Source organism: Symphalangus syndactylus, chromosome 3 (genome assembly GCF_028878055.3).
Source record: "Symphalangus syndactylus isolate Jambi chromosome 3, NHGRI_mSymSyn1-v2.1_pri, whole genome shotgun sequence".
Lineage (NCBI taxonomy): Eukaryota > Metazoa > Chordata > Mammalia > Primates > Hylobatidae > Symphalangus > Symphalangus syndactylus.
The window spans coordinates 39936287-40007500 of record NC_072425.2 but is presented as its reverse complement, the minus strand read 5'-3'; the positions used below and the strand labels follow the sequence as shown (position 1 = coordinate 40007500).

Below are 71214 nucleotides of genomic sequence, written 5' to 3'. Positions count from 1 at the left end.
TCTTGAGAGGCTGAGGCAGGAGAATCATCTGAACATGGGAGGCAGAGGTTGCCATGAGCCAAGATCAAGCCACTGCATTCCAGCCTAGCTCACAGAGTGAGACTCCATCTCAAAAAAATATATATATGGCCGGGTGGGGTGGCTCACACCTGTAATCCCAGCACTTTGAGAGGCCAAGGCAGGTGGATCACCTGAGGTCAGGAGTTTGAGACCAGCCTGACCAACATGGTGAAACCCCATCTCTACTTTAAATATACAAAATTAGCCAGGTGTGGTGGCACATGCCTGTAATCCCAGCTACTTGGGAGGCTGAGGCAGGACAATTGCTTGAACCTGGGAGGCAGAGGTTGCAGTGAGCCAAGATCGTGCCATTGTACTCCAGCCTCGACAACAAGAGTGAAACTCCATCTCAAAAAATATATACATATTTTATATATATATATTTTATATACATATCTTGATATTCATTGTATTTGTTGTCTCTCAAAATGTTGTGTAAGGGCATGTATACATTTCATTTGAGTTATTGATAAAACTGCAAAATTTTAGAGCCCTGTGGCATGCCATTATAGACCTCCTTTGAAGTTGCCTTTGGCCCATTAATTATGTTTAATTAGCAATGGATCTGTCATCTTTTTTTTTGAGACTGAGTTTCACTCTTGTTGCCCAGGCTGGAGTGCAGTGGCACGATCTCGGCTCACGGCAACCTCCGCCTCCTGGGTTCAAGCAATTCTCCTGCCTCAGCCTCCCGAGTAGCTGAGATTACAGGCATGTGCCACCACACCCAGCTACTTTGGTATTTTTTGTAGAGATGGGGTTTCTCCATGTTGGTCAGGCTGGTCTCAAACACCTGACCTCAGGTGAGCAGCCCGCCTTGGCCTCCTAAAGTGCTGGGATTACAGGCGTGAACCACCATGCCTGGCCTGGATCTGTCATCTTACTATTCAGTTTGAGTTCACTCCATCTTGTCTCAAGGAAACATTTTATCCTAGACTGAAATCAAGATACACTATTTTAAAAAATTTCTCTTCTCTCAGTGTCAACTGTATCATAAATGGAAAGAAGGTTAGTTTGGCATGGCTTGCTCTTAGTAAACCCATGCTGTTTCCTGTGCTATGTGTTTACAAACCATCTGTTCACCATCTGATGCCAGCAATTGAACATCAAATTCACCAATTTTATGTTTTTTTTCCTATCTTAAAAGATTTATTTCATGCAGAACTAAATTTAGTTTTATTTTTATTAATGAAACATAACAGATTTGGTCAAGACTTTGAATATAATGCATTTGCAGATAAAAATCTATGTTTATAGCTTGAGAGGGCCCTGATTCTATCAAAACTTGAAAGCTGAGAAAACATGAGGCTCTAACCCATATGTTGCACCCCCTGGGTTGCTATGCCACTATATCCATCACTGTGTTTATGTGGTGTTTCCCTTGGTGCCCTTCGCTGCTCCTGTGTTTAATACTGGTGATAAGCACAAAGGCAGAGCCCAAACCTCAGACATACACAAGGGGTTGATGCAAATGATTTAGTAATTGGTAGGAAAAGCAAGGCGACATACTAGGAAGAAATTGCACCAAGATAGCAGCAGCCAAACAGCAGCTGTCCTATTCCAGTGTGGATGCACAATAAATACGACCTAGTAAGATGAGAAAGGCCAGCAGCAGCCTATATTATATTATTATATTATACCCCACCCTGACCCCCAATATGTAATGTCAGTTCCATAGTTTATGGAATGAAACCAAATAAGCCCACATTCCCAACCACCACCACCCCCTTTTTTTTTTTAATTAAAAGTAATAATTGTGAAGGGAAAGTGAAGGTAAAATTTTGCTCTTGTAACACTCATTTTCTTTCTTTTTTGAGATGAAGTTTTGCTCTTGTTGCGCAGGCTGGAGCATAGTAGCGCAATCTCGGCTCACTGTAACCTCTGCCTCCTGGGTTCAAGCGATTCTCCTGCCTCAGCTTCCCGAGTAGCTGGGACTACAGGCATGTATCACCATGCCTGGCTAATTTTTGTATTTTTAGTAGAGACAAGGTTTCACCATGTTGACCAGGCTGGTCTCAAATTCCTAACTTCAGGTGATCTGCCCGCCTTGGCCTCCCAAAGTGCTAGGATTACAGGCATGAGCCATCACACCTGACCTTCATTTTTATATTTAATGTGCTCTGGATCATGAAGATAAGAGCAGAAAGAGTGATGGAAAGTAAAACAACTAACTCCTGCTGCACCTTGAGCTGGTCTGCCTGCCTCAACGAAGCAGGCAGTTGAATTTGTGTGTGCATTCAGACAAACCCACACGCATTGGTTTTCCCTTGCATGTCTTGCAATTTCATGTTTCAAGAATTTTATATTCCTTTATGTAGGAAGCTGACAATCACGAATGAGGGTCCTTAGAGTTTTTTCTAATTTTTATGTGCCTAACTATGCTTCATCCCACACGCTTTTTATCTTCTCTCTTTCAGAAAAATTCTAACTGGACACCATGGAGTGAGTTTTCCTCTCTAGTTCAGATTATATTTACAAAATTGCTAGAAAAACACCAACATTGTCTCACTCCCAGACAAAATATTACAAAGCAATCTCCTCTGTACAGCCAAATTACTGTCATGATCACACAGGAAACAAATGCAAAGTTACCCTCTCTTCTTCTCAAATTCTTAAGCAATCGAGGGCAAGGACTAAGAGAAAGAAAAACAAAAGTTTCTTTGATTGGGAAAAATATTTTGAGAAGTATTACGAAGATGTGAGGTGTCTAACATAGTAAATTTTACTTAACCAGAATATTCAGGGAATGGGGCTCTAGTTTTTGTTTTTGCTTGTTTACTTGCTTTTGTTTTAAATTCCCTAATTTAAAAGATGCTGTGTTACTACATGATTCCATTTTCATGTTATTCTGGAAAAGGCAAAGCTAAAGAGTCAGAGGATAGATCAGTGGTTTCCAGGGTTTAAAGGTGAGAGGAAGCGTTGACTACAAAGAGACAGCACAAGGGTGCTTTTTTGGGTGGGGAGCAATTCTGCATTTTAATTTTGGTGGTGATGCCATGACTGTATGTATGTTTCCAAGCACGTGGAAATGCACACTAAAAAGAGTGAATTTTTCTGTAATAAAATTAAAAATAAACAAATGAAGTAAAATATTAAGTTGTGTGATGAAGAAGGAAGACTACTGAATTGCGATTCAAGTGACCTAAGGTGACTCCTGCTAGCTACAGCCCCTTTTCTAGCACTAAAGACAAACGTACTTTTGCTTTTATTCTTATTACTAGAAATCTTTCTAAAATTACTTTGGGATATGCGCCTACCGTAGGAAGTAGAACATTCAAGACAAAAACATCAACTGTCCTTGGTGTTGCAGTCTTCGGGACCTCTTTGTCACATTCTGGGATACGGAAGGTAACTACCAGCATGGGACCTCCCCAGCTGAATGCTCACCCTTCTCTGTCCTTCCCTGGTGCTTTCCACCTCCACAAGCTATCATATTTTAATAGATTTACCAAAGTCTTCATGCATTTAATTATTTACACATTATATTGTACGCAAAATTAACAATTACATTCCTAGACGCACTGAATGAGTTCAATAATCAAGCACTTGAGAGAGCAACATATGGTTCTGTGATTGGATTCAGCAACACAGAGACATTTATACTGAATTGTCCTCCTGCATATATTCTCCGCAACTCTCAGCTCTGCTGCTGTTTCCTGTAAACAGCTTTTATGCTACAGCAGCCATCTCCAACAGTGGATCAAGAGAAATCCTCCTATCAGACAGTCATGCATTGTTAACTATCATGCACTGAGGTGTTCTTTGTTAGAAAAATATTTCTTGTATGCTTTGACAGGTTCGTGAATGATATATCCCCAGCATTCCTATATAATTAGTCCCAGGGTATTTTTACATATCTCATTCCCAATTCGTCTTCTATTTCATCAGTGTACTCTGTCTTTAGACTTGGTCTCCTTGACTCTCTGTTCTGTTTCACTAGCTTGTCTTGTATGATTTTTTAGGGCTCATTTATACAGTTAAGCCATTTTTGCTTCTTATAACTTTTGATTATGGAAACTGGTACACAATCACTTGATGATAGCATATTGATTGATGACAGTTATCAAGTGAAAATATTGCCCAGCAGAACCTCCGCGCAGTGTGTCTAAGCATTTTGAAGATAGATAGATGATAGATAGATAGATAGATAAATAGACAGACAGACAGACAGATAACAATATCTTTCACATTTCATTTGTTTCTGGTGATACCCAAGCTCCAGAGTTTCTAGCAGTAACTGTAGATCTATACAAAATGGGGAGGAAAAGTCTTCCGGTCAGAAGTTATCCCTGGCTCCTCCTTCTCCTTCACCCTTCACCTCCTACTGGTTGCCACGTCTTGTCAGCTCCCTCAATTCTCTGCATCACTCTGGCCCTGCCCCCCTGGAAAAGGCTTCGACCCTCTCTATTCCTGGACCACAGCCATTTGCCTGTGGCTGTGGAAAGTACTCAGTAAATATTGGCTGGCTGGCTGGCTGGCTGGCTGCGTAAAAGGACGGAGGAAAGGGAAGGAAGGAAGGGAGGGAGGGAGGAAGGAAGGAGGGAAGGAAGGGAGGGAGGGAGGAAGGAAGGAGGGAAGGAAGGAAGAGAGGGAGGGAGGGAGGGAGGGAGGGAGGGAAAATGGAAACAAGAAAATAAGAAAAATAAAAAAAGAAATAGTTCTTTTTGATATCATGTGGATAGAGTATTTGGAAATCAGAAATGACCAGGCTATGAAACATCTAATTTCCCAGCTCTCTGGATAGGAGAATGAGCCCAAAGAAATAATTTTTGCCCACCCCAAGGTTTCCCACTATCCATGTGGATAGTCAGCATTTGGTGATTAACAATATTTCACATCCCACCAACAAAAAGTAGAGAAACAAATCAATCTCTCACATGGTCCTCTGGGAAGGTGGTGAGGCCTTGGTGCCTCTTACTGGCAGACTCCGCCCACCTCCATACTCACAGCTCCCTGTATAGCCCACATGCATATGGCTGCATGAGTCATCCTGACCCTTAGTAACCTTTGTTGCCTGATTTCCTGTTCTTTCAAATGAGAAAGCTCTACCACATCATTTCTCAGAGAGACCTAAGTCCTTCTCACCTGCCTGGGAGTCTGAAACCTCTGCCCTGGAAAGCCATGCTAGCCAAAAATCAGCAGCCGGGGCTATACATTGATAAACTAACTAAAGTAACAAGGTTTAAGGGAGAAATTCACTCTTAAAACATCGCTCTCTTTGTTGGTAGAAATGGAGCCCCTCACATAAAACTATGTTGATCATAGTTCTGTTAACTAAGAATTTTTTTTTTCTAAACTGCTGCTGTTTATTCCAGTGGTATGATAATAGAACTTGATCATGTTTATACAGGTCAATGTTTTCTGGCGTTACTTCATATGGGAGTAAGCCCCATAAAGTGAATTCGAGTGTGTGTGGGCGGATGTTATTAGCTGCTGACACTGCCTTGAAGATTTTCTGTTTGCTGCAGCTCTATACCATGGTGTAAAGACGGACCACTTTTCCCTTCTCCACGTGCGAGGCAATTGAAACAGGCTGTATCTGGCTTTTTGCCTCACAGAGAATCTTGTGTGTAAACCAGCTGAGAAGGTGAAAAGTCAACTGCGCATGGCCAAAAGCTTAGCAGGCTTTCCCTAAAGACAGAGAAACTGTTTCCTACCACCTTCAGCCAAGGCACGAACGGGGTTATAGTCCTGGCCTCAAACAGCTCCAACAATTTAGAGGTTATAAAACGATTAGCAAAAACAGTATGGCCAAAGAGAGAGACTGAAAAGCTTACACAACTCTAGGCTCTATCAGGTAAAGACGGTGTCTTTTTTAAAACCTACTCATAGGCTGGGCGCGATGGCTCACGCCTGTAATCCTAGCACTTTGGGAGGCCAAGGCGGGCACATTGCCTGAGCTCAGGAGCTCGAGACCATCCTGGGCAACACAGTGAAACCCCGTCTCTACTAAAAATACAAAAAAATTAGCCAGGCGTGGAAGCGTGCACCTGTAGTCCCAGCTACTCAGGAGGCTGAGGCAGGAGAATTGCTTGAAGCCGGAAGGTGGAGGCTGCAGTGAGCTGAGATCACACCACTGCACTCCAGCCTGGGTGACAGAATGAGACTCGGTCTCAAATAAATAAATAAATAAATAAAATAAAATAAAATAAAATAAAATAAAATAAATAAAATAAAATAAACCCTACTTATTAGGTGCTCAGTAGCATAGTGTGCAAATGTGGGTTCCTAATTAATAAGTCTTGTTTGCTGATAATGGAAAGGCATTCTCATACACATTATTGAGAATCCAGGAGGATCTGTGATTCAAGGTATAAAGTCGAAGGTGGAAACCAGAAAACAAGTCCTATGTGTTCTTGCTACGAAAAAAAAAAAAAAAGACACATTTTTCAATAGCCCATTATTATACTGACAATGTGTTACTAAAATAATAAGAAAACAAGGGTTAAAACTTTTCAGCAGAACTGGATTTTCAGTTAAATAGCTTTAACATAGCAAAATACAATATGTTCTCTGCAGATGGATCTCTTGCTGTTTCAATCCTTAAAAAAAGGTACAAAAAACATCTTTTCTAAAACGGAAAACTGATTGCAAGGGAGAGAAGAGAGTCTCATGTAAGAATTTGGCTCAACTGCCAACTCACTGGTATATATCATTCCAGTAGATTAATCTGCCGTTCTGATTTGAAGACGCCAGTGGAGAGATGGGTTTAGTGCTTACAATTGCACCTTCTATCTGCATTCACCATAGACCTGTAGTAGAAAGCCACGCTCTCAGCCTGCACCTGCTCCACTCCTAGAGTAAGAATTTTTTGGCCAAATTTAGGACACTTAGTTTCAGCTAACCATGTTGTCTCCCGCTGTGTTGCAGGAATGTGGAGACACAAAGCTGTGCAGATGGCCATCAGCAAGATCCTACCTGCTTTAGTTCTCAGTGCCAAGGAGATCCTGTAGTGAGCGATGGCTCATTGGATTGAATTATAAGATAAACTCAGAAAGTTATTTGAAAATATTAAGTGTGGCTGGGCGCGGTGACTCACGCCTATAATCCCAGCACTTTGGGAGGCCGAGGCAGGCAGATCACCTGAGGTTGGGAGATCGAGACCAGCCTGACCAACATGAAGAAACCCTGTCTCTACTAAAAATACAAAATTAGCCAGACGTGATGGCACAATGTCTGAAATCCCAGTTACTCGGGAGGCTGAAGCACGAGAATCGCTTGAACCCAGGAGGCAGAGGTTGTGGTGAGCTGAGATAGCGCCATTGCACTCCAGCCTGGGCAACAAGAGAGAGAGACTCCATCTCAAAAAAAAAAAAAAAGAAAAAAAAGAAAGAAAATGTAAGTGTAACTTCAGTTCCGCAAACTGGTCGGTCTTATCTTTCCTTTTTTTTCTTTTTGATGGACAATTTCAAGAAATAGAGAAATAAAATGTTACAGACATGTTTGAAGTTCCTTCCAATTTTATTTCCTTCCTTTCCCCTGAATTTGGTGTTTATTAATCTCATACAAGCGTTTTATATTTTATATATAAAAGTGTCCATAATCAATAACTAGTATTCTTTCGTATGTTCCAAACTTTATATGTGGTATCATACTGACATTGTAGACATCATTCTATAACTTGCTCTTGCACAAATTATGTTTTTGAGATTTATACATGTTGATAATGCAGTTACTCATTTTCTTTATAATGTTCATTTTCTTTGTAATTTCAATTGCAAGTGGCCAGACGCGGTGGCTCACAACTGTAATCCCTGCACTTTGGGAGGCCGAGGCAGGTGGATCACTTGAGGTCAGGAGTTCAAGACCAGCCTGGCCAACATGGTGAAACCCCATCTCTACTAAAAATACAACAAATGAGCAGGGCATGATGGCAGACGCCTGTAATCCCAGCTACTCGGGAGGCTGAGGCAGGAGAATCGCTTGAGCCTGGGAGGTGGAAGTTGCAGTAAGCCGAGATCATGCCACTGCACTCCAGCCTGGGTCACAGAGTGAGACTCCGTCTCAGAAAACAAAATAAAATAAGCAATTTCATTTGCTTTAATATTCCAATGAATGAATTAATCAACTATCCATTCTTCTCTTAAGGGACATTTTATATTGTTTTCTATTTTTGGCTGTCATCATCATGAATGTCATGAATATTTTTGACATGTCCTTTTATGCATATATACAAGAGCTTCTCTAGAATGTATGCCCAGAGTGAACTTGCTTTGTAATCTTGAATTTCATGATATTGCCAAACAGAATCAAGTTACACTAACATCAACAGTAGATGAGATTTTCTGTGGCTCAACATCTTTGACACTACACACATAAAAATTTCTCTTTGTAGAGTTGGGGGTCTCTCTATGTTGTCCAGGCTGTTCTTGAACTCCTAGCCTCAAGTCATCCTTCCACCTCAGCCTCCCAAAGCTGGGATTCAGGCCTGAGTCACCACACCTGGCTGACAAAACTTGATATTATTGTTCTTTTAAATGTTTCCAATCAAATAAGTGTGAAACAACTTTTTGTTGTTTTAATTAGTATTTTTCCATGATTACCAGTAAGGGTAAAAATCTTCTCACATTAGCCAAAGTTCCTCTTCCAGGAATTGCCAAATTATGTCTTGTTTCCTTTTATATTGTATCATTAAAATGTATCACTTGTCTTTGTCTTATTGATTTATAATGTTAAATGTTCTGAACACTAATCCTTTGTCTCTCTTTGAGTTGTAAATATCTTTCTAGTCTGTGCCTTGCCTTTCCACTTTCATGTTTTCTATTGTTAATGTACGGAAGTTTTGTGTGCTTACCTGTTTTTGTTTGTTTGTTTGTTTTTTGAGGCGGAGTCTTACTCTGTTGCCCAGGCTGAAGTACAGTGGTGCGATCTCGGCTCACTGCAACCTCCGCCTCCCAGGTTCAAGGGATTCTCCTGCCTCAGCCTCCCAAGTAGCTGGGATTACGAGCACCCATCACCATGCCCAGCTAATTTTTTGTATTTTTAGTAGAGATGGGGTTTCACCACATTGGCCAGGCTGGTCTCAAACTCCTGACCTCAAGAGATCCGCCTGCCTTGGCCTCCCAAAGTGCTGGGATTATAGGCTTGAGCCACCATGCCCGGCCTATGATTTTCAATAAAGTTTTGTATTTTGCTCTGTAAACCTCTTGCATGTCTTTTTTTTTTTTTTTTTTTTTTTTAACCACTGTAAGTGGTATCTTTTATCAATTTAATGTTGGTCCTTTGTTGGTGGTGATAGAAATAAAATTGATTATTGTATAATTGCAGTTTTTTCTCCCAGCTGTTCTCATTTAAAAGAGTTAGTAATTTGTTAGTTATCTTGAAATTTTCTTGTACACAGTAACATTGTCTTATATCTTACAACTTCTTGTCTTACTGCCGGTTGGGGGGGGCTAGGACTTGATAAATTAAATGTATAATAGAAAAGCAAGTAGCCAGAAGGCTTGTTCTATTCCTGATTATAAAGAGAACTTCTGGCCCAGCGCAGTGGCTCACACCTGTAATCCCAGCACTTCGGGAGGCCGAGGCGGGGAGATCACTTGAGGCCAGAAGTTCGAGACCAGTTTGGCCAAAATGGCGAAACTTCAACAATTAGCCTGGCATGGTGGCCCATGCCTGTAATCCCAGCTATTTGGAAGGCTGAGGCATGAGAGAATCACTTGAATCCGGGAGGCAGAGTTTGCAGTGAGCTAAGATCCCACCAGTGCACTCCAGCCTGGGCAAGAGAGTGAGACTCCATCTCAAAAAAAAAAAAAAAGAACATTTGAGAATCACACCTGTAATCCTAGCACTTTGGGAGGCTGAGGCCAGCGGATCACAAGGTCAGGAGTTCGAGACCAGCCTGGCCAACATGGTGAAACCCCGTCTCTACTAAAGATACAAAAAATCAGACAGGTGTGGTGGCGTGCATCTGTAATCTCAGATACTGAGGAGGCTGAGGCAGGAGAATCACTTGAACCCAGGAGGTGGAGCAGAGATCATGCCATTGCACTCCAGCCTGAGCAACAGGGCGAGACTGTATCTCAAAAAAAAAAAAAAGGAAAAATCTAAATATTACCAAATATCACGAGTATTGCTTCCTCCCTTTTAATGTTTCATAATGTATGGGGGGTTTGTTCAGAACATAATAGCTGCTCTAGCGATCAAAATCACTACACATCAACTATTATTTCAATTTTTCAGTATGCCTATTGCTGGGCTGCCCCACACAAAGAACACATAAAAAATTATGTATCTTGTTAACTTTTGGCCAAGTCGGCCAATTTCATGTTACCCATAAATGCCACACTAAATAGAGTGAACACACACATGGTCATAAAACAGCAGGCTGAAGCTAACTCCAAAAACAAAGAAAAAATCCAACTCTAATACCATTCTGCATTCAAGTTCCCAAATGACTCCCATGGAGGCCCTTAAATTGTATTTGTTTGGAAAAAATAAACAAACAAAAACAAAGGGAGTTCATCGTTAGCATGTGGAGGATGTTCATCAGCGGCTGTAAGAAATCACAGTCTAAATAAACTACACTGTTCAAGAAACCCACTATAGTTGTGCAGACCAATAGCACTATTCTAGAAGGTAGCTATCCCTTGTGCCCTCTAAGAACCATTGTTTTGCATCGTTAGCAAGAAGCAAAGAGTAGATCTTAAACCTCTTTAAACTTCTCTGCGTCCTATTCAAAAACTAGGATACCACTTAACTCTGCACTTTAAAAAAGGATTTCAAGTGTGCTGCATTTTAAAGACACTTCATTACAAAAGTTAGAAAATTAAAGTATAAAACTTATCAAAACAAGTTTTTACGTTTTCAGGATGATTCACTGCAGAATTTCTTTAAACAGACTCCCCTCTTTTTTGTGTGTTGAGTCTTTAGGGAAAATAAGTGATAGTAAACATCAACCACTGACACCTGCAAACTAGGAAAAAAATAGTGTTGCTTGGACATGGTCGGGAAAATAATTTATTTTTACAGAAATTTAGCCGGGCGCGGTGGCTCACGCCTGTAATCCCTGCACTTTGGGAGCTCAAGGTGGGTGGATCACCTGAGGTCAGGAGTTCAAGACCAGCCTTGCTGACATGGTGAAACCCAGTCTCTACTAAAAATACAAAAATTAGCTGGGTGGTAGTGGCACGCGCCTGTAATATCAGCTACTTGGGAGGCTGAGGCAGGAGACTCTCTGGAGCCCAAGAGGCAGAGGTTGCGGTGAGCCGAGATCACACCACTGCACTCCAGCCTGGGCAACAGAGTGAGACTCCGTCTCAAGAAAGAAAGAAAAGAAAGAAAGGAGGAAAGGAGGAAAGAAAGGAAAGAAAGAGGAAGGAAGGAAGGAAGGAAGAAAGAAAAGAAAGAAAGGAAGAAAGAAAGAAAGAAAAAGAAATTTAACATACAGGGGATTTTTCAAGTTCTCATTTGCTAAACCAATAATGCAGAATTTGTGAAGTAGAGGCAACAAGTTGCTGAACCTGAGAGACGCCTATAAACGTGCTCAGAGGTTATTTCAACTGTGCTGTTTGCTAGTTCAGATATAACAGGCAAGACAGAAAGATGCCACCGCTCTCTCCACCCTCCCAGCACCGGCTCACGGGGCGCAGACCAGGCACCCAGCCTTCCGGACACGTCGCGATGTCGCCGCTTTAAGCCGCTGGGGATCCTCGGCCCGCCCACAAGAAGGCGGGGCGGCGCGGGGTCTGCTGGGAGTTGTAGTTTCGGGCCAGGCCCGAGAGCTTCTTGACTCGTTTCCTTCTGCCCCCACCGCTGCACAGCTGCCTATGGACTCTGGAGTTGCTGTGTATTGAGCATGGGGCACAGCCGGAGATAAAAAGGGAGAAGGCTCCTTTAATCTGCGGATCGGGGCGCCGTTGATGAGTGTTAGAGGTGTTGCAACGCAGAGTAAGCGGCGCGCATGCGCGGCTGCCGGAGGTGGGGGCCACTCCTCCCGCGCCTCTCAAGGGCTGTCTGTTGCCTTAGGGCTGGCTGGGCTTGTAGGTAGGGCCTGCGGTGCGAGTTTGTGATAACATTGCTTGTAGGCTGCGGTTGTTAAGGCAGAGATTTGGAGGGGGTCGGTTGGAGGTGCTGGGTAGTGTCAGTAATCAAGGGTTTTAATCGCGACTCCATCCTGGCTTTCGGGAACCTCCCACCTCCTACCCTTTCCCAGTTTGCAGAATTGCAGCTTTCCCCAACCCCCACCGCGATCGCTTCGTGGGAAGCCTTTCCATACTGTGTTGTGAAATCCGTTAGACCTCAGCCAAGGCTTTTAGCCCGCCTGGAATTCAGGCTGCCCCCTCCTTGCCAAATCCAGATCATGCGAGACAACAAAAGGCTTGAGGCACAGGCCCTACAAGGCAGTGCCCCTGCCAGTTCTCCTAAACTTATTGTTTACCCTGCCCTCTTCTTCCCCTGCAAATTGAGACAGCCAGGCGATAGATTAGATAAATAGATTCCATGTCCTTAAATTTGCAACAGGCTTTCATAGCTTCCTTTGCTCTGGCAGGTGGCATCATTATACAAAAGGACAAGTGAGAACACATGAATGTAATCAGTGGCAGAACCCCGGGACTGAACCCTACAGGAGTTCTAAGTCTATTGTTTTTCCTACCACTTCACAAATGTGTCAGAAAGAGCTGAAGGAGGTGACCAGCTGCACCTGACGCTAGCTGGCTTTCAGAATGCTCAGGCCCTGAGCCCCTGGCTCACCACAACCACTCTTAAATTGACTAACAATTACCCCTTAGTGAGTGACCTCTCCAGCAAGCCCGGAGGATTTTACCTAGGGTAATGTTTCACATTGAGCACATACTTTGTGCTGGGCCCTGGAAAGGATGTACATCAGATCTTAAGTTAAAAGGTTCCTTTCCCCCAAGGAGACCAGGCTGTCCTATCAAGTATTCTGTATTTCCCAGAGGATACTATTAGCCACACTTTGTTATATGATTGTTTGTTTGCCTGGTTTTTTTTTTCTTTCTTTATTTCTTTGAGACAGAGCCTCCCTCTGTCACCCAGGTTGAAGTGCAGTGGTGCGATCATGGCTCACCGCAAGTTCAGACTCCTGGGCTCAAGTGATCCTTCTCCCACCTCAGCCTCTGGAGTAGCTGGAAGTACAGGCGTGCACCACCATGCCCAGATAATTAAAAAAAAAAAAATTAGAGGAGGCCTCACTATGTTACTCAGGCTGATTTAAAACTTCTGGGCTCAAGTGATCCTCCTGCTTCAGCCTCCCAAAGTTCTGGAATTACAGACACGAGCCACCATACCTGGCTGGCCTGCCTTGCTTGAGAAGCTGCAGCACTATTTTGTTCACTATTGTATTAGCAGTGCTAACATATAGTGGCCTTTTCATACATGTCAAATAGACATATAAATGATGAATGCATGAGTCCAGTCTCTGACCTTCATGTCTGTGCCCAGAGTCTGTTGGGAGAGGTGGAGATGAAAATAGAGGTAGGCTGGGTACGGTGGCTCACACCTGTAATCCCAGCACTTTGGGAGTCCGAGGCGGGCAGATCACGAGGTCAAGAGATGGAGACCATCCTGGCCAACATGGTGAAACCCTGTCTCTACTAAAAATACAAAATTATCTTGGCGTGATGGCACATGCCTGTAGTCCCAGCTACTCGGCAGGCTGAGGCAGGAGAATCACTTGAACTTGGGAGGTGGAGGTTGCAGTGAGCCGAGATCGCTCCACTACACTCCAGCCTGGCGACAGAGCGAGACTCCATCCCCTCCCCACCAAAAAAAAAAAAAAGTAAAAGAAAATAGAGGTACATACAAAGTTTTGGAACAGGAAGGCAGATGCACATAACTCCCTGGCGTGGTTCCAAAGACCTGAATGGAGGAGGCAGTATCTGCTAATGGGGGCTCTCTGCTAAGCTTTGGAATTGTCCATTATTGTATTAGCATATAAGAAGTTATCACACCAAAGGCTCCCCATGAGTTTTGCCTGAGAAAGGGACTGATTATTTAAGAGCCGACCAGCACAGGTACAGAGATGCTACCCTCTTCTAGGTGGTCATCTGGAGAAGCTGTGCTTTCCAGGGACTCTAGATTTCTTCAAATCTCCTTGGAATGCTCCTTGTGGAAATGGCTTTTGAATCTACAGCACATTCTTTTGGACCTCCTCAGCACAGGAACATCTCATTCCTTTAGGGATTTGATAGTTGGGAAGAGCCAGAAGTCACTTGGCTGGAGGTCTGGAGTATGAGGAAGATGATCATGCTGCATAATAGCTGCTGTTGAAATTTGGAGGAAGGAGTTAGTATGCTGACATAGGGCAGGAGTTCTCATCCTGGAGTGTGTGGAAGTTTTTAGTATATGTGTATTTTTGTTGATTTATTTATTTTTGAGATGGGGTCTCACTCTGTCACCCAGGTTGGAGTGCAGTGGTGTTATCTTGGCTCACTGCAACCTCTACCTCCCAGGCTCAAGGGATCAATCCTCACAGCTCAGCCTCTGAAGTAGTTGGGACCATAGGTGTGTACCACTATGTCTGGCTAATTTTTTGTATTTTTGGTAGAGACGGGTTTCACCATGTTGCCCAGGCTGGTCTTGAATTCCTGAGCTCAAGGGATCCACCTGCCTCGGCCTCCAAAGTGCTGGGATTACAGGCGTGAGCCCCCACACCTGGCTGTATGTGTTCTTTACTGAGGGATCCTGTTTTTAGCTTTAACAGATTTTCCCCAAGGACTCCATGATTCAAAAAAGATGAACAACAATTGCTATAGATTCAGGAGATCTTAGGAATTCTTAGGAGAATCCTAAGAAACCTTAGTGTTTCTTCTGTAGCTCGTAAAGTGGCTCTGAAGGAAAGTCATGTCTTAGGAAAGCAGAGGATAGATTTCAGCTGTGCCTGGAATTGGAAGTGTTGTCTCAGTGGGTTTCAAAGCTCCAGAGCCTTGGCGTCCCCACGTACGAAGTGAAGAGTAGAACTGGGTGGGTGGTGTCTATGGGTCTGACTGTGACCCCATGAAATTCCAACAAAGGAATTTCAGAAATGTTCTTCCAAGATAGTGGAATCCCTGGACTAGGCATGTAATGCAAACTTCCCAGGTGACTCAAATGACAGCCCCAGTTTGGATGCTTGTTAGTAGTGTGTGTGTTCGAAGCAGTCAGCCTTTTGGTGTCAGAACCAGGAATCCAGCAGGTCAAATCCGAGAGGGAAAGCAGAGGCTCAACAACCAGTCAGACTTGCTCAGAACAGTACAGACTGTTGGGGAAGATCTTGTCAAGAAGCAGGAGCCTGGAGATACGGAAGAGGTATTGCAGTATCACTGCCAGGGGCAGGAACCAGCCCGGATGTGCAATGCAGGAGGCCAGAAACAAGGATTCTTCCTTAAGAGTGAAGGTTCTGGTAGAGGATTTCATCTCCAAAAGGGCCAGCTGGAGTAAACAGAATTCACGGAATCCCTGGAGGCAGGAGCCCCATTCTAGGAACTAGAATACAGGGTGACCTGAGACTAGGCCAGAAGCCGTGGTCCTCAGAATTGGTCCCAGAGCCTGCAGCCAAAAATTCTGACTTCAGCTGTGGGGGTGGGAAACCCTGGGGGCCATTTGAAGTCAGGGAAAAGCTGAGGAGGCAGTCATTGAAAGCACTACCAGGTTCATTCTTCCCTCCCTCCTCCCTTTCTTGGTTCCTTCCTTCTTTTCTTTCTTCCTTTCTCCCTTCCTAGTTTGTGTCAGGGAAGGAGGGAGAGATTTAAAAAATAACGAAATGACGCTCTCCAACCTCAAGGAGCTTGCAAACTTGAGGTGAATAAATCTTCCCACTTAAGTAAATGACCAAGTGCTTAGGTGCTAGAAAATTAAAATCCTACAAAAGAAAGAAGGTAAAGTTTGTGTGTATGTTCAGTAGTTATTCCCTGCTTTTTGTGTTTCACAGAAAGAAGGGAATTTCCATATCATTTCCCTGAAAGGCAGGGGCATGGAAGAACTTCTGAGCTTCTCTCCACCCCAAAGGAAGGGGAGACTAGCCTGATTGATAAATTTGCCCCCCCTCTTCTGTGTCCTTTATGTAGTCAGCCTGTCCGCAGGTGATTTTCATTCTGGTCTGCCCTGTGGTGAGCGTGACCAGGCACATTTTGTCCTGCACAGGGAAGCTGGCAGTTTTCCAGGGTAAGCAAAGATTGGAAAGGTGTGTCAGAAAACCCATTTGGCTGCAGGTCAAACCACACTGTCAGCTTTATCAACAAATCAAGCTGACACTTTGATCTCTGTTGGTCTGCCTCCTGGTCTTATTTCTTAGTAAATTCCAAACCCAGAAGGAAAAACCAGGAATGGTCCTTGTTGGCGTCCCCAGCCTCTAACATAGGGCAGAGGGCTTTGGTGTGCGTCAGTAGTCTGGAAGGAGGAGCTCAGCCTGGTCACTTCTGCATTGGAGCCTAGAGCCTTTTTTTTTTTTTTTTTTGCCACAGTACTCTTAAGCCTGTAGCAGCCACGGTTGATCTGGAGGCCTTAAAAACAAGTTTGGGCCAGGTGCGGTGGCACACCCCTGTAATCCCAGCTCTGTGGGAGGCTGAAGCAGTCGGATCACCTGAAGTCAGGAGTTCGAGACCAGAGTGGCCAACGTGGTGAAACCCCGTCTCTATTAAAAATACAAAAATTAGCCTGGCATGGTGGTGCATGCCTGTGATCCCATCTACTCGGGAGGCTGAGACATGAGAATCACTTGAACCCGGCAGGCAGAGATTGCAGTGAGCCGAGAACGTACAACTGCACTCCAGCCTGCACAGCAGAGTAAGACTCTGTCTCAAAAAAACAAGCAAAACAAGTTTGGTCTCCTAATTTCATAAAACTCTGAGTACCCAAGAGTCACCCTTGAAGAGGAGAAAGGGATGGAAGGAGGACCCCTCCCCCATGTTGTACAATGAGCAGAGTCAGGGCAGAAACACAGAGTTCGCTGAGTTTAGAGACACGTGAAGAGCGGCCTTCACAGGCTCTCACCTCTCCCTGATTGTATATACGTGGGCTTTTTGCTTCTTTGCTTTTGCGCAAGCTGTTGACTCTTTCTGAAATTTCTTCTCTCCATTATTTTCACCTGCAAAATCCATTCTGAGGAATGCTGTTTCTTCTTAGCAAGTTCCTGCACATTACTTAAAACTCTCAGATATGTACTCCACCGGGAACCCTTCCCTGAGATTCCATCCACACCCTGCACTCAGTTGCTTACCTGCTCCTCTGAGTGGTCATTATACCTTGACATTCCATTCTTTCAGCTGAAGGGCTCTAAAGCCTTGCACCATTTGGCCACCCTCTGTCTCTGGTACATCTCTACTCTTCTTATTCCAGCCACATTGGTACAACCTGCCTCAGATACTCTTCCTCCTGCCTCTCTGTAATTACCTGAAAAGCTCCTTCATCCTGTAATACTCCCTCCGTTGTGTTCTCTACAGAAGCTTTCTCTGACCCCAGAGTTTATTGCCCTTCACCCTCTATCTTGAGACTTTGCAATTTTTTTTTTTTTTTGAGATGGAGTCTCGCTCTTTCACCCAGGCTGGAGTGCAGTGGCGCAATCTCGGCTCACTGCAGGCTCCGCCCCCGGGGTTCCCGCCATTCTCCTGCCTCAGCCTCCCGCGTAGCTGGGACTACAGGCGCCCACCGCCTCGCCCGGCTAATTTTTTGTATTTTTAGTAGAGACGGGATTTCACCGTGCTAGCCAGGATGGTCTCGATCTCCTGACCTCGTGATCTGCCCGCCTCGGCCTCCCAAAGTGCTGGGATTACAGACGTGAGCCACCGCGCCCGGCCGCATTTTTTTTTAACATACCTATCACAGCACTGAACACACTACTTTACATAGAAATGTTCTGTTCATACACCTATCATCTGGGCTAGACTGTGGGTTCCTTTACCACAGAGACCTTTCTTCTCACCAATCTTGAGCTTGGGACTTAATAGATACTCATTAAATGGTGAATAAATGAATTAATGAATATTATCGTTTTTCTACATGTGTGTTCCTCCTACTTTTTTATGAAGTCTTTGAGGCTAGGAATAATGGCTTACTTATATCTTATTCCTGATAGCTAACTTAGTGCCTGGTATATAGTAGGCGCCCAATAATTATTTTCATTGAATATACATGGATGAATGAATAAAGTCTTTTGTTAGTATCTCCAACCTGATATATCCTTTCCCTCCATTGAAACCTCAAGCACCTCATGTTTCTCCTGCGGCACTTTCTTTAGCTTGGACTTCTCTCATTGTCTAATCCCCGCCAGTTGATGGTCAGCTCTTTGAAGCAGGAGCTGGGCCTTATTTCCCTTGGTGTCCCCTGAGAGTCTGTCACAGCGTGGGGCATGTAGCAGGTGCTCCAAGTTGAACTGTTCTGAGAAAAATGAAAGTATCTGTGATTCAGAGCCACCATCCCAGCAATGAGAGTCCCAACAGCTATACATATTGAATCTCTTAATAACACCACTTTGCTTCATGCACAATTAATGTTGCCAAACTCTGGGTGATACAGGCAAGCAAAGTTGAAAAGACCACATTATTATTATTATTATTATCATTATTTGAGATGGAGTTTCACTCTTGTTGCTGAGGCTGGAGTGCAATGGCACAATTTCAGCTGCAACTTCTGCCTCCCGTGTTCAAGTGATTCTTCTGCCTCAGCCTCCCGAGTAGCTGGGACTGCAGGCACGCGCCACCACACTTGGCTAATTTTTTATAGTTTTAGTAGAGACGAGGTTTCACCATGTTGGCCAGGCTGGTCTTGAACTCCTGACCTCAGGTGATCCACCCACCTTGGCCTCCCAAAGTGCTGAGATTACAAACGTGAGCCACTGTGCCCAGCCATGAAAAGACCATATTATTTCATATTTGTTTTAGCTGTAATGTTCTGTACTCATTGGTGCTCAGTCAATATAATTTTCAAATAAATAAGGACATGAGGCCATCTAAGTATGGATGAGCCCCAGAGTACAAAAGCATAGCAGAAAGATGAAAATCAAATCAGCCCCTGAGGAGAAATAAGAAAGTAGCCCCACGCGTTCCCCTTCAGGGTAGTGACTTTAAAAGAATTAAAAAACTTTGTTTTTCTCCATAAAAGTCTTGAGTGCAAACATGTAGTTTGAAAACTATATGCTTTGAACTTCAAAACGTTAAGGTTCCTGTAATCTGGCCATAGCTAAATAGAGAAGAGCAACCCTCAAGATTAGAATCTCAGTTGCGGGGATTTTTCTTGTTGGCTTTTTGCTTGGGCAATCATTCACTCTACTCCCTTCCTCTTTTTCCTCTTTCTTTTTGTTTCTCTTTCATTCTGCATATCTTTATTGAGTGTTAAGTCTAAGCTAGGAACTCACTCTTCTAATTGCTTTATACTCATAATTTTCCACAAACCTCATGACAACTGTGATATGGGTATTAGCATCTTCACATAAGGTATGACAAAACTGAGGCTCAGATTTAAGAACTTGCCTAGGGCCCCACAGCCAGTAAGTGCTGGGATCATATTTGAATCCAGGCTTCAAGTTCCAAAGTTTGTATCTTGTTACTTAATTCCTACATTATAAGTCCCCACTATACAGATCAGTGGTTCTTCTCTCACATACCTTACAGACAGCTGGGAAGACAGACAAGTGGGTCGGAGGTTAGCAAAGAGTAACTCTGGAACACAGAGAAGGTCATCTATGTCGGGGGCTGGGGGCGGGGAGGAGGATGGGCAGTGGCTTCCCAGGAAAAGGGTCACTCAAATTGAGATCTGAAGGGTAAATGGGGGTTTGGTCGATCCAGACAGTAGCATCATCTGAACAGAGGTACAGCAAGTACAAAAACCCTGGGGGGTGGGATGCAGCCCAAAACATTCAAAGAACTGTATTTCTTTGGGTAAAAATCTTAGTCATTCTGTTTTCAAATCATTATTTTTTTTATATAGCTCACAGTGGCTAATTGTCTGTGCTTTTGTCCAAAAGTGCTGAAGTGTAAGGGTAAGTGATCATTGAAATGAATTAAGGTTTTCATGTCAGTTTCAAATGCTTTTGAGATGGCCAGTGCACTCTGATATCCAAATAACATAGCAAAGTGGTCAATGCCACGTGCCCTGCTGTTCCACCAAACTCAGATAGCTGGGAAAGGGCGCTAGGATCCTTTAGGGACACAAAAATCCAAAATCCAGAAGGCAAAGGAATTATCATTTATCACTTGCACAGGATATGTAAGTAAATCATTTTATTCTCGTGATATCAGTCATGAAATTTGAAGTCAATTTAAAAAGAAATGATTCCAGGAGTCTCCTCAAACACTCAAATTATATTAAGATCTAAGGTAGTAGGTCCATGAGGATCCATTATACTATTCTCTCAATTTTTTTTTTTTTTTAGACGGAGTCTCGCTCTATCGCCCAGGCTGGAGTGCAGTGGTGAGCTCTCGGCTCACAGCAACCTCTGCCTGCCGGGTTCAAGTGGTTCTCCTGCCTCAGCCTCCCAAGTAGCTGGGATTACAGGCGATCGTGACCATGCCTAGCTAATTTTGTATTTTTAGTAGAGACGGGGTTTCAGCATGTTGGCCAGGCTGGTCTCGAACTCCTGACCTCTGGTGATCCACCGCCTCAGGCCCCCAAAGTGCTGGGATTATGGGCCTGAGCCACCATGCCTGGCCACTCCCTAATTATGTATAAATTTTTCATAGTAGTTTTCTTTTTAATTTTTAATAGACTGTTTTGGGCTGGGCATGGTGGCTCACGCCTGTAATCCCATCACTTTGGGAGGCTGAGGCGGGCAGATCATCTGAGGTCAGGCATTCAAGACCAGCCTGGCCAACATGGTGAAACCCCATCTCTACTAAAAAAAGGTACAAAAATTAGCCGGGCTTGGTGGCACGCACCTGTAATCCCAGCTACTCAAGAGGCTGAGGCAGGAGGATCATTTGAACCCGGGAGGCGGAGGTTGCCTTGGGCCGAGATTGCGTCACTGCACTCCAGCCGGGGAAACAAGAGTGAAACTCCACCTCAAAAAAAAAAAAAGACTGTTTTCTAGGGCAGTCTTAGGTTCACAGCAAAATTGAGCAGAAAGTACAGTGAGTTCCGATATGTTCCCTGGTCCTACACATGCACAGCCTCCTCCACCAGCAACGTCTAGTACTGTAGTAGTTTTGTAAACAATATAATCTTTCAATCAGATACAGATTACAGGTGCTCTATTTATTTAACGAACGTACAGTGAGAATCTCATCATTTGCCTGGCGTTTTGCTAGATTTTAGGGCTATAACAGTGAGCAAAACAAACATGATCCCTGCCCGTAATGCTGTTTATATCTGGAGGAGAGAGATCCATTAAAAGATAATTTCACGTGGCACACGCCTGTAATCCCAGCACTTTGGGAGGCCGAGGTGGGCAGATCACGAGGTCAGGAGATCGAGACCATCCTAGCTAATACGGTGAAACCCTGTCTCTACTAAAAATACAAAGAAACTAGCCGGGCTTGGTGGCGGGCGCCTGTAGTCCCTGCTACTTGGGAGGCTGAGGCAGGAGAATGGCATGAACCCAGGAGGCGGAGCTTGCAGTGAGCCAAGATTGTGCCACTGCACGCCAGCCTGGGCAAGAGAACGAGACTCCGTCTCAAAAAAAAAAAAAAAAAAAAAAAAAAAAAAAAAAAAAACGATAATTTCACAAAAAAACTAGTTATAAACTATGATGAGAGAAAGCAAAAGATGCTCAAAGGTGTATGATAGGATTGCTGCCTTAGTATAGGTGGTCAGGAGAGGCTTTGCCAAAGAAAATCAACAGGTAAACTGGGATCCGAAAGATAAACAGGAATTAACTAGGCAAAGATGGCAGGGGAAAGTGTTTTAGGCAAATGCAATAGCACATGCAAAGACTTAAGGCAAGAAGGAGCCTGACATATTTTAGGATCAAAGTTGAGCAGAAAATGACAGAGAGATGAGGCTGGAGAGCCAGGTGGCAGCCAGAGCAATTGGGTGCTACAGGCTATGTCCAAGTGTTGTCTTTGTTTTTACCCAGAGTGATAGGAAATAGCGATGGGTCTTATGCAGAAAGTGACACAAATCGATTTTGTTTTAAAACAATGGCCACCCAGAAATGATGGTATTATAATAAAGTGGTGATAGTAGGAAGGCAGAAAAGTGGGGGGATGCCAAAATAGTTTATGAGGTAGAAGCAACAAGACTTGGTGTTTGCTCCTCTTCATAAAGTTAGGAGAGTGTTGGGTTTCTAGGCTTGCAAAATTGAATAGATTATGGTGTATATACTGAGATAGGAGCAAGGGCGATGGGAAGACAAGGAATTTGCAAGGACTTTATAGCTATTTTTTCTTTCTGTTTCAAATAATAACCACTCTGTGCTAGGCACCATGGTAGGTAATTCACATTCAGTATCACAGATGCCCTCTTATCTGATGCAATAGGAACTGGCAGCAGGTTGATTCCCGTACTACCATGGCTCAACAGGCTTTAAAAGATTCCAGTTACTGTCCTCTGTTATAATTTCTAGTGCATATTGTTTATTACCTAGATACCACCCATTGGCATATGGATTTATGAAGCTCAAAGTATTGTTTCCAAGTCCTATCCCACTTCTTTTTTCACGTGACTCACTAGGTAACTCCTATACCATTTTTCCTCTCTCTGAACTATGCCTACTCCATGGTAACAGGTTTAACAGGTTTATCTAGGCATCTTTCCCCTCCCACTTCATGGTCAGTTAAAGTCCTCTCTATCAGGTCTGGTGATCACTGGACAAGCATGTTCTCAAACTCTTCGTGGTAGAAGTTCATCTTCTTTGATCCATCATTCCAAATCCTCCATCCCATTACAGTTCCATTTTTCTCTGGCCTTGCTTACCTTCCTAAGGCACTGCAGTAATTTGCCCACTGTTATAGAAATCAGTCCCCAAATTCTCACTTTCCATTTAAAAGCCCTTATCAGAAGAGACTATTGCATTATTTCCATCTTTATTCTAGACTGCCTCTCTGTTTATCTGAGGCCCTTCTGTTATTGGTTCTCATCAGTAGCAACCAAGAGCATACAGGATGTTTTCATATATGTTGCCCCATTTAATCCTTACAACTCTCTTTAGTCCCTTTCCTCATGCCTGGCATATAATAGTCATCTAAATATTTGTTGAATTAATGAATAAACTGGGCCAGGTGCAATGTATTCTCAGCACTTTCGGAGGCCAAGGCAGGGGAGGATTGTTTGAACTCAGGCATTTGAGAACAGCCTGGGCAACATAGCTAGACCTGATGTCTACTAAGCATTTTTTAAAAGTTAGCCAGGCATGGTGGTGCACACCTATAGTGCCAGTTACTTGAGAGGCTGAGGAAGGAAGAGCACTTGAGCCTGACGGGTCAAAGCTATAGTGAGCTGTGATTGTGCCACTGCACTCCAGCCTGGGTGACAGAGTGAGACCCTGTCTCAAAAAAACAAAACAAAACAAAACAAAACAAAAAACAACTCTGTGTTGCTGGAAAAGCAAAGAATTTTTTGTTTGAAGAGAGATCAGGCTCTAATTTCCATTTTAATAGTTTTAACATTTGTTTTCATAAATAACAGCCCATCTATAAACTGTTAATACTAATTTTTAACTATTTATTTATAACAGTATAGTTGATTCTGTATGAATGAGTATACTATTAAGTATGAACTTGATACTCCTAAGTGAATTATTGTTTAAATTACAGGCAAGACTATACACTACTAGAAAGTAACAATTTAAAATTAGAAAATAAAATAGTTGGCCAGGCATGGTGGCTCACGCCTGTAATCCCAGCACTTTGGGAGGCCGAGGCAGGTGGTTCACAAGGTCAGGAGTTCGAGACCAGCCTGGCCAAGATGGTGAGACCCCCCCGCCCCTCCGTCTCTACTGAAAATACAAAAATTAGCTGGGCGCAGTGGCAGGCGCCTGTAATCCCAGCCACTTGGGAGGCTGAGGCAGGAGAATCGCTTGAACCTGGGAGGCGGAGGTTGCAGTGAGCCAAGATCGCGCCACTGCATTTTAGCCTGGGTGACAGAGCAAGACTCCAACTCAATTAAAAAAAAAAAAAAGAAAAGAAAAAGAAAAAAGAAAATATAATTTATTTCATGGTATCTCCAAAACACACATTTAGAATTTTAACTTTGTACATTGAACATAGCTAGATGACTATTTTTGTAATACTTTAATGCCTCTTCCAGGGTTGCATCAGACAGCATGTCTTTGCCTAGATAGTGCCATATTATTGTTTTGTGCATGTGGTTAGTACTTTATATTTACAAAATGCATGCCAATCATATTATTAGTATTTCAGCAAAGCCCTACTGTGAGTTAGCTCAGCATTCCTGAAGACAAGCATAAAAAGAAGTATGCAGTTATCAAGAGGATGCTGACAGGGTTCAAGTGAAATATTGATGAACAATAGTTCACTTTATTCAAAACAGAAGTTTCTCTAGATACATTTCAGCAGAGCTGTCAAAACCTCTTTCTGTATCATTTGACTTTCCAGCCTTAGAAATTAACCGTAATTTTCAAAGAAATAAGTGATTATTATGTTGGATCTTACTTTCAATGTTACGGCTTATGTTACTACTTAAAACTTACACACACAAAGGTCGAAGTTTATGAAGGCAATGTTTAAATCATTATTTCACATATGATAACTCACTTGCATTCTTAGCCAGAGAAACTTTTTGAAAGTCAGATTAAAGTAAAAATTAGATGATCTTGTGGCAGAGAATCAGAATCATTCAACTTAATGGATTTGGGAGGGCCTCAAATTGCCTGGAATTTGCCATCTTAAAGATGAAATTTTAGTTAATTAGCCCAAAACACTTACCTATCATTACCTATATACAGACCAGCGTAGTCCAAGAACCTGATCTAACGTAAGAGACGGCCCCAGTCCATAAAGGACTCAAAGAAAGAGAGGAGCAAACACAAACGAATGAAGTGAAATTATTTGTATCAGTTAGGGATTGTATTTGGCTGCCCTGAACAAAAACCTGACTATGAAGGCGTAATCCAAAACAAGTTTCTTTCTCTCATGTACACAGAACCTTACAGGTGGGCACTGAGGCTGGTATGGAGGCCTCGTGATGCCACCTAGGATTCGGGTTCTCCCTGTGTCACGGGCTGAATTGCGTCCCTCTCCTCCAAACTCATATGCTGAAGTCCTAAACCCAGGACTTCAGAAAGTGACCTATTTTGAGATAGGGCCTTTAAAGTAGTAATTAAATTCAAATGAGGCTGGTAGGGTGAGCCTCCATCCAATCTAATGGGGCAGTTGGACCCACAGAGAGACGCCAAGGGAAAGTTCACAAAAAGGAAAAGTCATGTGAGGACACAGCAAAAAGGTGGCCATTTGTAAGACAAGGAGTCAGGCCTCTGGAGAAACCAAACTTTCCCACACCTCAATCTTGGAATTCCATGAACTGTGAGTCGTTTATGCCACTCAGTCAGTGGTATTTTATTACAGCAGCCCTAACAAACCGATACACCCTGTTGATTTGATTTGGCAGACTCCACATGTGGCCTCAGTTTCATGATTCAAGGTGGAGGCTCTACCTCCAGCCTCTCATCCTTGTTTCAGACAAAAAGCAGCAGAAGCACGCTAAGAAGGAAGGGGATGACAACACAGACATCAGAAAAACAAGACTTTCTGGTGACTTCCCAGCAGACTTTCTCATAGCTTCAGTGGCAAACCTGAGTCACAGTCTTCCACCCCACCCCCACTCCTGCCCAGCACTGTGGGAAATGGGGAGTAATGTTTCTTTTTTAAAAAATAAAAACTAGGCATATTGCCATCCCAAACGAAACTAACGCTCTGCTAACAACGAAGAAAGGACAAATAAATATTAGGTAGGCAACCAGCAATGTCTACCATACTAGTTGTTTGAAATGTGAATGATAAAGACACATGAATGCATTGGTGATTAGACCAATTAGAGGAAGAAGAGCTGGGCTAGGAGCAAAGGGCCCAGACCCCATAGTCCTGGCTTCAGGTTCTGCTGCTTCTATTTTCTTGCAGGTTGATTTTGAGAAATACACTTCACGTTCTTCAGCTGCTGTTTACTGTCCTGGAAAATAAGGTTCATAAGGCTTTTCCTGTGTCCTCTCTCAAGGTTGTTATAAAATTTCAATGTTGATAAAAATACAAAATTAGCTGGGCAGCGTGGCACATGCCTGTAATCCCCAGCTACTTGGGAGGCTGAGGCAGAAGAATCACTTGAACCGAGGAGACAGAGGTTGCAGTGAGCCAAGATGGCGCCACTGCGCTTGCGCCTGCTCCAGGACTTCGTCTCAAAAAAAAAAAAAAAAAATAGATTTCAAAGTCGAGTAATGTACATAAAGTGCCTTAGATAGTTGTGATGCAAGCATAAGCTGCATGTGGAGTATATTTTAAATGTTCCCAAGTGTGCACAAGGAGCTACATTCAAGAATGTAATTCCAGCATTATTTTTAATAGCCAAAATTTGGTTTAAAAAAAACTAAACAAAACCAAATGTCCATCAACAGAACAATAGATACATTTTTGTTAATTCATGTAGCGTGGCATAGCTTACAACAGTTAAAATAAGTAAAATTTGACAAAGCTAGGTGGTAGGTACTAAGGTATTTGTTACGCTACTCTGTTTTTTTTCTGTATGATTGAAATAGTTCCCAATTTTATAAATTAGCCAAAAAGAAAAAAAAAAAGCTTTGGGCAGTGTTTCTCAATATTTGGTCCACAAACCACCTGCATCAAAATCACTCCAGATAAATGCAGATCGCTGGACCCCTGCTAGGCCTAGGACCGGAGAAACTCTAGTCTGTGTTTCAAACAAAGCTACCAGGTGATTCCTAGAGGACAATTGAGGCAGGGATTGGGAGGAGAAAAGAGTTCCGTAGAAAATGATAAAACCTGGGGCTGAGGGAATGACTCAGGTAGAGGCTGGGGGAGTGCTGAAACTGTCATACCCCTCAGAGGCTAGGGTGGAACACTTGAGCTGGTTCTGCTGGACAGAGACATGGAGGGGAGTTCATTAGTAAGCAGCATCTATTAGTTAGGATTAAACTGTGAGACATGGAGAACCCCAAATATCAGCGGTTTAAGTGGAAAAGCCTCGTATTTCCCTCTCGTGTGAAAGAAGTCTGGAGAAGCCAGGTTTGCTCCACACTACTGCTCTGCTTGCCACACCCACCTGTTGGCCTTAGATGACTGTTGAGCTTCAGTCACCATGACCCCATTGCAACCAACAGGAAGGAAGAAAAGGAGAGAAAATGGCCTATTCCCTCCCTTTAAGGAAACTTTCCAAAAGTATCACAAACTATTTCTGCTTATATCTAGAGTGTAGTCACATGGCCATTCCTAGTTGGATGGAAAATGAGGACACTTTGTGTTTTATTCCGGATGGCCAAGTGCCTACCTAAAAATGGGGGAAGAGGAGGCTTTATCATCATTGAGAAAGAGATGGAATTAGGAGAAGCCTAGTGGCTTCTGTCACACAAGTCCAGACGGTTAAGAGCCTATGACAGCCTTGTTGAAAAGATCTAGTAAACGGCTGTGAAGACTACAGGATCTGAGAGATGCTGGTCAGGTGATTTCTGGTGTAGCATTTAAGCTAGATCCTCGCTTCTCAAGTGTAATTCATGGGCCAGCAGCATGGACATCACCTGGAAGCTGGCTAGAACTGCAAAATCAGGCTCAACCCCAGCCCTGCTAAATCAGAAGCTGGAGTTTAACAAGATCCCAAGTATGGGGCTAGAAGATCTCAGAAAAGAGAAAAGTTAGAAACTGGGGAGATTGGTAGCACAGACTAGAGGCGTGGGAGTCTTGTAGGTAAACTGATGGTTGGGCTTCTGTGTGCCAGTTGGCTCCTTAAGGAAATGAATGTGAGGCAGGAAAATAGGGAGTTAGGGTAACCAAGGGTTAAGATATTTGTTATGCTACAAATAGCAAAAGAACAGCAGGTGCAGCCAGTTCTAGGCAAGATTAGGCAGCATACAGGCCACATCCTCACTCTTGTGATAACAAGATAGAAGTTTCCACTTTAGCCTCAGATTGACCACAGGCCAAGTCTCCACTTCAGCCTCTGATTGGCCGCAGGCCAGTTCTTCATAGGGTGTAACCAACTGGAGGCCTGTAAAGGGCACCTAGGGGTGTTACCAAATTCTTTTAGTTTAATAAAAACTCTAAAGAACATGGCAATCCTTCCATGCTTGGTGGCTCACGCCTGTAATCCCAGCACCTCGGGAGGCTGAGGTGGGCGGATCACGTGAGGCCAGGAGTTGGAGACCAGCCTGGCCAACATGGTGAAACGCCATCTCTACCAAGAAAAAAAAAAAAAAAACCAGAAATTAGATTTGTGTGGTGGTGCACACCTGTGATCCCAGCTACTCGAGTGGCTGAGGCAGAAGAATCGCTTAAACTGGGAGGCGGATGTTGCAGTGAGCTGAGATCACACCACTGCACTCCATCCTGGACGACAGAGTGAGACTCCATCTCAAGTAGAAGAACATTGTAGTTGGGGCTCTAGAGCCGCTTGCTGGAGCCTGCTCCCACTCTGTGGAGTATGAACTTTCGCTTCAATAAATCTGCACTTTCATTGTTTCTGTCTTCTCTCATTGCTTCATTCTTTTGTTGTTTTGTTTGTGCATTTTGTTCAATTCTTTGTTCAATGTGCCAAGAACCTAGACAACTCACAGTCAAGACTTTCCATCCTGTAACAAATGCAGAGGTGGCCAGAGAGCTGAGTGCTTCAACTCAGGGATGAGAGTGGAAGAAACTGCCAGAAAATAACTAGGAACAAGAGAAAGAAAAGCACTTGGAAAGAAAGCGTCTTGAAAACAAACTTTAAAAGAGTATCAGTGAAATACAGATTCAATTACCCTGCCCTGTGGACCAGGCAGTCCTTAATCCTCACAACAACCTTGAGTGGTAGGAACTATGATTCCCATTTCAGGTGATGAAACCGAGCTTCAGAGATGATGGCTTGCCAAGATCACACACTAAATACTGACATAGCTCACTATAACATCTTGTAGAGATCTGACCAGTTTACAAAGCATGATTAAATGCATTATCTCATTTAAGCCTCACAATTACTTTGTGAAGTAAACAGAAAGTGGCTGTTATTTTAATTTTGCAAGTAAAGAATTCCAGGACTTTTGATTCTCAGTCCAGTGTTGTTTTGTTTTTCTCTCATTTTTCTTCTCTTACTTCTTGACACATTGATGATAATGAAGAATAGATGTGAGTACACGATTCCTCAAACCTGAATTTAACTGTGTTTGTGAGGGTCCAGCTCAGGGACATTCAGTAAACCCTCCAATGATAACTGATATTGTTGTTTTTCTTATAATTACAACGATTGGCTTTGTTCAATAAAGCAATATTTATAAAAGTAATTTATTAGAGTGAGAAGTACAGAAACCAAATATGGAGGGGAAATTTGAATGAAGATACGATGTCAGAAATGAGGGAAAGAACTCTAAATAATACTTCAGAGCCTGAACTTTGGAGTTAGACAAGTTGAGTTCACATGCCAGCCCTGCTGCTTATCAGAATGGGGAGTTTGGGCAAAGTGGCTAACAGCCCATCGCCTCCACTTCCTCATCTTCAAGGCTGCTACTTCACGAGATATTATTATGAAGATTGAAAGAGATAAAGTACATAAGATGCTAGCCCAATGCTCAGAATAAATATTTAATAATTATAGCTATTATTAAATCCTGGTTATGGATGGAAGAGTGGACTTGGTAAAAGTCCAAGCCGCAGTAGGTTTGAGAATAAACCTACATTGACTGCTTTGAGTGTTTATCAGTTTGTAGACTTCATTTATATCAACTTTAAAAAGGATAATCTGTCTTCCTCAGGCCCACCGTTTTTACACTCTTATTATAATTAACTTGCCTTTTAATGACGCTGCATTCATGACTGATGTTTCCCAGTTGTAGATTTTTTAATTCCTATATTTCTCATAAATGTATTTGGTAACTGAATCTAGCAAATGAGTACAAAACAAAGAGTCATAGCCCTTTACCTTTAGTGTCTATGAAGTGAAAGAGATCAAAGGGGAAACTCTGAATTTACTGTCTCATTTATGAGAAGCTTTGGCACAATTTATGAAGGCAACAGATGTTCTGCTTCCTAGAACCTTTTTGTTCCATCCCCAAAACCTATATTTTCCTTTAGTGTATTGATTTCTTGTTACAGAGCAGGAATGGCTATTAAATATCTTTATTTGGGAGCTTGGGGGTGCCAGAATGTGAGAGGAAAAATGCATCAGTAGCTAAAAGACAGTTGATGGGGTGGGTGCAGAAGGGCCCAAGAGAAGGTAATCTGTGTCTGGGAAATTATTTACAATTTGAAAGGCACAGAGACTTGCCAGAGGAAGGAAAGAGGGAGCAAATGAGAAAAGCATCCAATCACGCTGAGCCCTTTGATGGATGAGGAAGATACTTTAAAAGATGAGAAAGCACTTTCCCCATCAGCCAGATGGCTCATGTAATCTCTCTTTGTAGCTAGCAGCAGAGGGGAAAGATCCAGTGTAAAAAATTATGGAATATCTGTTGGGAATAAGCTGATGCAAACCAATTACAAATCGAAGTGTTTTTCTTTTCTGTTTTGATGAGGGGACACTGATTTCTCCTTGGGGGTGGGATTGGATTTTGACTACCAAAATGTAGCTGGAAATTGAGTTGATGAACAATGTTTCAAACACTGTTTCTCTCAGCAATGCAAATAACATTTCTGTGGTGTATTTATAGTTTCAAAGCATCCTCACCTGCATTCTCTGATTTTATCTTATAAATAGCCCTGTGAGGTAGGTGTCATTATCCTCATTTTATACTTGAGATAAGTGAGGCTTACAGAAATTAATTAACAACAGTCTCCAAACTTGGGTCTGTTTTACTATACTAGCTTTCTTTGGGTCTTCCAACAAATGGCAATCTATGGCCACAGTTCCCACAAAGAGCTTTCTTTTTCTTTTTTTTTGGTGGGGGGAGGGGCGGGGGCATCTCTGCCAAGCATCTCCTAGATTTCCATAATGTTTTCCCTCCAAGCGAATTCCATGATCCTTGGCATCTCTCAAAGGCCTGAAGAGCCCACCTGAGGTTGCCTGGAGTGAGGGTGAGTGCTAGGAGTGGAAAAGAATGGCACAGTCCTATGAGCCACTAAGCTACTGCTTCCCTTGGCTTCAGGGGACCTGTGTCCTGGTGACATCACTGTCCCCTTGCAGTGCCCTCTCTTGTATCCCCTTAGAGCCCCGGGCTGCCTTCCAGCCATCTTAAGTATCCCATCCCTTCAAAGTCTGTTTACTTCCATCCCCCTCAGGACATCTCAGCCAGGAAAGCAATCACTTTTTGCACATTACTAACTCCTTAAGATAATTTCTAGCTTAGAGAACAAACAGCCAGGGAAGACGATGTCTTCCTTGGCCACACTGGACATGCTCCATGGGCAGAAAGCCTCCAGGCTTGAAGCTTCTTCTCCACTTCCTCGCCTCCTGATAACTTCCTGGCCTGTTGGAACCTCTTCCATAGTCAGTGGTCAATAAGCTTAAAATTGTGCCTACACCCAGAGGACAGGAAGTCTTGCATCAGCTTGGCAGTACAGAGTAACGCCAGCTATAGTTACAGAGACCAGAATAGTTATTAGTTAGAATATAGATGTGCCTGTATTTGAACTTGGGTATCACCACTTGCTAACTGTGGTACGTTCTCTGTGACTCAGTGTATGCATCTTTCAAGTGGGGTAATAATAGTCCATAGAGAGTTATAATGAGGATTAAAAGTGTTATATATGTAAAGTGCTTAGAACTGTTCCTGGCATAAAAAAAGCTCCATAAGGATTAGATCAATTAATTTGTTTAAATTCTACTTTTTGAAGTGCCTACTCTACGCTAGGCTCTTTACAGCTGAAATTTGGATGCCAGCTGGAGTTACCCTGACCCCTCAGATGGAGATAAGCGGTTTAGACCTCCTTTTCTATGGATTATGGTAAACCAAATCATCTTCCCAAGAGTTCTTTGAATTCCAAAGGGTTCCTTATATTTCTTGATTAGTTCAGGCTCCCAACACCAGCTTCTTCAGAATTATTCTCATAAGGGATTGTTTTGCTGTAGTCCACATTGCATCTCACAGATGTTTAACTCAAATTAACACTCACACGAAACTTAGCGAGAAATTCATGTATGTAGTGACATTTACTAAAGTTTGGAAAAAAGGAGGTTTTACATTACAAAAATCCCGTCAATTTTATTTATTTATATATATTTTTTGAGATGGAGTTTCGCTCTTGTTGCCCAGGTTGGAATGCAGTGGTGAGATCTCGGCTCACCACAACTTCCACCTCCCGGAACCCAATCAATTTTAAATTCAGTATCAGTCATCTCTATTCTTTAAGGCCTTGGACTAGGTCCACATTTTAAGATCTGGCCTCCTGCTGAATTCCTTAATCTTTCTCTCTCTTCCTTTTCCCTAGTGTCTCAGTCCATTTGGGCTGCCATACCAAAATATCTTATGCTGGGTAATTTATAAACAATAGAAATTTATTGCTCACAGTTCTGGAGGCTGAGAAGTCCAAGATTATGGTGCCAGCATGGTCATGCTCAGATGAGGGCCCACTTTCTGATTCATAGATAGTACCTTCTCACTGTATCCTAACATGGTGGAAGGGACAAATAAGCTCCCTTAGTCCTTTTTATAAGGGCACTAATCCCATTCATAAGGGAGCTCTCCCCATGACCTAAACACTTCCCAAAGACCACATGTCTTAATACTATGGCACTGGAGATTAAGTTGAAACATGTTAATTTTGGGGAAACACATGCATTCAGACCATAGCCCCTACTATCTTTCCTCCTTATGCCTTCACTCCAGGTTGCCCCAGACTCCAAAGTCTTGTTCCATAATGCAGAAAAATCCATTAAGTTCTCTCTAATCAGCTGTTTAAAAATCTGGCCAGCTGGGTGCAATGGCTTACACCTGTAATCCCAACACTTTGGGAGGCTGAGGTGGGAGGATCATTTGAGGTCAGGAGGTCGAGACCAGCCTGAGCAATGTATTGAGACACTGTCTCTACAAAAATTAAAAAATTAGGTGCAGTGGCATGCACCTGTGGTCCCAGCTACTCAGGAGGCTGAGACAGGAGGATTACTTGAGCCCAGGTGGTTGAGGTTGCAGTGAGTCATGATTGCAACATGGCGCAACAGCCTGGGCAACAGAGCAAGACCTTGTCTCCAAAAAAAAAAGAAAAAAAGAAAAAGAAAAAAGAAAAACTTGGCTAAACTTTTAAAGACCACTACTTCTGTCACTCAAAAACCTTGCTAAAGATTAAAAAATTATTCTTTTTAAGGACTTCATTAAGTTATTGGCCAGAAATTAAACTCATTCTAATTTGTGTTTGTATGTAGATGGAAAAGAGAAGAGGATTGTTTTTTTCTTGGAGATAGAGTCTCATTCTGTTGCCCAGGCTGGAGTGAAGTGGCACACACTCTTGGCTCACTGCAACCTCCACCTCCTGGGTTCAAGTGAGCCTCATGCCTCAGCCTCCTGAGTGGCTGGGATTACAGGCATGAGCCACTATGCCAGGCTAATTTTTGTATTTTTAGTAGAAACGGGGTTTCACCATGTTGGCCAAGTTGGTCTTGAACTCCTGACCTCAAATATTCCGGCCGCCTCCACCTCCCAAAGTGTTGGGATTACAGGCATGAGCCACTGCGCCCGGCCAAGGGTGGTTATTAAACACACATTATCTCAATTAGTTCTCCCAGCAATACTGCAAAGTAGGTCTGATTCCCCCCAGTTTTATAACTGGAAAAACTGAGAACCAGAGAAATTAAAGAATACAGTCAAGGTCATCTAGTTGGGAAGGGGTGAACAGAGTCAAGACCATGGGACCACATCAGTCTGACACCGAATCCCTCACTGTTTTCATTACACCACACTGCCTCATATGTTATGCTTGGCCTTATGAATCTGAAGTATCCCAAGGTGATGACAGAGATTAGAGGAGACAAATGCAGCTCCTCCCTGAGGGAGCCAACTGCATGTTGGACAACCCCAAGCTGTTTCTGCTGGCTGCCATGTTAATGTAGATATCTTCATACACGATGCCCAGACCTGAGCCCAGCCTTCCAGGTGGGATCTGACCAGAACACAGGAGAGCAAAACCACCCACTATATTCTTTACTCTGGATTTCTAGTTACGAAATCTGAGTTGCCTTTGGCTCCTTGAACCCAAATTGCATTGCTGATTCTTTCCTGGTTTTCAGCCAGTGGAAACCCCTAAAACAAAGGTCCCCCTTAAGTTCTGGTGTCAATCCCGGAGTGGACCCTTGCTTCACCACTTCTTATGAGAATTTAGGCAACTCAGCTCTCTTATTTAATCAAGGGTATCATTGATTGCACTAAAAGAGACAACAATACTATTTATCTCATAAAACTGTTAGAAGAATTAAATGAACTAATGCATGCATGATGCTAACCCAGTATCTGGAACACTGTAAAGTTCAACAAACATTAGATGTAATAGTAATACTTACAAATGCCCATCTCTTCTCCCACTTCCAGACAAATTTGATCTCGCCTCTTCCCCATCTTCCCCCACTCCCAACACATACACACACAAACCCATTACTGAAATGCACTCTCCTAAAGCAGAAAATCTGGCCTTAGGAACCCTGGATTCAGTATTTTTTTTTTTTTTTTTTTTTTTTTTTTTTTTTTTTTTTTGAGACAGAATCTTGCTCTGTCACCCAAGCTGGAATGTGGTGGTGCAATCTCGGCTCACTGCAACCTCTGCTTCCTAGGTTCAAGTGATTCTCCTGTCTCAGCCTCCCAAGTAGCTGGGACTACAGGCATGTGCCATCACGCCTGGCTGATTTTTTTGTATTTTTAGTAGAGACGGGGTTTCACCGTGTTAGCCAGGCTGGTCTCGAACTCCTGACCTCAGGCAATCCGCCCGCCTCAGCCTCCCAAAGTGCTGGGATTACAGGCATGAACCACCACGCCTGGCTGGATTCAGTTCTATCACATGCTAGCTGCATGACCTTGAGAAAGATGCTCAACTTCTCTAAGCTGCAGTTCCTTCCTCTGTAAAATGGAAACCATAATGGTGTATTGACTTAACTCACAGCATCATCATGAGGATTACATAAGGTAGAAATATAAGGAAGCTCCATATTTATTGGTACATTATTTCCATTGTCCTTGTAATGATGTTGGTAGTTTTTTAAAAAACTAATTACAGGTCTTTATACTAATCTCTATTAAAATGTATAGACTTATTTACGATTTATCAGATTAACATTGCTGCTCTGTGTTCAGCCTTTGTATTTTTTTCTCATGCGATACATTTATCTGTGAGTTTTAAAAAACTCTATTCATATTAAAATGACAGCATAGGACCCCTATCCCTGCTCGTCACAAATTTTATTTTATTCATTAACAATAAATCCACAACAATTGGTTACATTATACACTGTTCTGGGGGCAATGGCAGAGTCAAAGAAATAAAATTTGGGGTGTGTGCCCTCGAGTCTGTTAGTCCTCTGGGGAAATGACCTACATTCTTAGCCTTAAATGTTAATATCTTTTTTTTTTTTTTTTTTAGAAGGAGTCTCCCTCTGTTGCCCAGGCTGGAGTGCAGTGGCGTAAATCTCAGCTCACTGCAACCTCCGCCTCCTGGGTTCAAGCGATTCTTCTGCCTCAGCCTCCTGAGTAGCTGGGATTACAGGCATGTGCCGCCACGCCCGGCTAATTTTTATGTTTTTAGTAAAGACCGGGTTTCACCATGTTGGCCAGACTGGTCTCTAACTCCTGACCTCAGGTGATCTGCCCGCCTCGGCCCCCCAAAGTGTTAGGACTACAGGCCTGAGCCACCGCGCCCTGTCCAAATGTTAGTATCTTGAAATAGTTATGCATCATGCCAAAGACATCTAGAAGACCTCAAACTCTCCAGTCACAGAACAAACTTGTAACTTCGATGGCAGTTGTCCTTAACAAGATTCCCTGCGGGCCCTCTCTGAAATGGAGGAGACGTGACATTATAGAATTGCAAAATCTTAGGATTCATCACCTAACTTTAATGCTGAAGGGTTTGGAGATCATTCGGACTAACCCTCATGTTTTACAGTTGAAGATAATGATACTGGAGAAGGACTTATCCCAAATCACCCGTCGGTGGCAGAGCCTAGACAAACCGATGTCTCCTCCCTTCACTCGTTTGGGGTTATTGCTGGACTGCAGGGACCCGAAGTAAGCAGAGAGGGGTATAGGGCACTGGAAGAGGAGGTATTTTGCAGGCGTCTGTTTTTTCCTGCTCCCAAATCGGTGGGATGTCAGCGAAGGATGGGTCTCTGGAGCAGAGGAGCTAACAAGGTCTTCTGAAAACCATCACTGAGGGTGCTGTGGTTGGGAACTCGAAACCTTGCCAGTTAAAAGCGTTTCTGCGAATGTGGTTTCTGAGGGCGAGGAAGCCCTCCCCCGCCCCAGAGCCGGCCCCGCCCGCCGGGTGCCCGACAGTAACCCCGAGGCGTGCGGCAGCCCCAGCTGTCTTCAACGTAGCCACTGGAAGACAAAAACCAGAAAATGTGCGCCTTCTCATTTGAAACCTGGTCTTTAGGTCCGGCCCCTCCCCAGCAGGAATGGAAACATTTAGTTTACGCCCACGTGGCTCTTCCGCGGGCGTGTGCTCCACTCGGAAGCCCGGAGCTCTGTCCGGAATAGGCCAGACAGAGCTCCCTTCCCATCTGCCTTTTGCAGGAAGAAGGGATGTGGGGCAATCGGCACAGCTGAATAGGGGCCAGCTGTGGGAAAAGGGAGAGCGTGACAACAGATGGGGGGAGGAAGGAACGAGGGGTAATGGGGCGTCAGGGCCAGGGTGGCAGCTCAGAGGGCCCAATATCGCCCCGCCAGACCCAGAAATTAGGGCACGTCTGCAAAGCTCACACCCTCCATTTGAGAGCCGAACCGAAACCACCACAAGACGAAAGCTCCGGACTCCCAGCCGCGGCGGGCAGCGGGCGGCGCGCAAGCGCGTGAGGCCCCGAGTCTGACCTCGAGTTACCCCGCGCGGCGAGTCGCGGCGAAGTAGGTGAAAGGTAACTAGCAGACGCTGCTCTGGGTGACGGCCGCGGCGCGCGTGCGCGGGGCTGGGCCCTTGGGTTCCGTTCTCCCCCAAGTTTCTCCAAGTCTGCACTTCGCCAAACTATGGGTGTGTCATGGGCCAGTGCATGAAGCGATGGAGTGGGGACATCGAGCCGATTTGGAAAATTCCTACCACCCACTCTGTGGAGAAGTGAGGTCCAGACGCAGTGCAGGGGAGAGAACCACTTACTGAACGCCGTGTGTGTGCGCGGCGGGCATGGTGCTGGGCGTCCGTCTTTTAATTCTCACAACCCTTTGAAAGACCTCAAAATGACCTCTCATGGAAGAGGAAACTGAGGCCCTGTGAGTTCATTTAATTTGCCCACGGTCATCCAATCAGTTAAGGGCAATTTCCATGAAGGGTCCGAGCTTCAAGGTGGGTTTTTGGCCCTAAAACACACAAACAACACCTGTAGCACATTTGGCAAGGCACCCTCATAGGCATTACTCATTCCATCCTTACCAAAAACCTATGAGGTAGTAGATGCTGTGACTCTTTTCTTTTTGCAGATGGGGAAACTGAGACTCAAGGAAGTTGTTCTGGAATCCCATAGAGAATATCAGAGCTGAGATTTTCTGTCCTATTTTAGAGAGATAAAAAGCTGAAAGCTCAAAGTCACGTTCTCCTATCGCCAATCTGAAGACCTGTGAGAGCTTCACGCTCTGTGGGATGTGTGGCCCAGGCCGTGCTAAAGACAAAGAAGTTCTCATTACTGGAGGTCTCGTTTGCGGGTTTCCATTACAAAATTACAAAGTGATCAACCCTTATAGAAGACAGTTGGGTTGTTCACTTATTAAGGACAGGGACAGAGTGCACTGCTCACAGTTGCTGAATTTGGTGTTCGTTCGGTGAGCTTATAGCTGAATGAACTCATTTTCAATCCCAGATTATTCAAGGGGGAAGCTGCCTTTGTGTCAGGCAATGGGTAAAGTAGCTTGTTTGTGACTTTTCCCAGAGGAGGGTTCTTGCATTCACGCAGCAAACATACTTAGCATGCACTCTGCGGTGTTTATATAGCTGGAAAACAGATGGGAACTTCAAAGGACAGGAATGCCTTGCTTCTCTTGAAAATTCTTCTCTGAGTATTTGTCTTAGTCTTCTCGTGCTGGGTACTTAAACAACACACATTTATTTCTCACAATTCTGGATGCTGGAAGTCCAAAATCAAGGTGCAGCAGATTTGATTCCTGTTGAGGCCCCACTTTCTGGCTTGCAAACAGCCATCTTATCACTGTATGCTCTTATAACAGAGACTTCTCTCTAGGGTCTCTTCTTATAAGGCATGAATCCCATCGTGGGGGCACCACCCTTACGACCTCATCTAAACCGAATTACCTCCCAAAGGACCCACCTCCTAATCATCATACTGGAGGTTAGGCCTTCAACTTATGAACTGGGTGGAAGGGAGCACAAAAATTCACTCATAACAATCCTAGATGTCTGGATGTTTGCCCACCTCCGTGCATGGTAGAAGCCATGTAATCCCCCTACCCTGTCAGAGTTTCCTGTGACACGAGAAGTAGATCACCCAGGGAGGGGCACCGGAACCCAGTCACAACTCCTCCCACCCCACCAACCCCTTGGTGCCTCAGCTGCTCTTCAGAACCACAAAGGCCAGAAAACAGAAGCAGCTCTCCTCCTCTCCTAGGAGGCCTTGGAAACAGAGGGAGATGCAAATGGAAATTCCCCAAAAGGGAAATGCAAGGGAAGCAGAAAAACTGCAGCAAAGTGGGTCTGCCCCCGCTACCCTCATTTCTTTCCAAGAATCCCCTCCCTTGAGTGTGCCGTCAGAGAATTGGAATGTCACTGCCCTGTCCCCCAAGTCTGTGTTGCTGCTCAGGCTGATAAAGACAAAGGCTGCAATTGGACTCCCTTTGCCCGAATGTAACCCTGCCTTGAAGCCTTCCTGAGGTGACCAGGGGAGATCATGTGCTGCCTGATGCTGTCAAGATGCCTGTGTGAGCTGCCTGCCTGCTGGTGTTGGCAGGAAGAAGGCTGCTTGGGAACTTACATCAGCACCCTGTGGAGGGTTGAGAGCTTTGGCCATGCTGGGCCCTGTGCTGACACTTGTAGTTGAATTCCCTCCCATATGATCCTCCACAGCCCTATGCAGTAAGTATGAGTATGAAACTAAGCTCTGAGGAGGTAAGCGATTTCCCCACATCACCCAACCAGTAAAACGCACGGCTGAGACTCAGCTCCTTTCCTGCTCTGGGCATTTAAACCCAACACCCCAATAGGACAGGCTCTTGCAGCTGGCTGGGAAAATTGTCCCTAGGTTTCTTCCTTTCTTCCCTAATTATCCCAGAGAAATTTCAGTAAAAATGTAGAACAAGGAAAATTCCAGGCCTTACACACAGTTAAATAATGAGTGACTTTATAGAGGAATGAATGAATGAAGGCAGAGAATGAGGGTGGATAAAGTGCCTGGAATTGTGCCTGACACATAATAAACACTCAATCACTATTTCCCAGATGGTTGAATAAAGGAATAAGAATATCAAAGCATACGGAAGGGAAGAATTTCAGTGTGAGGTGCAAATATTTTAGGATAGCCATTTCCCTACCTTAAGCTCACAGATAAAGTTTATGGTCCTGTTGGAATTCGAAGTTCTTTTTTTTTTTTTTTTGAGACGGAGTCTTGCTCTGTCGCCCAGGCTGGAGGGCAGTGGCACGATCTTGGCTCACTGCAACCTCCGCCTCCCAGGTTTAAGCAATCCTCTTGCCTCAGCCTCCTGAGTAGTTGGGATTACAGGCGTGTGCCACTACACCCAGATAATTTTTTTATTTTTTTAGTAGAGATGGGGTTTCACCATGTTGGTCAGGCTGGTCTTCAACTCCTGACCTTGTGATCCTCCTGCCTCGGCCTCCAAAAGTGCTGGGATTACAGGTGTGAGCCACTGCGCCCGGCCTGAAGTTCTTATTTTTTAATTATTGGTGAGAGATTTGCTGACCCTAGTAGGTTATCAGTAAAAATACAGAAAGTGGATAGAGCAAAGCCCTGGTCCATCTGGTCCATGTCCCCTCCCTGTTGAGTTGCTTCTCTGGGTGTCTTGTATGTGATTTGTGCTGCTGGCTTTTGTCATTAGGAAAGGCCTTTCATTCCATTCAAAAAGGGCTACTACTCTTTATGAAGCACTAAGTAGGTTAGTGCATAAGATATGGTCTTTGCTCCCTAGGTGAGGAAAACGTAAGGTCCGACGTTTCAGTCCCTGCTCTTGTTAAGGTGTATATTTCAACACATCACTTAATCTTAACAATCCGCATTTTCCCCATATATAAAATGAGTGTGCCAGGCGCAGTGGCTTATGCCTGTAATCCCAGCACTTTGGGAGGCCAAGGCGGGTGGATCACCTGAGGTCAGGAGTTTGAGAACAACCTGGCCAATTGGGTGAAACCCCATCTTTACTAAAAATATAAAAATTAGGGCTGGGCGCGGTGGCTCAGGCCTGTAATCCCAGCACTTTGGGAGGCTGAGGCAGGTGGATCACAAGGTCAGGAGTTGGAGACCAGCCTGGCCAACGTGGTGAAACCCCGTCTCTACTAAAAAATACAAAAAATTAGCCAGGTGTGGTGGCACGTGCCTGTAGTCCCAGCTACTCAAGAGCCTGAGGCAGGAGAATCACTTGAACCCGGGAGGCAGAGGTTGCAGTGAGCTGAGATCACCCCAGCTTGGGAGACAGAGTGAGACTCCATCTCAAAAAGAAAAAAAAAAACCATATATATATATATATATATGTGTGTGTGTGTGTATATATATATGCATATATGTGTGTATATATGTGTATATATGTGTATATATGTATATATGTATATATGTATATATATGTTTATATATGTGTGTATATATGTATATATATGTGTGTGTGTGTGTGTGTGTGTGTGTATAAGCTGGGCATGGTAGTGGGCACCTGTAATCCTAGCTACTTGGGAGGCTGAGGCAGGAGAATCGCTTGAACCCAAGAGGCGGAGGTGGCAGTGAGCCAAGATTGTGCCATTGCACTCCTGCCTGGGCGGCAAGAGTGAGACTCAGTACCCCCCACAAAAAAATTAAACAAATAAATAAAATGAGTGCATATATAAAATTGGTACTTTAAGGATAGCAAGGGAATTTAATAACATGTGATATGTAAAAAAAGGTGAGGGTGGGAGAAATGGGTTGATAAGTAGCAAATGCTATTAATTTAATTTAATTTAATTTGAAGAGAACATGGGGAGTGTTTTCTCATCAGTCACGAAGCCTAGCCTCTCCAGGAAGAGGGAATGGAGAGCTATACGCTTGAGATGTAAGAGGGCTTCTGGGCTGGGGGGTTTCCAGGCAGCACCAAGCATGGGAGAGCAGAAAGTTTCACTGCCTGGGAGTAGTGTAGAAACTCAGCAAATATGTCTTGGGCCTTGCATCTCAGTTTTGGGCCTGTCTGCCTCTTCCCTACTGAGATATGAATGTGTCCCTTGACTACAGTGGCTGCAGGAGGAAGGAGCATCCCAGAACAGCTTAATTCAGTGAGAAATCTGCTGTCTCACTGTGCCTCTGTCTTGCTTGGGTCAAGTCTGAATTCCCAGCAGCCAGAATTTATTGAGCCTTTGTTAGATGCTACCCCCTTAACATTCAGAGTGGGCCTCAAACAAATATAGAATTTGTAAGGATAAAATGATGTGAGGGTTTAAGAGCGCAGGGATCAGTACAAAAAGAATAGAAAGAATGAAAAAGACCTAGTATCTGATAGCACTACAGTGACTATAGTCAAAATAATTGTACTTTTTTTTTTTTTTTTTTTGAGGAGTCTCACTCTGTCACCCAGGCTGGAGTGCAGTGGCATGATCTCAGCTCACTGCAACCTCTGCCTCTTAGGTTCAAGTGATTTTTCTGCCTCAGTCTCCCAAGTAGCTGGGATTAAAGGTGCGTGCCACTACACCCTGCTAATTTTTTTTTTTTTTTTGTATTTTTAGTAGAAATGGGGTTTCACCATATTGGCCAGGCTGATTTCGAACTCCTGACCTCATGATCTGCCTTCCTCAGCCTCCCAAAGTGCTGGGATTACAGGTGTGAGCCACTGTGCCCGGACTTTTATTTATTTTTTTTTTTTGAGACCGAGTGTTACTCTATCACCCAGGCTGGAGTGCAGTGACACAATCTCAGCTCACTGCAACCTCTGCCTCCAGGTTTAAGTGATTCTCCTGCCTCAGCCTTCTGAGTAGCTGGGACTACAGACGCCTGCCACCATACCCAGCTAATTTTTTTGTATTTTTAGTAGAGATGGGGTTTCACCATGTTGGCCAGGCTGTTCTCAAACTCCTGACCTCAGGTGATCCACCAGCCTCGGCCTCCCAAAATGCTGGGATTACAGGCATGAACCACCGTGCCTGGCCTTTAACTGTACATTTTAAAATAACTAAGATAGTATAATTGGATTATTTGTAAGACAAATAATAAATGCTTGAGGAGATGGATACCCCATTTTCCATGTGTGGTAATTATGCATTGCATGTCTGTAGCAAAATATCTCACATATCCCATAAATATATACACCTACTATGTACCCACAGAAATTCAAAATTTAAAAAAAAAAGAGTAGAGGAACCTTGCATGCTGGGGAAGGAGAAATTCCCCCAAAAAGATGGCTTTTGGCTGAAATGCCAAGGATGGAGCCTGTTTTGCTCAGGACAGAAGAAAACAAATGTGGGTTTATGCCTTTTAGAAAAAAAAAAAAAAACTGAGTAGAATTCCACTTTGGCCATACCCAGAGACTTAACAAGAGCTACAAGAAAAGAAAACCCTAGGGGATGCCTCTTGGTTATGTTGGAAGGAAAAGTGAGCAACTAAACCCTTGCTGCCTGGGTTTGACTCACTTACCGGCTTTGTGGCCTTGGCTTGTCACCTCCCTCTATGCCTCTTTCTTTGTCTATAAAATAAAGATTCTCATACCTTACAACACTGGTGTAGGGGTCAGATAAGATGACAAAGGTAAAGTAGCCACCAAGTTGCCAGGGACATGAAAAATTCTAGAAAAATGGCAGCTTTTTCTTTCCCCCATACTGAGTAAATGCCAGATCAGGGGTCAGAGCTCAATAAGGCTGAGCTCATTCATTTGCATTTAGCCACACAGCTTCTTTTAAAATTATAGGCCCAAAAAAGGCTTCAGAGTCTCCTGCTAGACTCAGAAATGTCTGCTTTCTTCCATCTTATCCATAGAAAAACTGATGCAAGTATTGGCTCCTTGGGAAAAAACCAACTCTATTAATTAAGCATAACCCCATTCTGTCTGAAGACTGTAATTACCCTTCCATGTAGATGTCTCGCCATGAGATTCCCCCTGTTCCCTGGGGTAACCTGTCAGAGCTGGTTTCCATAGGGTGGAGATGCAGAAGGGCTGGGATCTTAAAACCTGTCCACAGAGAACGAGCTCTAGTCTCCCTGGAAAGTTGTTGAAAACAATTAGTGTGAGCCCTATTTCTTCCTTGAGCCTGGTGACAATTCCAAGGACAACCACATAGAGGAAAGCTAAGCCTCTAAGGCATTTCTCGAATAATCCAAAATGCTGAGGTGTCAAGGAAACACCCAAGTCTAACCCACACTACTCTTTTTCCCTCTTCACACTTGAATTCGTTGTAGTGAGTTTACGGAAAATTTTAATTCCCTAAGGGTTTTTGTTTTTTACAGAGTTAATTGTCATTGGGAAAAAGTGTCAGGGCTATTTAAAAAAAAAAACAGTAAGTTTGACTCCAAGCTCAACACATCTCAATGGTTTAATGTGCCTTTGGAGGAATCAGGAAGCAGTCATTGCAAGAGCTTAGAAGGGGAGCCAAGGGACGGGGACCTGAGCCCTGTTTCTACCTCTATCGAGATGGGCAGGCTGGGTACAGTGGCTGACGCCTGTAATCCCAGCACTTTGGGAGGCTGAAGCAGGCAGATCCCCTGACGTCAAGAGTTCGAGACCAGCCTGGCCAACATGGTGAAACCCCGTATCTACTAAAAATACAAAAAAAATTAGCCAGGCGTGGTGGCATGCACCTGTAGTCCTAGCTACTTGGGAGGCTGAGGCAGGAGAATCAGTTGAACTCGGGAGGCAGAGGCTGTAGGGAGCTGAGATCATGCCACTGCACTCCAGCCTGGGCAACAGAGTGAAACTCCATCTTAAAAAAAAAAAGAGAGAGAGATGGACAGCCTTTGCTAAATCATTTTCCTTCCCTCAACCTCAGTTTCACAACTACAGACTTAGAGGTTTAGTTATTCAATGTTTAGATTCCCCTTTAATTATCAGTCATCTCTAGTTTGGATTTGTAGTTATGCTAACTGCCTCCAAAGAAGGGAGAGTTTTGAAACTAGTAGCTGATATTTCAGAAGCTTCAAACAAGAAACACGGACATATATTAAAGTTCAAGCACAAACACCCACACACAATTGTAATCCAGGAACAAAGTCTAATTCAGTAAAATATGTACTTGAGAACAGTACGAGTATTATTTCATTCTTTGCCGACAGTTAAACTAAATTAAGTTAAATTTTTTTTTTTGTTTTTTGAGACAAAGTCTCACTTGGTTTCTTAGGCTGGAGCGCAGTGGTGGGATCATGGTTCACCACAGCTTCAACTTCGCTCAGGCAATCTTCCCACCTCAACTTCCCGAGCGAGTAGCTGGGATTATAGGCGTGCACCACCATGCCTGGCTAATTTTTGTATTTTTTTAGAGACGGTGTTTCACTGGGTTTCCAGGCTGATCTCAAACTCCTAGGCTCAAGAGATCTGCCCACCTTGGCCTCCCAAAGCGTAACAGGATTACAGGCATAAGCCACCACGCTCAGCCCAAATTTAACCTTTTTTTTATTCGATTTATTCTGCTATGTCTTGAGTATGTTTTTTAAAGGAAGTGTACACATTTGGTTCAACGATAATATTGTGCCAACTTTTATTATTTAGGAGAAACAACAAATTTGTCTGTTTACCTTTCAGCACATGTATGTATTTAGATAAGGAATGAGGACCTTTGAAGTCAATAGCTAGGGAGAACAATGAGTACATTTATGAATGAACTTTTTTTTTATATGAATAAAACTAGGAAATGGTTGGCTTGGTGTAGTGGACACTGTTGGGTGCCCTGTCTGGACTTCCTACAGTCTAAGCACCCGTCTGTCCTCTAGCTGCTTTGAGTGGTCACTGCTCATGGCTCACAATGGCTCACTTTTCCAGAAATTGCCCTCTGTCGAATGGAAACTGACTCTCCTAGAGGTTATATTCTCCACACCTCAGCTTGCAGCAAAAACTGACTGATATGGAGTTAAAATATCTGGCACCTCATCTCAGGGTGGAAGAAACTCTGCATGTGATTTAGGCTCCAGAAACCCTCTGGGTCAGGCCAACACTGGGCTTTATCTGAAGCACTATCTTTGCTTGACTCCTGGACCTTCCCTGTCCTGTTGCCCTCAGTCTCTTAAAGGTTTCTTTGGTGAATAATCTGTCAACAGATACACCCAAATCCCTGTCTCGGGCTCTGCTTCTAGACCTAAGATCAAACTTGACCTAACTCAAGAATGGTCTGTTATTATTAGTAGTAGTAGTATTTTTGAGATGGAGTCTTGCTCTGTTGCCCGGGCTGGAGTACAGTGGGGCGATCTCGGCTCACTGCAACCTCCACCTCCCAGGTTCAAGTGATTCTCCTGTCTCAGCCTCCTGAGTAGCTGGGACTACAGTAGCACTCCCCCACACCCGGCTAATTTTTGTATTTTTAGTAGAGACGGGGTTTCACCATATTGGTCAGACTGGTCTCGAACTCCTGACCGCAGGTGATCCACCTGCCTCAGCCTTCCAAAGTGCTGGGATTACAGGTGTGAGCCACTACGCCCAGGCTAGAATGGTCTGTTATTATAAGTAGCCAGTAATGAAAACTACATTTGGGCCAGGCGCGGTGGCTCATGCTTGTAATCCCAGCACTTTGGGAGGCTGAGGCGGGCGGATCACAAGGTCAGGAGATCGAGACCACGGTGAAACCCCGTCTCTACTAAAAATACAAAAAAAATTAGCCGGGCGTGGTGGCGGGCGCCTGTAGTCCCAGCTACTCGGAGAGGCTGAGGCAGGAGAATGGCGTGAACCCAGGAGGCGGAGCTTGCAGTGAGCCAAGATCGCGCCACTGCACTCCAGCCTGGGCGACAGAGCGAGACTCCATCTCAAAAAAAAAAAAAAGAAGACTACATTTGCATTTCCTTATTCAATCAATATTTATTGAATTGCAAACTGTGAATTTCAATACAGTAGGTGTTGAAATACCTACTGTTTCAGAGACTTGGAGAAACTTGCAATGGAAAAGACAGACATTGCCTCTGCAATAAACAATAATAAATGCTGTTTATTTTATAATGGGAAGACACATGATGATAAATAAAAATAATAATGTTAAACAAAAATGAATAAGGCATTTAGGATTAATATCCCACCCCCTACAAGAGGAGTCTTGCTCTGACGCTCAGGCTGGAGTTTAGTGGCATGATCTCAGCTCACTGCAACCTCCACCTCCCGGGTTCAAGCAATTCTCCAGCCCCAGCCTCCTGGGTAGCTGGGATTACAGGCACCCACCACCACGCCTGGCTAATTTTTGTATTTTTGGTAGAGATGGGGATTTCGCCATGTTGGCCAGGCTGGTCTCAAACTCCTGACCTCAAGATCCACATGCTTCGGCCTCCCAAAGTGCTGGGATTACAGTCGTGAGCCACTACGCCTGGCCTAGGATTAATTTTTTTTGAACTGTGTTCCTGGATCATGTGCCATGATCATTAAATAAACTTTTAAAATTTGAGTATTTTCTTTTTCTAGATAAGCTTTTGGCCCAGTGATTCTATACAAAGGAATTTACTGTATAGATGTACCCATACCAGTGCATAAAGACATATCTACAAGGCTGGTGTTTTTGTTTGTTTTGTTTGTTTGTTTGTTTGTTTGTTTTTTGAGATGGAGTCTTGTTCTGTCACCCAGGCTGGAGTGCAGTGGCACGATCTTGGCTCACTGCAACCTCTGCCTTCCGGGTTCAACCAATTCTCCTGCCTCAGCCTCCCAAGTAGCTGGGATTACAGGCATGCATCACCACGTCTGGCTAATTTTGTATTTTTAGTAGAGATGGGGTTTCACCATGTGGCCAGGCTGGTCTTGAACTCCTGACCTCAGGTGATCTACCCACCTCGACCTACCAAACTGCTGGGATTATAGGCATGAGCCACCGCACCCGGCACAACGCTGTTTTTTGTAGCATTGTTTGTAGCAAAAGTTAGGAAACAGCTTAAATGTCCATCAATACAGGACTGATTAAACAAATTATGTTTCATTCATACTAGGGAATCGTATGCAGCCATTAAAAATAATGAGGTAGGTGGGGTGCAGTGGCTTATGCCTATAATTCCAGCACTTTTGGAGACTGAGGCAGGAGGATCACTTGAGCCCAGGATATTGAGGCTGCAGTAAGCTGTGATTGTGCCACTGAACTCCAGCCTCGGCAGCAGAGTGATATCCTGTCTCAAAATAATAATAATAATAGTAATAATAATCCAGTCTATCGTTGTTGGACATTTGGGTTGGTTCCAACTCTTTGCTATTGTGAATAGTGCCGCAATAAACATACGTGTGCATGTGTCTTTATAGCAGCATGATTTATAGTCCTTTGGGTATATACCCAGTAATGGGATGGCTGGGTCAAATGGTATTTCTAGTTCGAGATCCCTGAGGAATCGCCACACTGACTTCCACAATGGTTGAACTAGTTTACAGTCCCACCAACAGTGTAAAAGTGTTCCTATTTCTCCACATCCTCTCCAGCACCTGTTGTTTCCTGATTTTTTAATGATGGCCATTCTAACTGGTGTGAGATGGTATCTCACTGTGGTTTTGATTTGCATTTCTCTGATGGCCAGTGATGAGGAGCTGGATTAAGAAAATGTGGCACATATACACCATGGAATACTATGCAGCCATAAAAAATGATGAGTTCGTGTCCTTTGTAGGGACATGGATGAAACTGGAAAACATCATTCTCAGTAAACTATCGCAAGGACAAAAAACCAAACACCGCATGTTCTCACTCATAGGTGGGAATTGAACAATGAGAACTCATGGACACAGGAAGGGGAACATCACACTCCGGGGACTGTTGTGGGGTGGGGGGAGGGGGGAGGGACAGCATTAGGAGATACACCTAATGCTAAATGACGAGTTAATGGGTGCAGGAAATCAACATGGCACATGGATACATATGTAACAAAACTGCACATTGTGCACATGTACCCTAAAACCCTAAAGTATAATAAAAAAAAAGAAAAAAAAAAATAATAGTAATAATAATAATGAGGTAGCTGTATATTTGCTAATGTGGAATGATCTCCAAGATATACTGATAAGTGAAAAAAAAAGTGAAGTATAAGACTGTCTGTAATATTCTTCATTTGTGAAGGAATGAATGTGAATATACAAACACATACAAATAACTCCTATACCATAGAATATCTGGAAGGATACACAAAAAATTGTTAATAGTGTTGTTTCTATAAAGAGGTACGAGATGTCTGGATTTCTGTTCATCCCATACTGAATTTTGTAAACACACACCTGTAGTATTTAAAAAAACTAGTTGATTTTAAGGGTATTATATACTTAGTTTAGAAACCATATAACATACAGTATAATAAAAATCACTCATAATCCCATAATCCCAGCTGGGCACGGTGGCTCATGCCAGTAATCCCAGCACTTTGGGAGCCTGAGGCAGGTGGATCACAAGGTCATAAGATCGAGACCATCCTGGCCAACATGGTGAAACCCCATCTCTGCTAGAAATGCAAAAATTAGCCAGACATGGTGGTGTGTGCCTGTAATCCCAGCTACTCTGGAGGCTGAGGCAGGAGAATTACTTGAACCCAGGAGGTGGAGGTTGCAGTGACCTGAGATTGCACCACTGCGCTCCAGCCTGGGTAACAGCGTGAGACTCTGTCTCAAAAATAATAATAATAATAAATCCCATAATCCCACCTCTAAAATGTACCATTATTGTAGTGTATTTCTTTTCTGTCTTCCTTCTGTTTGAAGACGTAACATTTTCTTACAGGCCAGGCGTGGTGGCTCAAGCCTGTAATCTCAGCACTTTGGGAGGCCGAGGCGGGCAGATCACCTGAGGTCAGGAGTTCAAGACCAGCCTGGTCAACATGGTGAGAAAACTGCCTCTCTACTAAAAAATACAAAAATTAGCCGGGCATGGTGGCAGGTGCCTGTAATCCCAGGTACTCAGGAGGCTGAGGCAGGGAGAATTGCTTGAACCCGGGAAGCGGAGGTTGCAGTGAGCTGCCATGAGGCCACTGCACTCTAACCTGGGCGACAGAGCAAGACTCTGTCTCAAAAAAAAAAAAATTCTTACAAATGGGTTCGTAATGTGCATGTATAGATTTGTATTCTGATGTGTTGACTCATATAATAAGTATTTTCTCACATTAATGAACTTCCATCCTTTCTTGCTTTCTCTCTTTCTTTTCTTTTCTTCTTTTTGAAGGAGTCTCTCTCTGTCACCCAGGCTGGAGTGCAGTGGCACAATCTCGGCTAACTGCAACCTGTACCTCCTGGGTAAAGTAATTCTCCTGCCTCAGCCTCCCAAGTAGCTGGGATTATAGGTGCACGCCACCGTACCCAGCTGATTTTTGTATGTTTAGTAGAGACAGGGTTTTACCATGTTCGTTGGCCAGGCTGGTCTCGAACTCCTGACTTCAGGTGATCTGCCTGCCTTGGCCTCCCAAAGTGCTGGGAATACAGGCGTGAGCCACCGCCCTGGACTCTTTCTTTCTCTTTTCTTTCTCTGTCTCGCTCTGTCACACAGGCTGGAGTGCAGTGATGCAATCGTGGCTCGTGCAGCCTCCACTTCCTGGGCTCAAGGGGATCCTCTCATCAGCCTCCCTGGGGTAGGACTATAGGCAGGCACCACCATGCTTGCCTAATTTTTTTGTTTTTTTTTTTCTGAGACAGAGTCTTGCTCTGTTGCCCAGACTGGAGTGCAGTGGGACGATCTCAGTTCACTGTAACCTCAGCCTCCAGGGCTCAAGCGATTCTCCTGCCTCAACCTCCCAAGTAGCTGGGATTACAGGTGCCCGCCACTATGCCTGGCTAATTTTTGTATTTTTAGTAGAGATGGGGTTTCACCATGTTGCCCAGGCTGGTCTTGAACTCCTGACCTCAGGTGATGCACCCACCTCGGCCTCCCAAAGTGCTAGGATTACAGGCGTGAGCCACCGTGCCCAGCTGCTTGCCTAATTTTTTAAGGCTTTTGTACAGATGAGGTCTCACTATATTGCCCAGGGCTCGTTACAAATTCCTGGGCTCAAGTGATCCTCCTGCCTCCGCTTCCCAAAGTGTTGGGATTACAGGCATGAGCCACTACGCCCCACCAACATTTAAAAAATATATATCGTTTATAACAACTGTTTAGTTTTCCATTGTATAAACATGCAATAATTTTTTAATCAGTTTCCTGTTGATGGCCATTGAGATTGTTTTCTATTTTTTGCTATTGTATAATATTGTATAATGCTGTGAATATCTCTTTATCTGTGTGTCTCTAATTGTTCCCTTAAAACAGACTTCTAGACATGGATTTACTGGTCAAAGAAAATGCAAATTTTTAAAACTTAGAATAATATAATTGTCCTCTCCACAATTTGCAACAGTTTATGGTCCCACCAGCAATATAAATGAATATTAGTGAGCCCTCAAACTATCATTGAGTACAATAGACTCTTGGCATTCTTGGGCTTATCATTCTCAAATTTCCACCCCTTGGAACTTCCCAGACGGTTCCTGACATGTAGTAATTGGTAATTGGTTGAAACAGGAGTGGGAAACTGTCATGACTGATGTGAGGTCACTTCGCACTCTGAGTGTCTAGCTGAGGTCTCAGAGTCTCCGTCTGGTGAAGGAGCTCTGAGCAGGGCCTTGATTACCCTGCAGTGCGGCTGCATCTCAGTACTGCCTCCATCCGTCAGCACATTACTGGGCAGCAGCAGTCATCGACACCCATCATCATCCCTGAATTTTTGTACATTCAGGTAAGTTCATGATTCACTTTATTTCAGTAATGATGTCATAATATATTGTCAAGTTTATTTCCGTAGCAGAATTTATTTTAAAAGCCTTGTTAAGTTAGTTTAGTCTAGTAGTTATAGGTTTATTAGGGGTTTAATGAAGTTACTTCAATGTCTCAGTCATTCCTTAACGCATTTTCTGGGGAAAGTTATGTGCTACAGTGATGTTTGACAATTGGAACTTCCAAATTCTGGAGACATCCCTTACAGGTGTCAAGAATCTTCTGTTATTCCAAATGAAATGGAATTTCAATACTTGATTGCTTTCAGTGGGCATAGAATCTATGGCAATGAGTAAGTGCTTCTAATGTCCCCTTTCTGTCTGTTTCACACCCCATGATCCAGGGGCATGTGTGACCTTTATGGACAGATCTCTAATTAGCCTAATAAATGCACAATCCCACAATCTGCAAGTTTCAGGTTCTAGTACCAGGTCTAGTCCTGACTAGCTGGGTGTCTTCAGGAGACTCACCCCTATGGGTTTCAAGTTCCTCATCTTTAAAAGAGAAGTTTATTCTCAAATAGTGATTCCCGGACTGGGATCCTAGAATATCACTGGAGTCTTAAGGATAAGGATAGTAATGGGTATTCATAAGCTCAGCTATTTCTAATATTTAGAAACCCTCATGGAAATGCACATTGATCCTATATTAGGTTTCGTAGGATAATAATGGAGGCCCTTTTCTTTGTTTGGGCTGTGATAATGCAGGACTCCTCACAACTCTATGAGGTATATACTATTGTTATCACTAATCTACAGACAAAGAAATTGAGGCACAGAGAGTTAAGGAATTTGCTCAAGGTTGTACAGCTAGTTGGTGTTGGAGGGAAGATTTAAACTCAGGTAATCTGACTCCAGAATCAATAGCCACGTTACCTACTGCTAATTCTAATTACTTCATGATAATTGGAAGCTCTGATTGGCAGTAATGTGTCTTTAAAAAATATATATATTATTATAATAATTAACAATTAAATACAGTTTGTTTGATAGGCAAAAGTCTTCCAGAACCTTCAGTCCATAGAAAGGAAACATTTTCAAAAGTTATGAAAAGAATGGAAATGTTTGACTAGCATTGGGTTAGATAATACCCAAGTTCTCTCCTAGTTCTAATGTTCTGTAAGAGTCAGGAGGAAATATGGATATGAAAGAAAAATAACTCCATGAAATATTACCCAGAGTGGTGCATTTATGTTCTAAGAGTAATAATGAAAACACTATTTCTTTGTTAAATGGTGCAAACAAGTTTAATCTTAAAAACTGATAATCAAATGAGATTCAGTAGACTTGACTATTATGAGATTTTTAAGTCAAAAGCAAGAGGGCCTGGCCAGGAGCGGTGGCTCACACCTGTAATCCCAGTACTTTGGGAGGCCGAGGTGGGCAGATCACTTGAGGTCAGGAGTTCGAGACCAGCCTGGCCAACATGGTGGAACCTCATCTCTACTAAAAATACAAAAAATTAGCCAGGCATGGTGGCATGTGCCTATAGTCCCACTTACTTGGGAGGCTGAGGCAGGAGAATCACTTGGACTCGGGAGGCGGAGGTTGCAGTGAGCCGAGATCATGCCAAAAAGAAAAAAAAATGCATTAGAAATGCATTTTCATGGTTGACTTTTAACATATTAACATTGTGCTGAGGAATAATCTTACATAATACCTGTGAACACACCAGAACTATTTTATAAACATTCTCTTTGTTCCCTATAGCAATCTGCATGTTTGGTGACCAGGGTAAGTATAGTCCATGTGGACCACTTAATAGTAGGAAAGAAAAAAATAAAGACAAAGGTAAGGTCTGTCTTAGCTCTCTAGCTAGCATAGTGCTGGCACGTGGCAGAAGCTTAGTAAACATTTGTCAAATGGATGAAAAATTCACCAAGGTGTTACTGGTCCCTGGCAAAATTTCTACTCAGTTGTCGTATGTCCATAATGCAAGTTTAACACCATGTAATGCCCCCCAATGCAATTCATCCTCAATAGCCATGCATGATAGTACAGTGTAATAGCTGCTAAAGTGAGACAAGATTTTTAAAGCTCCATGTTCATAGAAACTGTGATCCTATCATAGTATTCCACTTTTCCTTCCTCTTATCAGCTCTAATAATCCTTGTCTTGCTCAGAGTTTGCATTATATTTTGTACATATATAATGTTTCAGATTCTTATCCAGACATTCTCAGGGAAATAGAAAGGCCCAGATTTGAAGTCATGTCATGGATTAATGTTTTTTCACTGTCTTTTATCCAGAGGTAGGTGAATGACTTCTGGTAACCCTACTGATTTTAACATAGGGAACAGCCCCAACCTCCAATTCATTGTGCAATGGGGAAGTGGTTTGCTGAGTGGGTCTGCACAGAAAAAGCAATAACTGTATTGTGCGTTATATATGTGAGTCATATCCCTTGCTCCTTGCTCAAGAAGAATTATATCAGAAACAAATGACGGAATGCCTGGGCCAGGCACTGCCGGGGCTTCTGAGATGAATAAGGGGCAGTTCCAGCAATCATATGATTCGGGGGCTGTGTGAGGCCGGGGAGGGTAAATTAAAAAGAAAAGAAAAAACAGAAAACACTCACCAATAACTATGATTCAAGGCAGAATGTGGTCAGAGCACTCTTAGTTCTCACCAGAGGGAAAAATTATTTCCAGCTAAGGATCAAAAATGTCATGAGAGGAGGGTCGTGAGGACTGGAATTCCCACTTTCCATGAGCATTTATTTACTGAGTTCTGCTGCTCACCAGTCTCTGTGCCAGGCACTGGGGATTCAGAGGCAAAAGTGGCACACTTGTGCTCATCGAAAAGCTCTCAGTCTAACCAGGAAAGAGAAGCTCATAAAAAGAAAAATCTTAACCCTCCTTGGCAAATACTCTTTTAGGAAAAAGAAGAAAAAGTCACTGGAGCACAGCTGGTTCTGCCTGGGGACCCTGTGAAGATTTCACCAAAAAAAAGGGTAAATAAGAATTTGTAAGAGATTGGGCATTTGACCATCCACAGTGCAGGAGGTGCTGTGCTTGGGGCCTTAGGTACATTGTCTCCTTGATTCTTACAGGAACCCCGTGAGGCACTTATTATTTTTCCTAATCCACAAATGGGAAAACTACAGCTCAGAGTTTCAATAACTTGAAAGTTGCCTAAGGTCACATAGCCAGTAAGTGCAGATGCAATAGGATTTAACTCTAGGTTCTACTGACATCTCCAATTGCCTGGAAAAAGAGGGAAGAAGGCTAGAAGAAGAAAGAAATTTGTTCTAAGAGCTTGATCACAGGCCATGGAAACAGGACAGCAAAGCTCTGTTTGGGATAACATATAGTATAGGTTTCCTAGTGTGCAACTGCCTAGTAGTTCAGACTATAGCTGTATAATTATATGTTTGTATATACATATGCCAGTGTATATATCATATACCACTATATGTATACTATTATATACTATATATACTTACACATATACACTATTTTTATGCTATATATGTGGTATAGATACAATTATATACCAATCTTCTTGAGGTTGGAGGTTTATTTCCAAAGTTTTGCCTTTATTTATTTATTTATTTGAGACAGAGTCTCACTCTGTGGCCCAGGCTGGAGTCCAATGGCACAATCCGGGCTTATTGCAACCTCCATCTCCCGGGTTCAAGCGATTCTTCTGCCCCAGACTCCTCCTGAGTAGCTGGGACTACAGGTGCCTGCCACCATGCCTCGCCAATTTTTGTATTTTTCGTAGAGACGAGGTTTCACCATGTTGGCCAGGCTGGTCTCAAATTCCTGACCTCAAGTGATCTGCGTGCCTTGGCCCCCCAAAGTGCTGGGATTACAGGCGTGAGCCACCATGCCCTGCCCAAGTTTTGCCATTTAAAGCAGCTAACACCACTAACAGAAAAAAAGAGATAGTAAGTGATTGGGAAGAGGAGGGTGATTGTTTTAGATCAGTGATAAATAAAGACCTCCCGCTGAAGAAGTAGATGGGCACTTATAGTCATCGGGTTTTATTCTAAGTGTGGTAGGAAGACAGAACATTTAGAAAATATAAATGAGAAGCTTTAACATAACTCCTAAAACTTAAATGGAGGCTTAGCCACTAATTATATTTTACTGCATTTATCTCTAGTATTTTGTCCTATGTATATAAAAGAGGTAAATAAATATGAGTTTTTTAATGCTTTACTCTTTTAAATTAATGATTATACTGTACAGGAATTTGAATCCTATTTTTTTTTTTTTTTTTTTGAGACGGAGTCTCGCTCTGTCGCCCAGGCTGGAGTGCAGTGGCGCAATCTCGGCTCACTGCAAGCTCCGCCTCCCGGGTTCACGCCATTCTCCTGCCTCAGCCTCTCTGAGTAGCTGGGACTACAGGCGCCTGCCACCACGCCCGGCTAATTTTTTTGTGTGTATTTTTAGTAGAGACGGGGTTTCACCGTGGTCTCGATCTCCTGACCTCGTGATCGACCCGCCTCGGCCTCCCAAAGTGCTGGGATTACAAGCGTGAGCCACCGTGCCCGGCCTTGAATCCTATTTTTATAACTTCTTATTTTGATATGGTTTCAAATGTTTCCTCCAGAAAAGTTGCAAGAAAAGTTCAAAGAACTCTCATATACATTTTACCCAATACATTGTGCCTCATTTCATTTGTTTTATCATTAGATGTGTATTTATATTTATGCACATTATTTTGTATGAATCATTTGAGAATAAATCGAAGACATCAATGTGTATTTCCTAAGAATAAGGGCATTCATTCTATTATGTAACCACAGTACAACTATCAAAATCAGGAAATTTAACATTGCTGCAAGTCACAGTTCACAATCTATATTCAAATTTAATCAGTTGTTGCATCAGCGTGCTTCCCTGACCTAGCCCTGGAATCAGCTATTTCTCTAACAAGCCTTGGTTTTTTAAATTGGAGAATAGTATTTAGAAACCAAGTTCTGGGTGGCAGTGTGATCATTGTTACCACTTAGTTATTTCTTTTAGGCTCTCCTAGCTGACAGAGCTGAGAAATCTCTCTCTCTCTCTGTCTATATATTTATGCTATTTCTATATTCATCTCTCTACACATCATATGTTATATATATATATATATATATAAGCCATGAATTCAAATAATACCTCCAGTTCCAATCCAACACTTTGGAGTACACTCTAGACTTCCACTATTCACACATGTAACTCTCTTCTTTAACAGTGAAAAAACTGGTTCCCATTATCCTCAGTTTATCTACCCATTGTTTAAGCCTAGGATACACAGTAGTTTCAGAATTGCTAACTCACCTCAAAAAAAGCAAATATCTTGACTAAAGCTCAATATTTGTTTATAGTTCATTTATATATACATTTAGTGTGTGGCATATAGACAGTAAAATGCGTAAATCTTACACGTACAATGTAATGAGTCTCACAGCTCCTATATCCTATTTTTGACCCAATATGAGCAATTTCTCATGTCATAAAAATACAAATTTTTTAGCTGGTTATTATTCCATAGTATGGATGTGTCTTAATTGATTTTGTCATTTCTTATAATTAAATGATGTTTTTCATTTTTTTCTATTGAAAGTAGTCCTGTAATGAGTATCTTAATAACACTGCTTTAAAAAGAATATAGTATCACCATGTAAGCTATAGTCCTGCCACTGTTCCTTTACTAAAAGAGACATTATGTTGAATGAATTAATAAAACTTCAAAGATTTTAAGATATTCCCAATGTTACTCCTACAACTAAATTGGTTCTGGCCCAGGATATTAATTTCCTAGGACCACTATAACGTATTATCACAAACTGGATGGCTTAAAACACTAGAAATTTACTCTCACAGTTCAAGAGCTCAGAAGTCCAAAACCAAGGTGTTCACAAGGTTGATTCCTTATGGAGACTCAGGGAAGAACTGTTCCTTGTCTCTCTTTTAGCATCACTCCAATCTCTTACTCCATCATCGCATGGCTTTCTTCTCTGTGTATCTTCACTTATAAGGACACCAAGTCATTGGGTTCAAGTCTCACCCTAATTCCATATGACCTCATCTTAACTAATTACATCTGTGAAGATGTAGCATGCTGGGGTTCTTCATATATATGTTAATATATACTGTTATTAAATATTATTAAATATCTGGCTCCCTTTGCAACTCGATAATCCCTTATCTGAATTCTTGGGACCAAATTATTTAAGATTTAGATTTAGATTTTAGAAAGAAAATATCAGGTATATACTATATATTACATAATACCCCAGTAAGATCTGGAACAACACCCCACAGTCAAGCACATTACTATTTCTGCAGTCAAGAGTATGCACATTCATACCAAGTAAGATGAATAAAGACAATACATAATTTCATATTATTTCCAGTTTTTAAAAATTTGGCAGCAAGTTCAGACAAATAAAAATAAAAAGTTTTCAATTTTCAGAGGTTTGGGGATTTCAGAATTGCAGATTCTGTGGTCCTGAATTTGAGCTCATTTTCAGGCCCCAATTTTCAGCCCAAGTCAAAAGGCCACTTACTGTGGTAGTCTAAGGCAAATAGTCCAGGTATATCAACTTACAAGTACAAAAGTGGTCACAATATTATTCATACCTGATATCCACCAGCTCCGAAGTTATTTCTACTCATGTAAGTTTTGCAATACATTGCAAAGCTCTCTATTCCTCAGATAGTTTTGGAAACTCTCAGAATGTGCAGGGTCCTATATGTATCCACAGAGCCATCCTCGACAGTTGCTAGTATAGCTACTGAGCCAGGCATCTCAGCTGAGAATCAGCATGCAGAGGCCTTCCTCTGGGATGATCGTCGCTGTTCTGAACTGAGGCTGTTCTATGTCCCTGGAATCAGAGCCCATTCCCATCACTGTTGTCTCCCCTGATTCCTCAGTGCCAGTCCCTGGAATATACCCCAAAGTACCCCAATGAGAAGGAAAATGTGGCCCCTTCCTGTGATACGCTTAGTTAGAGGTTGTCCTACATATAGTTACCAAAGTGTTAGAGAGTTTACTGAAAGAATTCTTCCAGTTTGCTCATATAACCCTTTTTCTCCATGGTTTATACTCATGGTTCAGGGTAGATTGTTTACTGTGTTAGTTTCCTATTGTTGCTGTAACAAATAACCACAAATTTAGTGGCTTAAAAAACACTAGGCTGGGCACGGTGGCTCACGCCTGTAATCCTAGCACTTTGGGAGGCCGAGGTGGGCAGATCACCTGAGGTCAGGAGTTCGAGACCAGCCTGACCAACATGGAGAAATCCCATCTCTACTAAAAATACAAAACTAGCCAGGCATGGTGGTGCATGCCTATAATTCCGGCTATTCAGGATGCTGAGGCAGGAGAATCGCTTGAACTCGGGAGGCAGAGGTTGCGATGAGCTGAGATCGCACCACTGCACTCCAGCCTGGGCAAGAGCAAAACTCCGTCTCAAAAAACAATCAAACAAAATAAACCACAAACATTATCTTACAGTTTTGGAGGTCGGAAGTTTAAAATGGATTTTAGAGCTAAAATCAAGGAGTCGATAGGGCTTTCCTTTCTAGAGGCCCTGAGGGACTGTTTCTTTACCTTTTCTACCTTCTGGAAGCTGCCCTCATTCCGTGGCTCATGGCTCCTTCCTCCATCTTCAAAGCACATCACTCCAACTTCTGCTTCTATTATCATATCTCTACTCTCTAAGGACCCTTGTGATTTCTTTAGGCTCTCCTTGGATAATTCAGGATAATCTTCCCATGTCAATGTTCTTAATTTAGTTACATCTGCAAAGTCCCTTTTTCCATGTAAGGTAACATATTAGCAGGTGCTGGGGATTGACATGTGGACATTTTTGGAGGGTCGTTATTCTGCCTACCACATGTTTAACTTAAAACCAGCCCTCATGCTCTATGCCAGCTCACTTTGCCACCCATAAAATAAACTCTCCCTCTGTGGTCCATCATGCACCCTGCAATCTCACCTTTAGCCAGTCCACCTCTCTACTCCTCATCATCCTCAATTTATCAGAAATATTTTGTTGAACATAGAAAGGAAAATGACATGATTTCCTAGTCAAATCTTTCCAAATTTTATTAAGATCCTCTTCAAGTTTCCCTTGATTCAGATAATGTTCTCAGATGGAATGGACGAGAATCCTTGACTCTCTCAAACAATGCAGAATAACAATTTTATTTATCGAACAATTTTAAATTTACAATTGACCTTCACAAAAACCTAATTAATATGAAGAGGGGGAAATGAGAAGCTGCTGTTCAATGGTTGTTTTATTCCCATTGAAGTTAAGGAAACTGAGGCTCGGAAATAATAAATCCCTTGATCAAGGTTATATTGCTAGCAATCCATTTTATCAGATGATAAAAAAGCCAAAGGAAGGGCCAGGCACGGTGGCTCACATCTGTAATGCCAGCACTTTGGAAGGCTGAGGCAGGTGGATCACTTGAGGTCAGGAGTTCGAGACCAGCTTGGCCAACATGGCGAAACTCTATCTCTACTCTACTAAAAATACAAAAATTAGCCAAGTGTGGTGGCACGCACCTATAATCTCAGCTACTAGGGAGGCTGAGGCAGGAGAACCACTTGGACCCAGGAGGCAGAGGTTGCAGTGAGCCAAGATTGTGCCACCATACTCCAGCCTGGGCAACAGAGCAAGACTCTGTGTCAAAAAAAAAAAAAAGCCAAAGGAAAAAAGATAGAACTCACCCAAGAGAGTGTCAAATTATGAAATTAGGATAAAATATATAAATTATATACTATGTATATTATAAATTGAAATATGCATGTGGATGTGCTTATATTTGCATTGTACATGTAACACAAGACAACCTTAAGACAATTGACAAACTAGAGAAACATGATCTCAGGGCCCTCTTGCTGCCCCCAATTTGTCCTTCCTCCACCCACTTCACCAACCCTTTCTAGCCCTAGCACCTTGCCCTTATCTTGTCCTTTGGCAGTTGTGAATCCTTCGAGAAGAACTCTGTAAAATAATAATATTATCTGAGTCACATATCTAATTTTAATTTTTTCAGTTTTACTTTTTAAAGAGTGAAAAGAGACAGATACAATTTATTTTAATAATATATTTTATTTAACCCAATGTATCCAAAATATTATCAATTTGACATGTAGTCAGTATTAAAAATTGTTAATGAAATATTTCCATTCTCTTCTCATTCTAAGTCTCTATTCCAAACCCAGTGTGTATTTTATATTTATAGCACATGTCAGTTTGAACTAGCTGCACTTCTTTTTTTCCTTTTTTTTTTTTTTGAGACAGAGTCTCGTCCTAGGCTGGAGTGCAATGGCACAATCTCTGCTCACTGCAACCTCCGCCTCCCAGGTTCAAGTGATTCTCCTGCCTCAGCATCCTGAATAGCTGGGATTACAGGCACATGCATTTCAAATACTCAGTAGCCACATGTGACCAACAGCTAACCATATTTGTGATTGCAATTCGAGGACCCAAAATATTCCAACTGTCCCTTTTCTCTGTTTTAATCTGACTTCTACTGTTATCTTCCCAGTAAAACTCTGGTTCTCTTTTGTCCTAAGGTGTCTATTAATGGCTCTAACAAAAGTGTTTATTTATTCAATGAATATATGAGTGTTAATAATCTTCTCTTTGGATAAAAAAAAGTATAGTCTTCTAAAAATAGAACTACCAGGCCAGGCGTGGTGGCTCATGCCTATAATCCCAGCACTTTGGGAGGCCGAGGCGGGTGAATCACGTGAGGTCAGGAGTTTGAGACCAGCCTGGCCAACATGGTGAAACAACCTCTCTATTAAATACAAAAAATTAGCCTGGCATGGTGGACCATACCTGTAATCCTAGCTACTTGGGAAGCTGAGGCAAGAGAATCACTTGAACCTGGGAGGCAGAGGTTGTAGTGAGCCGAGATTGCGCCGTTGTACTGCAGCCTGGGCAACAAGAGCAAGACTCTGTCTCAAAAAAAAAAAAAAAAAAGGCCGGGCACAGTGGCTCATACTTGTAATCCCAGCACTTTGGGAGGCCAAGGTGGGCGAATCACGAAGTCAGGAGTTCGAGACCAGCCTGGCCAACATGGTGAAACCCTGTTTCTTTTTTTTTTTTTTTTTTTTTGAGATGGGGTCTTACTCTGTCGCCCAGGCTGGAGTGCAGTGGCGCAATCTGGGCTCACTGCAAGCTCCGCCTCCCAGGTTCACGCCATTCTCCTGCCTCAGCCTCTCCAAGTAGCTGGGACTACAGGCGCCCGCCACCACGCCCGGCTAATTTTTTGTATTTTTAGTAGAGACGGGGTTTCACCGTGGTCTCGATCTCCTGACCTCATGATCCGCCCGCCTCGGCCTCCCAGAGTGCTGGGATTACAAGCGTGAGCCACTGCGCCCGGCCTCCGTTTCTACTAAAAATACAAAAATTAGCTGGGCATGGTGGTAGGTGCCTGTAATCCCAGCTACTTGGAGGCTGAGGCAGGAGAATTGCTTGAACCCAGGAGGCAGAGGTTGCAGTGAGCCGAGATCATGTCACTGCACACCAGCCTGGGGGACAGAGCTAGACTCCTTCTCAAAAAAAAAAAAAAAAAAAAAAAAAGAACTACCATTCAACCCAGCAATCCCATTACTGGGTAGATACCCCAAAGGAAAACAAATCATTCCACCAAAAAGACACATGCACCCGTATGTTCATTGCAGCACTATTTACAATAGAAAAGACATGGAACCAACCTAGGTGCTCATCAATAGTGATCTGGATAAAGGAAATGTGGTACATATACATCATGGAATACTACACAGACATAAAAAAGAACAAAATCACGTCCTTTGCAGCAATATGGATGCAGCTGAAGGCCGTTATCCTAAGCAAACTAACATAGAAATATAAAACCAAATACCACATATTCTCTAAGTGGGAGCTAAACATTGGGTACTCATGGACATGATGATGGAAACAACACACTGGAGAATACAAGAGGGAGGAGGTAGTGAAGACAGCAAGAGTTGAAAAACTACCTATTGGATACTATGCTCACTACTTGGATGACGGGTTCAATCATACTCCAAACCTCAGCATCACACAGTATACCTTTGTAACAAACCTGCATATGTGCCCCCTGAATCTAAAATAAAAGTTGAAAAAAAGATGTGTGTTCTTGTCCATTTAGTTTCTCTCTTTCTCGGCTGGAGTAGTTCCCTGAATTTTGAGATGCAGAATCTATAGAATGAATAGAGATACAAGAAGCAGGGGAAGAATTTAACAAGATATCCAGTTTTATAAGAGATCGAGTTTTTCATAAGAGCTGGGCTATAGCAGAAAAGGAGACCGAAGAAAATGGACCGTGAGGACATCATGCTAAGTGTAACCAGTCAGTTGCGGAAGGACAAATACTGCATGGTTCCACTTATATGAGGCATCTAAAGTAGCCAAACTCATAGAAGCAAAAACAGACAGTAAAATGGTGGTTGCCAGAGACTTGGGGAGAGGGAAAGTGGGGAGTTGCTCTTCAGTGGGTAGCAGTTTCAATAACGCAAGATGAAAAGGTTCTAGAGAGCTGCTGTACAACACTGCACCTATGGTTAGCAATAACTGGCTATACACTTAAAAACTGAAGAGGGTAGATCTCATATTACGAGGGGGTTATTTTGTTTGTTTTTTGTTTTATTCCTATTTTAAAAAGGAAGTAGTAGAAGAAAATGGGGCCAGGGCTGAAGGCGGAGGATGGGAGTTTGGCACATGGAGACTCCAGAGCAGATTCAAGATACAACAGAATTGGAGAGTGGAGGAAGGAGTTTTTGAGAAGTGAGGTTCTGCGCGGGGAACTGGATCCCCTTCAATAATTTATGAGAGACATGAATAAAAAATAGAATCCATTTTTAATAACTTTGGGGGAATTCTTGTTTCTTCTTTAAACGTGACTGTGGATAGAATGAACTGCATGAACATCAGGGATTTGTTACGGTTGCATATATTATGTCCTGTCTACAATTAGAATGATAAAGTCTTGGGGAAAGTGCAGGCTCTAAGTCAAGTTGAATAGCCTCTGCCTTACTAGCTCTGTGATGTTGGGCAAGTTTCTTCGGCTGACATGAAGGTCATAATAACTACTGCATAAGTCTGTTTGGAGTACTCAATATGAATGAGATTACATAAATGATAGCGCCTATAGAGAGTCTGACAAATAGTAGCTATACCATAACTGCGACTGCTTTTAGAATGAACTCAGACCAGGGAACCTGTTATGGTCGCAAGATCTCAAACTTCAGAGATCATTCTAATGCTTAAGGAAAAGGACTGTATTAACTGCTTTCCAAAGAAATGGAGGCAAGAGATGGCTCAAATGCTCTAAATTCTGCAATCTCACCATGCAGTACACATCCCTAAAGCTTTGTAAGTTTAAACGTTACTCCGTGCAAATTGAAATTCCAATGAGTTACTATTTATTCACCCATGAGATTGGCAAAGGTGGAAAAACTAATAACACGTGATAGCCAAGAGTGTGGAAAAATATGCACCTTCACACATTGCTGAAGACGGCACAAAATAGCATAACCTCTGTGTAAGGTAATTTGACAAGACATATCAAACTTTTAAATGTACCTTCTAACAGCAAGTTTATTTCTAGTAATTTAGCTTACAGATATTCTCCCACAAAATGATATATGTATGAGGGTAATATTTGCAACATTGTTTGTAATACCAAAAGCTTGCAAACAACATATATGTCAATCTAAATGAAACTGGTCTAATAATATATGACATTTTATTTTATTTTATTTTATTTTATTTTATTTTATTTTATTTTATTTTATTTTATTTTTTGAGACACAGTCTCACTCTGTTGCCCAGGCTGGAGTACAGTGGCTCAGTCTCTGCTCACTGCAACCTCTGCCTCTCGGGTCCAAGTGATTCTAGTGCCTCAGCCTCCTAAGTAGCTGGGACTACAGGCGAGTGCCACCACGCCCAGCTGATTTTTGTAGTTTTAGTAGACGTGGGGTTTTGCCATGTTGGCCAGGCTGGTCTCAAACTCCTGACACTCAAGTGATCTGCCCGCCTCGGCCTCCCAAAGTGCTGGGATTACAAACATGAGCCACTGCACTCGGCCCCAAACATATTTCGACAATGGATTCTATGCAGCATTTAACAAAAATAAAACAGCTCTGGGCCAGGCACAGTGGCTCACACCTGTAATCCTAGCACTTTGGGAGGCTGAGGCAGGCAGATTACCTGAGGTCAGGAGTTCAAGACCAGTCTGGCTAACATGGTGAAACCTTGTCTCTATTAAAAAATACAAAAATTAGCTGGATGTAGTGGCACATGCCTGTAATCCCAGCTACTTGGGAGGCTGAGGCAGGATAATTACTTGAACTCGAGAGGCAGAGGTTGCAGTGAGCCAAGATCGCGCCACTGCACTCCAGCCTGGCGACAGAGTGGAACTCTGTCTCAAAAAAAAAACAACAAAAAACAAAAAACAAAACCATACTGCAGGCCGGGCATGGTGGCTCATGCCTGTAATCCCAGCACTTTGGTAAGCAGAGGTGGGCAGATCACCTGAAGTCAGGAGTTTGAGACTAGCTTGTCTAAAATGGTGAAAACCCATCTCTACTAAAATTATAAAAATTAGTCAGGCGTGGTGGTGGGCGCCTGTAATCCCAGCTACTTCGGAGGCTGAAGCAGGAGAATCACTTGAACCCAGAAGGCGGAGGCTGCACAAGATCGCGCCATTGCACCCCAGCCTGGGTGACAAGAGCAGAACTCCGTCTCAAAACAAAAACAAAATAAAACAAAACAAAAAACATACTGTGGAGGGAGGAAGTATTAAACAGAAGCCTGCAGCTTCTACAACTCAAACCAGGAGCTCAATGTCCTTGAATTGACATGGTCCGAAGTGACATCTCTCAGCTCTGCTTCTCTCTGCAGTTGGCTTCTTCTACAGACAGCTTCTCCACAATGGCTTCAAGAAACTAGCACTTACATCATCCACACAGCTTGCACCTCAAAGAAAACTCTTTCTCCTGATAGTTCCCAGAGAAAGGTCCAGTTTGGGTAATGTGCCTGCCCCTGAACCAATCATTGTGGCCAAGGAGATGGAATAGTCTGACTGGCCGGGCTTGAGGCTGAGGTGAGCTAAGCTCCACCCAAATAGCATGGAATGGGGGAAACAGAGAGTTATACGCCATTAATATTCAGCCTGGGAATGGGTGCAGTGGCTTACGCTTGTAATCCCAGCACTTTGGGAGGCCGAGGTGGGCGGATCATTTGAGGCCAGGAGTTCAAGACCAGCCTGGCCAACATGGTGAAACCCTGTCTCTACTAAAAATCCAAAAATAAAAAATAAAAAATAAAAAAATTAGCCAGGCATGGTGGCGGGAACCTGTAATCCCAGCTACTTGTGAGGCTGAGACAGGAGAATCGCTTGAACCTGTGAGGCAGAGGTTGCAGTGAGCCGAGATCATGCCATTGCACTCCAGCCTGGGCAACAAGATCGAAACTCCATCTCAAAAAAAAAAAAAAAAAAAAAAAAAATCAGCCTGGGCAAGGAAGAGGAGAGATAGTAGCTTTGATAAGGAAAAACCAGCCAGGCTGAGTTATAGGGGCTAGGAATTAAAACGGAGCCACCCAGGGTTTAAAAACGGGTCTCAGAGCTGAATGAAAACATCTCTGGTTTCATGGAGGCTTTTAACGCCACACTCTTTCAATTCAGGAGACAGCCTTCCTGGGCATCTACAGTGGGGCCCAGTGCAACGCTGTGAGCTACAATGGGCAGCCACAGGGACGCACCAAGCAGTCTTTCTCAAAACTGACTAATACAATCTCCTCTTTTGCTTCAGACATTGAGTCCTAACCACTATTTGTCATCACCTAAACCGTTGGTAGTTTCTCAAAATTTTTCCCTGTTTAACACATCTGAGGGAAATAATACACCTCTGTATGTAAAGTGGCCCTTATTATATCAGTGATTTGGGAGGCAGAGGATGCTGGGATTTTCAGAGGGAAAAGGCATTCCCTGGCAAAGAATGTTAGGATGCAGTGGAGAAAGAAGGGAGGATTAACATTTTTAAAAAGTCGCCTGGGTGATTCTGCTATACCTAGGTAGAAAGGCATTCCTCCCTCTCTCCCATGCTACAGGGGAGAATCAATATTGTTCCAAATACAAAATTTTAACCCTATAGGTCATCCAATGTGACACTACCTACCTACTCATGGTAATCGCTAACAAGGCAGCCACTTGTAACACAATCTAAATCTTGGGATTGGCCAGGTGCGGTGGCTCACGTCTGTAATCTCGGCACTTCGGGAGGCTGGGGCAGGCAGATCACCTAAGGTCAGGAGTTCGAGATCAGCCTGGCCAACATGGTGAAACCCCGTCTCTACTAAAAATACAAAAATTAGCTGGGTGTGCTGGCAGGTGCCTGTAATCCCAGCCACTCAGGAGGATGAGGCAGGAGAATCACTTGAACCCGGGAGGTGGAGGTTGCAGCAAGCCAAGATCACGCCACTGCATTCCAGCCTGGGTGATAAGAGCCAAACTCCATCTCAAATAAATAAATAAATAAATAAATAAATCTTGAGACTTTACGAGTCCCAAATCCATATCCCATGAGGGCATTTGCAAACATAATGTTAAATTTCTTAATGTTGTGCCTACCCTCTGACCCAGTAAGTCTACTTCTGGGCATTAAATCTAAAAGAAATGGAAATAATCCATATAGAAAGAGCTTTATTGACAAAGCTCTATAAGGAATTGCATATAATAATGAAATTACATATAATAATTTTCATTATGTAATTGCATATAATAATGAAAAAAATGAAGTAGACTAAATTCATAGGAAGAAAGTGATAGGAGCTGCTCTGTGCACATCAACTCATCTAACCTATTTAATTCTCACAACAACCCAGTGAGGTTGGTATTATTTTTATGTATTTATTGTTTTACAGTTAGGGATTCAAGGTACCGCGTAGCAAATACTGATTGTAGTTTTATGCATATAAATTTTGCATAAATTATATATGCATAAAACTATAATCAATGTTTGCTATAATACAAATTTATGCAAATTTATAAATATAATTATTAATAACTTGTATAATATAGAAAAATTATTAGGTGGCAATATTAAGTGGAAAAACAAATGGATGATATAATATCAGTTATATAAAATATGCATTAAAAAGGACTTTAAAACGTATTAAAATGTTATCAACAGCTGTCCTTGGATGGTGAGTTACTTTCTTCTTTCTACTTTTCTATATTCTGTAAACTGTCTATATTAAGCATGACTGATTTTTAATTTTAGTAAAAATAAAACAAATTGTTTAAGAGTTACCTTCATATACATTAAGACATTACAGTGAATATCCCTGGGTAAGTGGAATTGTGGAGTCTGTTGTTCTTTGTAGTTTCATGTTTTCCAGTAATAAATATTCATTATTTTTGAGAAAAAGGAAAAAATAATAAAAGAAACATTTTAAAAAGAAATGTCACTTTGGACCATGTCAATTCAATAATTCATTCAAAGCATTTAGGGTTGCCTTCCCTACCCCCTTGCCACCCAACTCTTTGTAACTGAAAATAAAAGGCCATTATCCATTTTGCCTCATAGAAAGCCATTTCTTGCAGGATTGTAAACCACAAAAAACAGGAAGACATACTCACTGAGCTGTGCATTTGCAAAATGCATGAAGTCAGGAGTTAGTGTGAGCAACGTTCCTCTAAGAGGAACAATGCACATAACTCCCTCCTGCAGAAATGTTTTACCAGTGCCTCATAAATGTGGGCTTAATGTAACTGAGGACAAAAGAAATCTTCAGGTCCTTTGAAAGAGCATTCAGCTTTCAGAAGCCAACAGAAAGAGTTCAAAAAGTTCCAAAAATAAGAATCTTCCATAAGATATCCTCATTCCCAGCCAGTGAGGTGCAGTTTCTGTGGCAGAGGAAAGAGAGCAGATTCTGGAGTCACAGTCCTGTCATTTATCCCACCAAGAAACAGGTAGATCTTCGACTTCCATCCTTCCTCAGTAGAATCTTAGCCCAAGACCCTGTCATCTCTCACTTGGATTGTTGACGTGTCCACCTTGCTGTTCTCAACACTTCCACTCTTTCATCTTTCTAACCTTTTTCTTTACAGAAAAGCCAAAGTGATTATTCAAAAAAATAAATTAGAGCATTTTGCCTCCTGTTTGAAACCCTTGAAGACTGTCCCATTCCATCACAAATAAAATGTATATTCCTCTTCATAGTTAAGAAATCTGATAGGACTAGAGCTGGCTTCTCTCCACTGTCATCCTGGGTCTCTGTGACCTCACCAGCGTTCCTGCAGCTATATTGGAGTATTTTCGGTTCCTTGGGTACGTTGAGCTTCTTCCCACTTCTGAGCCTTTAAACCAGCTGTGTGCTCTACTTGGAAGAACTCTACCTTCTCCTTTTATGGTTTCAGCTAAATTTCAGGTCCCTTGAAAGGCCTATCTGACCACCCATTCTAAGTAGCTCTCCTCCTCCCAACCCTGCCCCCAATATTCTCTACCATTGCACCCAATCATTTCCTATACAGCACTTGTCACAACGTAAAATTGTGCATTTCTACCTTTGTTTACTTGCTTGTCTGCTATCCAGAGTGTAAGATTCATATCTGGTTTATTCACCACTGTCTTACTTTCAATGTGACTCCAGAATAACGCCTGGCACTTAGTAGCTGTTAAAAAAAATGTTGAATGAATGAATTAATTCAACTACTTATTTCTAATGTGTCCTTGCATAGGTTTCTTGACCTCTCTAGGATTCCGTTTCTTCATCTGTGCAATGAGAATACTAGTTCCCTATCTATAGATAAATGTTTATAAAAGGTCAAGCACGGTAGCAGGCACAGAGAAAGCTCTCCTGAAACTAGCTTTTGTTATGAAGGCTATTATGGGCTGGACAGGTAATAGAGAAATCCTATTTTTATCTTGTGAACTGATACATGAACTACTGGTGTTGTAAAAAGCACATAATTGGTCCTTGACAAATGTCTGATCAATGAATCGATTACCAGCTAAAAACTGTAAAATTCTAACCTATAAAAAGTTATGTACTGTTTATAACTTTTAAAATTGAATACAATTTAAATGTCCATCAATAGGAGAATAGGGAAATAAGTCTGGTACATACATACAATAGAATTATGTCTCAACATAGATTGGGCTATAAAAATTATTAGTTTACGGCCGGGTGCGGTGGCTCACGCCTGTAATCTCAGCACTTTGGGAGGTAGCGGCGGACAGATCACCTGAGGTCGGGAGTTCGAGACCAGCCTGACCAACATGGAGAAACTCCATCTCTACTAAAATACAAAATTAGCTGGGCATGGTAGCACATGCCTGTAATCCCAGCTACTCAGGTGGCTGAGGCAGGAGAATAGCTTGAACCTGGGAGGCGGAGGTTGCAGTGAGCTGAGATCATGCCATTGTACTCCAAACTAGGCAACAAGAGCGAAACCCCGTCTCAAAAAAAAAAAAATTATTATTAGTTTGTGACATATAAAGATGAAATCATCAAAGCATAAGGAAAAGAGAAACCTTGGAAATAAACAGATGAATTTATTAAAAAAAAAAATACAATCCAATGTGTCCAGATTGGCTGTGAACTACCTTTAAATTCACAAAGGGAGCTTGGGGTAAAATTAGCATTATTTTAAGAGTCAAGATCTGGCTTTTCTCATCTTGACTCTGGCATCAAGTAACTACTAGATCTTGGGTAGGTCCCTGTCTCTCTCGGGCCTCATCTTCTAAAATGAAAGGCTTGGACTAGATGATTGTTAAAGTTCTGCCAATTTCTTAGTGTTCATCACTTCATCCACTATTCACAGCCCTCATTATTAATTAACCATCATTTCCTCATTAACAGTGATGGTGGTTTATCTACATTGCTTAGTCTCATGAAATAATTAGCAATACTCTATCTGATGGTGGAAGAACTCAACTGGGGTCTATACATGCTGCAAATAAAGTATTACTATAACTTTCTGATTTTTTTTTTTTTTTTTTTTTTTTGTGAGACAGAGTCTCACTCTGTCACCCAGGCTGGAGTGCAGTGGCGCGATCTCGGCTCACTGCAACCTCCACCTCCCCGGTTCAAGTGATTCTCCTGCCTCAGCCTCCTGAGTAGCTGGGACTCCAGGCACATGCCACCATGCCTGACTAATTTTTGTATTTTTAGTAGAGACAAGGTTTCACCATGTTGGCCAGGCTGGTCTCGAACTCCTGAACTCAAGTGATCCACCCACTTGGCCTCCCAAAGTGCCAGGATTACAGGAGTGAGCCACTGCTCCCAGCCTATCCTGATTCATTATAACCCAAAATTCATGTTTGCAATCTAGAGCATGACCTCAGATAACTGCATATTAGACCTCCAAATTTAAAAATCCTAAATTTTCTAGGTTGCTGCTCTGCAGAGTAGTAATTTGCTAAATAATTGTCAATTCTTACCAAGGATTTTATATGACAATCTTATCACCCCTAATGCAGTTGACAATTCCCAAGAACTCAAACCATGATCTGTAACTTGTAGTAGTATACGATGGTACAAAGAATGCAGCTTTATTTGTTGAAATGAAAAAAAATTTTTTAAAGAATAACTACAACAGCTCTGGTGACTAAAATTGAGTGTAGAGTAGAGAATTACATATGGAATGCTTGGAGGTAAATCTGGAAAGGTCTGTGTGTTGAGGACAGATAATTTTTTTTTGTTTGTTTGTTTGTTTTTGGAGATGGAGTGTCTCTCTCTCACCCAGGCTGAAGTGCGGTGGAGTGATCTTGGCTCACTGCAATATCCGCCTCCCAGGTTCAAGCAATTCTCCTGCCTCAGCCTCTCGAGTAGCTGGGACTACAGGCATGCACCACCATGCCCAGCTGATTTTTGTATTTTTAATAGAGATGGGGCTTCACCATGTTGGCCAGGCTGGTCTCAAACTCTTGACCTCAGGCAATCCACCTGCCTCTGCCTCCCAAAGTGCTGGGATTACAGGTGTGAGCCACCATGCCTGGCCCAGATTATGTCTTTAAAATAATTATTCTGGATT

The 71214-nt window shown here is 42.8% G+C and overlaps 1 long non-coding RNA gene across 1 annotated transcript; it reads right to left on the bottom strand.

Annotated features, from left to right (window-relative positions):
- Positions 1-18131: 18131 nt before the first annotated feature.
- Positions 18132-37015, bottom strand: LOC129478307 (uncharacterized). Its single transcript, XR_008656388.1, has 4 exons — positions 36913-37015; positions 36044-36529; positions 32520-32619; positions 18132-18367 (listed from the first exon to the last, which is right to left on the bottom strand). It is a non-coding gene; the product is annotated as an uncharacterized lncRNA (long non-coding RNA).
- Between the last annotated feature and the right edge of the window lie 34199 nt (positions 37016-71214).